Genomic DNA, 72,089 nt, shown 5'->3' with positions numbered 1-72,089 from the left:
TTGGGGTGGCTGGGAAATGTAGGCCTACTACTTACATTTACTGCTTAAATATATTATACAAATATATAATACATGTTGAACATAGCTGTTAAATTAGGTAGAGCAGGCAAAACAGCACAATTGATTTGATTTCAATTAAACATTAGTTTACCTGTTTAAACTATATTTTTGTACTTCATTTGCTGCCAAGTCCTCGTGGGGCAACTCGGGGTTGCGTAAATTGACACACACACACACACACAATTTACATATTGAATAAGATATAAGATATAAGATATTAAACTTTCCTCTTATTTTATTTTATTTTACTAATTTATTTGACTCACGCATTGACTTGTTCAGCTATTTCCTGCCAAGCTCTCTCTCGCGCTCTCGCTGCCGCGGCGGTATTGCTTTTTTTTGTTGAAATGGGTAACTGCTCGGCATACACGTTCATTAGAATTTCCAATTCCGTGGGGGAAAAGTAAGTGGATCTACGCTTTTGGTCCATGTTTGATCATGTTATCAGAGATCCATTGATGATGGCTCTTCATAGTCAACAGGCACGCCCTCAACCCAGAGTGAACATACTCAGAGTTGATTAACCCAACGCTGATCACCTGTTCTGAAACCGAAAACCCAGGCTGCATCCGAATACCTAGTACATACTATTTCTGTCTAGTGTCTACTACTTGACCATACTACACTTGACTGTGTAGTACGGTCTACAGACATGCGTAGAATGCCTCCGAACGCCGCCGAAACTCCACCGGATGTTTGGAGATGACGTATCTCCCCCCAGATGGCGGCAAAATTTACCTGTTTTCCGTCTTGTTATCGTTGCTATTAAATAAAAAAATGTCTCTTTCTACGCGAATGTCTCTTGAAATGGATATCTCTGCTAGAAGGCGTCGTCGTCGGTCATCTCGTAGAGCGACTTACCGGCAGGTTATGTTGTATATATGTGGAAATTTGGTAAGTAATTTTTTTGGAATAATAATAATACATTTACAGTTATTTGTTACTCCGTGAAAAAGACGATTGAAGTTCATTTTTCCTTTTTTATTGAACACACACACACACACATACACACACACACACACACACACACACACACACGAATAAAAAGCCGCTGTTGGTGGTGTCGGGTCAGCCATCTCTTCTTCGTTTGTTACCAGACTCCGGTTGCATTGTGGGATAGCGTAGTGTGGTCCGTGGTTCACTTTGGCGGTAGTATGCATTCGGAAATGACTTCCGTACTACAGAATGCATACTACAGTATTCGGACGCGCTAGATTTTTCGCATACTACAAAATGCATACTATATAGTATGCAAGTACGAGTATTCGGATGCAGCCCTAGAGTTGCTTTTCAACCCTGAACTCTGAGTCAACCAACTCAGAGCGCAGGATTAAACTCAGAGTATGTTAAACCAGCTACCTGAAACAGGCCTCGGATGTGTTCATGAACTTGTTGTGCAGTTCCCACACCCTTTTTCTTTCAAGGAAAACCCTTGAAAATGTTTTTTCAAAGGCAGAAGTAGTTAGTGCATATATTGCACTAATCAGTGTGTAGTTGATTGATATTTAAATCAATTGTTTTGTAATAGCTCACTTGTTTTTATAGATATCAACACCAAACCACTTCTAATTTGTTCATGAACTCATTTTGGAGTTCCCACGTCCCTTTATTTTCAACCCTTTATATATATTTTTTAAAAGGCAAAAGTAGTCAGTGCATATATTGCATCCATATTTAAGGCATTTGTTTTTACCATATATATATTTTTTAAAAGTTAAAAGGTTTTTCTTTAAAAAAATTGTTGTGGTAGCTCCACAATGAGTTCATGAACACTACTAGAAGAAGATGACTTCAGCAGAAAAACGGATCTCCCAAGCCGGTGGCAGCTGCTCGGGCGAGGCCGCGGACAAACGGCCCTTTTCAGGGCCACCTGAGAGCGCTCCTGGGGCTAGGTCCTTCTCAGGACTCCTATGCGCCTCCTTTCCCGCCTCCCTGGCACCGGGTGACGGGCACGTGGCGTGTTTTCGGTGCCGCGGCTGTTATGGCGCCCTCCGTCTCCTGTGTCGCCTGCCGGGAGCTGCCTGAAGAGGGGATCCTCTCCAGGCATCTCTTCTTCTCCCCTGCAGTGGACCTGGCTGATGCCATCGACCTGTTCAGGGCCAGCCCTGACTACGAAGATGGCGTCATCGACGCCGACGACGACGCCGCCTCCATGGACGACGTCTTCGGCGACTCGGCGTCCGGTTTTTCCCGCTCGCGGGTTTTCAACCGCCACCGCCGTGCAACGCGAGAGACTGCGCCGGATGGCCGATCTCTTCGGGGAGATCATGGGTGAGGCGGCGGCCATCAAAGGGATTCCCATGCCGGCCCCGCCTCTCGCCCCGTATCTGACGATATGCAGGGCGAGTGCTTTCGCACCCCATCTTCTTCCCGACGGGTTACCCAGTGCCCCTTGTTCCCGCCTGTGCAGCACTTGTTCACTGCTGCCGGTGGGAACCCTTTGACCCTGAAGGCCCCGGTGAAATCTTACACGGATTTCACCAACGTGGAGGGGTGGGCCGATACTCCCCTTGCCTGGAGCCTCCCCTGGCAGCGCTTCTCTGTCCGGGCGCCGGATGGCGCCCTCACGAAAAGCCGCTGCCCCCCGACCGCCTCCAGAAGCAGATTGTCGGCCTAACGGACAGGGTGTTCGTTTGTGCCTCTCAATCCGCGGCGGCGGTCAACAACATCGCCCTGCTCTCCTCCGCCATGGTCTCCTTGTCGGCTGACAGGGAGGCCTACGGCCCGGAGGAAGCCGCGAGATGGCTGGCGGTTTCCCGCTTTTCCAGCACCATCCTCCAACTATGCCAGCCGATAGCCGTTTCGGCCGGCCGGCATATGGCGTGGGCAACCATGATACAGAGGGTCATATGGCTCTCCCACACTGCGGTGCCGGAACGGGAGCGGGCCAGCCTGGTCCAGGGTCCATTAGCGCTGGATGGCCTATTTGGTCCCCCGTTCTCCGAGGTTCTCGCGCACCAGCAGTCTGTCCGTGAGAATCGTTCCCGGTCCCACCAGCAGGCCGGGAGGAAGCGTGGACCAGGCGGTCCCAGCGTTCCAGGGGACCGCCTCCGACTCCAGCCCCGGTGCCACAGCAGCAGCCGCCGCCGCAGACGGGTAGAGCAGCGCCACGGACCGGGAAGTTCCAGAAGCTTGCTCCTACTACTTCCTTCCCAAACAATAAAGAAAAAGTAAAGACTGTTCGGCCGAACGGCAGTACATGGGTAAAGAGCGATATTCCTTAGGCCACCTGCGTCCTACGCTTGTGGTGCGTTCCTCCATGTTGCCTCTTTCCCCCACTCAGCCCGGTGGCTGTAGGGTGGCGGTCGGACGGCGTGTTCACATGGCCTCTGGTTCTCCTGCTTCTAAGAAGCGGCGTCCCTTGGAGCCTCGTGGACGGATCAGAGACTCGTTGCACGAGCCCGTGGATACGGCCGCTTGTACCGGTCTCCTGGTTCCCCACATTATCCCCTCTACCTCCCTTCAACAGTTTGTGGGAGGTGAGGAGACGGGTCTGCGCGCTGTGGCTACAGCCTGCGGACAGCGCATGCGCACAGGTGCGGCGGCCGGATGGCTCGCTCCCTGTTCAGCGGGCACGAGCGCGACTTCTAGACAGCTCGTTGTTTTTACAGCGGCTGGTTCTGGTACGTCTCCTAGCCTCGCTGAGCCTCCTCCCTTTCATGGGAAGCCCCCCTTGGTTCACACGCAGTGTGGAGGCGGTAGGGGCCGAGGAATACGGGTTATTCCTGGACGGTCTTCCTCAGCTGTCGGCTCGCCCTCTCTCTGACCGCTATGCGTGTTGGCAAGAGCGGTGCGTTCTGCCATCGTGGTTGGACACCACGCTGAGATGGGGCCATCCCATACAGTTCAAGCGTCGTCCCCCACCCTTTATGGGGTTGGTGGAGACCACGCTACGGGACCCGGCTGCGAGCACGGCTCTGGCAGCAGAGGTGGCACGTCTCTTGGTGAAGGGCGCCATCACTGTCGTTCCCCCCCACGAGTCTCACCTAGGGTTTTTATTCCCGCTATTTTCTGGTTTTCCAAGAAGTCAGGCGGAAAGAGACCTATTCTGGATCTTCGCGTGTTCAACAGATTCGTTGCCACGAGGAAGTTCAGAATGCTCACTGTCGGAGCGTTGTTACGGTGTGTGAGAGAGGGCGATTGGTTCACATCCCTGGATCTCAAGGATGCTTACCTCCACGTCCCTGTTCGGCAGGCGCACAGGAAGTTTCTCCGCTTTGCCTTTATGGGGATGGCGTACGAGTACCAGTGTCTGCCGTTCGGCTACTCCCTGGCTCCGCGCACCTTCTCGAAGTGTGTGGAGACGGCGTTGGAACCGCTCAGGCGTCAGGGAAAGAGGATTCTCTTCTACCTAGACGACCTGCTTATTCTGAGCAACTCAGAAGAGACCTCGAGAAGGGACACCATGTTGGTGATAAACCATCTCTCTTTCCTGGGTTTTGCCATCAACTGGGAGAAGAGCTCCCCGCTCCCCAGCCGGCAGACAGTCTACTTGGGGCTTTGCCTAGACTCAGCCACCATGACTGCGATGCTTTCGCCTCCTCGGCGAGACGCCATCCTGTCGGCGCTCTCCCGTTTTTGCGTTTACAGAAACGTGACCGCACTGTCCACCATGTGCCTGTTAGGGCTGATGGCAGCTGCCCACCCCGTGGTCCCCCTGGGTCTGCTTTTTATGCGCAGACTCCAGCGGGGGTTTGCTCGCCGACGGTTGGAGCCCAGGCGACACAAGCTCAGGGTGCTCCTCGTTCCCCGTTCGGTGTCGCCAGACCCCGAATATTGGAAAAGACCCTCCGCCCTTCTCAGGGGTGTTCCCCTGGGCAGGGTGGCGTCCTACGTAGTGGTCTTCACGGATGCCTCGTTGACGGGTTGGGGAGGAACGTGCCTCTCTCACTCGGTCGGAGACGAGTGGCGCACGCCCCCTACAGCACACATAAATGTGTTGGAGCTCGACGCTGTGAGGAAAGTGCTGTTGCATTTCTTTCACCTGGTGCGCGGCCGCCACGTTCTGATCAGGACAGACAGCGTGTCGGCGGCGGCGTACATCAACAGACAGGGGGGAGTCTGCTCCCCTGCTCTCCATCGAAAGGCAGTCGAGCTCTGGCTTTGGGCTCATCAATATCTCCTCAATCTGAGAGCCCTGCATATCGCGGGCGCCCAGAACTTTGGGGCGGACCTCATGTCTCGAGGCGAACCCGCGGAGACGAGTGGCGGTTACATCGCAACATTGTCAGACTGATCTGGCAGAGGTTCCGGACGGCGCAGGTGGACCTCTTCGCGTCCAGGGAGAACACGCACTGCAGGTGGTGGTTCTCCCTCAGCCCTCGGGATCTTCCCCCATTGGGGGTAGATGCGTTGGCACACACACCTTGGCCGCGGGTTCTCTTGTATGCGTTTCCCCCGCTCCAGCTTATCCTTCCTCTTCTGGAACGGGTCAGACAGGAGAGACTGTCCCTGAATTAGTGGACCCGGAGAACCGTTCAGCTCTGTGGTTTCCAGAGCTGGCCGCGCTCTCGCGGTCGGCGCCGTGGCAAGTACAGTTCAGGCCGGATGCGCTTTCACAGGCCCACGGGACGATGCACCACCCGCTCGATGTCTCGGGACGGCTTTTGGTTTGGCTCCTGAGAGGTTAATCCTGCAGGGCAAAGGTTTGCCTGAGACGGTTATCAACACTATTCAGAGTGCTTGTGCGCCTTCTACTTCTTCCCTCTATGCGGCGAAGTGGTGCGCCTTCTCTAATTGGTGTGAGAGGAACCACGCTGTCCCATCTCAATGCGAGGAGGGAAGCGTGCTTTCGTTTCTGCAAAACTTATTGGAAAAAGGTTTGGCCTTCTACTACTATCAAGGTCTATGCGGCAGCCGTTTCGGCTGGCCATGCAGGCTGTGATGTTGGACCGATCTTCAGCCATCCACTGGTCAAGAGATTCTTGCGTGGGGCTAGACAGGTTAGGCCTGTTTCACGCGTGCTTACACCACGCTGGGATCTCCCCACCGTGTTGTGCGGATTGTCCAGGGATCCTTTCGAGCCTCTTTCTCAGGCCCCTTTGGATGCCCTGTCCTTTAAGACGCCTCTTGTTGGCCTTGGTTTCTGCCAAGCGGGCCGGTGAGCTAACCGCTCTGTCTGACAGCCCGAGTTGCTTGTTTTTAAACGAGGAAAGCTCCTTCGCGTTGCTCAGACCTAATCCTGCGTTCCTCCCGAAGAACATTAATAGTTATTTTCGGTCGAGGGATATTGTGCTTGAGGCTTTTCACCCCCCGCCTCATTCTAGTGAGGCGGAGGCGGAGTTGCTTCTCCTGTGCCCGGTTCGGGCATTGGCTATGTACGTGAATTGCTCGGCCGCGTTCCGCTCCACAGTTGTTTGTGTGTTGTGTGTTATAGCGACGCTAGCAGGGGCCGCACTCTCTCTAAGCAGCGGTTTTCTCGCTGGGTATGTGAGGGTGTTTGCTTAGCCTACTCTCGGCAGGGCTTGGCGCCACCGTCGGGCATTAAAGCTCACTCCACACGGAGCGTGGCCGCTTCAACGGCTCTACTCAAGGGCGTTTCGGTGGAAGACATCTGCGCGGCTGCGTCTTGATCTTCCCCCGGCCCCTTTGTCAGTTTTTACATGGTAGACATGTCCAGGGGCTCACTCGGCAACTCTGTGCTGGAGTCCGGGACCCCTTTTACGGCTTAACCCATTGGCGCCGGATCCTGCGTTGCGCAACATTGCCCCTCCTGCCGGGATCTGCGTAGCGCAACATTAGCTCTTCTGCCGGCTGCTGCGTGGCGCAGCATTTTGTACACGTGATTGTTTTCATGACGAATGCAGCAAATAACTCACTCTGGTTGGTTAAAATAAACATGAGGTGGGTCTTAAGGCTTTGGTAAAGATCTGGTGACCACCAAAATGCACTTTGGTTGGCTGAAAATCACGTCAATCAATCAGATATACACGTGATTTTCTATCTTTGTTTTTAGCGATACGGTTAGCTGGCGACCGAGAAGTAGCAATGAACATGGAGGATTTTGAGGACGAGAATGATTTTGTGCCGATTGATCCACTGGATCGGGCACAGGAGTGGGAGGATGACTTTCGGGGATTCCAGGTGGACTGGAGAACCGGTAATTACCAGCCTCGGAAAACAAAGACATTCTCTCGCACACCGGGGGTGAAACAACTGATCCCCTTGGATGCTAGCCCACTCGATGTGTTTTCCAGGATCTTTACCGATCAGCTGTGGGACACGTTATTGACCGAAATGAATCGGTACGCGGAACAGGTACGAGCTCAGACCCCCACGACCTCAAAGTGGACCGCGGTCTCGAAAACAGAAATGAAAACATTCCTCGGGCTGTGTCTTTGCTTTGGAATTTTAAAGCTACCAGCACGCCGCGATTACTGGAGGCAGACTAACGTCTTCAGGGAAATGTCAAGGGACCGTTTCGACATGATCTGGAGGTAATTATTTATGTTTTCTTTTCTTGTGCTCTCTTCCGAGTTCCATTCTCTTCTCTTAGAAAACGGAATGGCCAGTGTTGATAATGAATAAATACAATAATGTTAGTTATAAATACAATAATGGAATAATGAATAAATAGCGTAATAAATAGTAATACAATTATGAATAAATATAAATACTATAAATAACATAATACAAATAAACACAATGATGGAAATAAATGTCAGGCTCAAATTCTTTGTCATATATGCATTTTCAGATATCTCCATCTAGAAGATAACTTGGACCCTGCCTTGGATAAATCCGATAAGCTGTGGAAGATCCGGCGGTTCATGGACCTCCTCTTGCATCAGTTCCAGGCCCTCTATGAGGTCAATGGGTTTGTGAGCGTGGATGAGTCCATGGTAAAATACAAGGGACGCCTTGCCTTCCGGCAGTACCTCCCCATGAAGCCGGTGAAGTGGGTGATAAAGGTGTGGGTCATGGCAGAGAGCAATACAGGCTACGTAAATTTTTTTCAAGTTTACACAGGGGCCATTGCAGGCAAGACCGAGACAGGCCTGGCTTACCGGATTGTGTCAGACCTGGCTAAACCGTATTTTGGGTCAAACTTGTGTGTTTACATGGACAACTTTTACACCAGCGTGAAGTTGTTGCTGGATCTGCAGGTCAGGGGTGTGCAAGCGTGTGGCACGGTGCGTGCCGGGAGGAAGGACCTCCCTAAAAACAAGGAGCTGACTAAAAAGGCTGGTCTAAACAAACACCAATTCAATGTGGCACAGCAGGATGACCTCACCTTCTGCGTCTGGCAGGACACCAAAACGGTCATGGTCCTGTCCAACTTCCATGACCCGACAGCTAATGGGTCAGTGAAGAGGAGAACCGGTGGGCAATGCCAGATTGATGTTCGGGTGCAAGCATGTCTTGCTGATTATCAGCAACACATGAATGGGGTCGATTTTTACAGTCGTGCAAAATCGCATGTTAACTCGCATGACAGAGCTGAGTGTTAACCACACTCCCTCAGAAATTAACGCTGTACCTAGTACAGGCGTGCAAAATCGCATGGCAAATCGCATGATATAAACCGTATGTCAAATCAAATACTAACAACTAACCGGACTCCCCCTGAAATTAACACTGTACCTATATGTACGGTGGCGCGGCCCCGCTCTGTCTCGAGGTGTAAAACCCGCAGACGAGGGCCGCAACCAGTATGTCGAAACCGCGGTATCCCCTTGACCGCTTCAGAGCCGAGTGTTAACCAGACTCCCTCTGAAAATAATAAAAGGGAAGTACTCAGAATAGGGTTCATGAACATAAGGTCGCTTTCATCGAAGGCGCTCTTGGTCCATGATTTAATTATTGATAAAAAAGATCGACATACTGGGGCTTTCTGAAACCTGGTTAAAACCAGATGAGTTTCTAGCCTTAAACGAAGTTACTCCACCCCATTACGTTAGCACCCAAGTATCTAGAGAAGTTAAGAAAGGTGGTGGAGTAGCCCTGATATCTAATTCTAAGCTTAATTTAAAGCCGAAGAATAGATATATTTTCAGATCCTTTGAGGTGCTAGCGCTCTGCACCTCAGCTCCTCGAGAAGCAAAACGAGTTCCAGACTCTTTTGTTTTAGCTGTAGTATACCGTCCTCCAAGACCGTATTCAGTTTTTCTGGATGAGTTTTCTGACTTTGCAGCTGATTTGGCTACATATTCAGACAATATTTTGCTTATTGGGGATTTCAACATTCACGTGAATAACCCGTCTGATGCCCTCACAAGGGCTTTTCTGTCCATGACAGATACGCTTGGCTTCAAACAGCTCGTCCAGCAACCAACCCACATCGGTGGAAACACGTTGGATCTCGTTCTGACCCGCGGTGTTGACATTTCGCAGCTAGTGGTCTCTTCCTACACCTCAGCTTTATCAGACCACTTTTTGCTCACTTTCCAGGTGGTGGTATCCTGCCCCTGCGACGATCAGCAAGCTACTTTCAGCTGTCGCCGCATCACACCTGCAACCATTACAGCTATGGAAGATAAGTTATCTGGTTCACTTGCACCTCTCTGTAACTATAGTGGTTCTGTGGAGTGCCTTACTGATGACCTCAACATTGCCTTGTCTGTTGCCATTGATTCAGTTGCTCCGTACGTAACTAAAAAACGAATATTGAAAAAACCAGCTCCTTGGTTTAATGCAGAAACTCGCATTTTGAAGCGAAATTGCAGGATCCTTGAACGCAAATGGCGCTCGACTAAACTTGAGGTCTTTCATCTTGCATGGCATAATAGTCTGATCACCTATAAGGGTGCGCTGACTATCGCCAGGAACGCCTACTTTTCTAGTATCATTAATTTGAATAGAAATAATCCTAAGTTTCTTTTTGACACGGTGAGGAGTCTCACTCAGAAACAGAATCAGACCGTAGGCTCCTCGATCTCGGCAGGTGAATTCATGGATTTCTTTGAGAATAAGATTCAATCAATTAGAGAGGAAATTGATGCTTACCGGGCGGCTAATCCTACACATCCTGTGGGGCAGGATGGGGTTCTGCCAAGTAGGATGGTGAACTCTGACGCAACTCTTTTGGAGTTTAAGGCGATTTCCTTGGTGGAACTTGAAAGGGTGATAAAGGCCTCAAAGCCAACAACTTGTATGTTGGATCCGCTCCCTTCTAGGGTTCTTAAGGAACTTTTTCCAACGGTGGGGCCTGTTATCCTCTTGCTTATGAATCTTTCGTTTTCAACAGGAATTGTTCCTTCCAATTTCCAGGCTGCGGTGTTAAAACCGCTACTCAAAAAGCCTGGCCTAGATCCTGAATTAGTCAGGAACTATCGGCCTATATCGAATCTGCCCTTCTTGTCTAAGGTACAGGAAAGGATTGTAGCAAAGCAAATTGTTGACTATTTGACGAGGAATAATCTCTTCGAACCTTTCCAGTCGGGGTTCAGGAATTTCCACTCAACTGAAACTGCTATTACAAGAGTTGTAAATGACATCCTTCTTGCTTTGGATAAAAACACAAGCACAATGCTTGTGATGTTGGATCTGAGCGCTGCGTTTGATACGATTGACCATAGCACTCTTCTTCACCGTCTTGAACACTATGTTGGTTTCGGGGGTACGGCTCTTGGTTGGCTTGAATCGTACCTCACAGATAGAACCCAATTTGTGCTTCATGAGGGTGCAGAATCGAAGCATTGTAAATTGCGCTTTGGCGTACCACAAGGGTCGGTTCTTGGTCCATTGCTTTTTGCAATTTATATGCTTCCCCTCTGTGACGTTATCCGCGGCTTCGGAATTAGTTTCCATTGCTATGCGGATGACACCCAGCTCTACATTCCTGTAGATTCCGGGGATTCTGCCCAGATTCAAAAGGTTGAGTCCTGTTTGGCTGCTGTGAAGGGCTGGATGTCACAAAACTTCCTACAGCTTAATACTGGGAAGACAGAGCTGATGATTATCGGCTCGAAGCGGGACCGGGAAAAGTTTGAGGATGTCTCTCTGTGGTTGGATGGCTTCGCCATCCCACAGAGTGCATCCGTCAGAAATCTTGGTGTCTTGTTTGACCCTCAACTATGCTTTGATCAGCATATAAGAAGTATAACTAGAATTGCCTTTTTCCATTTGAGAAACATTGCAAGAATCAGATCAATGTTATCTGTAGTGGATGCAGAGACACTGATTCATGCGTTTGTCTCGTCAAGACTGGACTATTGCAATGCACTGTTCTCGGGATTACCGAACTCTACTACAAAGAGTCTACAGCTGGTACACAATGCGGCAGCTAGATTGCTGACCAGAACGAGAAAGTTTGATCATATTACACCTATTCTCGCCTCTTTACATTGGCTACCAATAACTTTCAGATCAGACTTTAAGGTGCTATTGCTAACCTATAAAGCCTTGCATGGACTATCTCCATTGTACCTGAAGGACCTGATTATTCCTTATAGTCCTTCTCGGTCTCTCCGGTCTTCGGGAGCCGGCCTTCTTTCATTGCCGAAGGTTAAAAAGAAATCGGCTGGACAGAGAGCATTTGCCTATCGAGCCCCCTTTTTATGGAATAGGCTGCCATCAGCGATCAGGGAAGCTGACTCAGTGGAGCTATTCAAAGGGAAGCTCAAAACGCACCTCTACAATCTTGCATTTGGAGTGTGAAAACAACAGATGCGTAGTGAAGACTACTCTGTTTGCTTGTGCTTTTCTTATTACATTATACATTCCCACTATGTACTTTTCCGTTCTAATTCACTATTCTGTCAGTTGTAGCGTGCTGCGGGTGCTGGACTGGATGCCTGGACTCTCCTCATGGATAACCGGCCAGAACCCCATCACCATTTTAATATGATGTACATGTATTTACCTGTATGCCATTTGTGGCACCCATTGCACTCCTGACCATCCCTGGAAGAAGGGATCCCCTACACTGCGTTACTTCTCAAGATTTCTTCCTTGCTGATTCAAGGGAGTTTTTTCTTGCCCGTGTGGGGGCATGGGTAAAGGGGGGTGTCACAAATATTTGGCCTGTTAAGCCCTTTGAGACTGTAATGGTGATTAAGGGCTATACAAATAAAATTGAATTGAATTGAATTGATTTACTGGACCAGATGGTGGCCTACTACCAGATACGCCACCGGTCTACGAAGTGGTGGAGGAGGCTGTTCTTTTACCTCTTTAGTGTGGCGGGCTTCAATGCCTTTGTTGCTGCCAGGTCTGTGGGAGGACCTGGGTGGAAATACAGGAGAAGCGGCTACAAGGACTGGCTGGAGGATCTGTCCCAGGAGCTGATCGTCCCTGTCACAGCAAGAAGTGCTCCCTGTGTGCTCCCCACCGCCCCAACAGGAGCTTCTGCTGACCATGATCAGGCTCAGATCAATACCAAGAGGAAGACCTGCAGAGATTGCTCTCTAAAGCACAGCGGCACCGACATGCGTCCAGGATTTACATTGATGAGGTGCAAGCAGTGAAATGTCCCTCTGCACCGCGAGTGCTTCATGTTGGTCGCGAGACCAGTTCCACCTCAGGACTTTCCCATGGGTTGGAACTGTAGTTCTGACCTTTACAATGCTTTGGTAAAAATGTTATTGGTTGTATTTTATATCATTGATTTATACAGTTTTTTCTTCTTAATCTTGTTTTGAGAATGTTTTTAAAATGTTGCTGTTATGGTTGTGCTCAGGGTGCATGTTTTAATAAAACCTGTAGTTCTTACCTTTACAATGCTTTTTATTTCATGTTTCTAGGTGCTCCAGATGCTTAGATATTAAGGTTTATGTAGACGTTGACAATTCTTACTATTTCCTCAGAAAACCCTCAGGAAATGAGGTTCTTTTTCCTAGAATAGCATAGGATTTTAGCAGGCGTTTTCAGCAGGCGTTCTAGGCGTAAATGGGTTAAGAATATAGACATGTTCTTTAAAGCGGCGTGGTTGGATTTCCTCTCGCCGGCTGGCGAGTTGGACTTGGTTACCAGTCTTACTCTCCCACCTTTTTTCAAACGAAAAACAGGCTAGGGGGGTTTTCTATTGGCTCGCCAATTGTCAGGTGGTTTTGTTTGCCAGTGTGGCACTCCCGCCGTTTCTTTCAAATAAGAAACGATAGTTTCGTGTGTAACTATGATTCTATGAATTCCGGATGACCGCCAGAGGCGGTGCTTTAGCACTGGATGTTCCATCTCACGCATGCGCAGGTCGAGTAATCATACCAAAAAAGTCACCTGTGACACCTGGGTGACCCGAGAAAGTCTATATATTCCGGAGTCACCCGAGGATCTGTTCCAACTGGATCTTCTCGCGGAATCTGAGAAGTCTGAGTGACAGAGAACTCTGGCGGTCATCCGGAATTCATAGAACCGTAGTTACATACGTAACTATCGTTCTATTTCATTCCTACTGACTGCCAGAGGCGGTGCTTTAGCACTGGATGACTAATACCAAAAAGGTCACGAAGAGTGCTCACTTCAATCAAGGGCTCGAAGCCGCCGACAAGACAGCCGTCGCCACAGGATGTGGAGCAGCGACATTAACCCTGTAGTATCGGGTAAACGTACATGATGAGAACCATGTAGCCGCGGAGCAAATGTCCTGAAGTGGAAACCCCTTCAAGGCAGCCCATGATGTAGCCATACTCCTGGTAGAGTGGCACTTAACGGCCAAGGGCATAGGGAGCCCCTGTGCCCTATAGACATTCAAGACCACATCCACAACCCAGTGGGAGAGTCTCTGTTTCGACAGGGCAGCCCCCTTCCTGCAGCCCCCGTAACAGACAAAGAGGTTATCTGTCTTACGCAAGCTGGTTGTCGCTTCAACATATACCCTGACCCAACAGGTCTGACACTCTTTCTGCACCCCCTGGAGAGCCTGGGGGATTGAAAGCAGCCAACTCGATTGATTGGTTTACATGATGGGGAGACAATCGTTTGGGTAGGAAGGATGGGTTCGGCCAGAGCACCACTCCTGACCCATCTGTGTGCCAGTGCAAACACGCATGGCTCACTGACAAGGCATGGAGTTCACCGACCCGTTTTGCAGTCGCAATGGCAAGGAGAAATGCCGTCTTCATGGACAGCCGCGTAAGGTCTGCCTGACTTAGTGGCTCAAATGGGGGTAGACATAAGGACCTCAGAGCTACTTGCAGGTCCCATGATGGTGCCCTCAGGGATCGCGCCGGTTGAAGCCTCTGGGCCCCCTTCAGAAACTGCCTGATTAGGTAGTGGGACCCTACCGTCTGGTTATCCACCCTTGCGTGTGTGGCCGAGATCGCTTGCAGGTCCCATGATGGTGCCCTCAGGGACCGCGCCGGTTGAAGCCTCTGGGCCCCCTTCAGAAACTGCCTGATTAGGTAGTGGGACCCTACCGTCTGGTTATCCACCCTTGCGTGTGTGGCCGAGATCGCGGCCATATAAACATGCAGGGTAGACGCAGCTCTTCTGTTGTCCAACACAGACTGCAGAAAGTGTAGTATCACTACCACTGAGCAAGTCTCCGGGACTTCTCCCCGCGCCATGCACCACTGTGTAAAACAACTTCCACCTGTTTGCATAGAGCAACCTAGTGGAGGGTGCCCTTGAACTAAAAATGGTTCGGACAACTGACTGGTCGCAAGACGTCAGCAGTGGGTCCTGGCTCTCAGGGGCCACACGCACAGCCGCAGGCGCCCTGGATTCGTGTGCCATATGCGTCGCCTACCTGAGACAGAAGGTCCTGTCTTTCTGGGAGGCACCAAGGCTCTCCGTTGAGGAGTTTCAGTAATGGTGGGAACCATGGCCTTCCTGGCCAATGTGGAGCCACCAGAAGTAGGCTGTGACTGCCACGCTGGACCCTGTCCAGCGTTGCCAGTAAAAGGGGAATTGGAAGAAATGCATAATGCAGGCTGTCTGGCCAAGCATGAGCCAGAGCGTCCTGCCCTAGGGGACTGGTCCTCTCCGTCAAGGAGAACCAAAGGTACAGTGGGTGGTCTCTTCGGAAGCAAAGAGATCCGCCACTGCCCTGCCATACCTGTCCCAAATCATCCCCACCACCTCCGGATGGAGTCTCCACTCTCCGGGGGGTGGCCCTTGGCGAGAGAGAAGGTCTGCCGCTGTGTTCCGGACACCTGGAACATGGACAGCCCTCAGGCTTAGAAAATGGGGGAACGCCCACGGAAGGAGCCTTTGCGTGACCCGCAGGCTCTGCCTCGATCTGGTGCCCCCCTAATGGTTGACGTGGTAGACTGTGGAGGTGTTGTCTGTCCGGACAAGAACATGTCGGTCCCTCAGAACTGGAAGGAAGTGCCTGAGAGCTAAGAACACCGCAAGGAGTTCCAGCACATTTATATGCTCCAGTCTCTGCTGGGCATCCCACTGGCCACTGACAGTCCTGCACTGCCATACTGCACCCCAGCCGGAAAGGGAGGCGTCCGTCTCCACAACCTCCCGCCGGGAAGCTATCCTCCCTAAGGGCGACCCCGCAATCAGGTATGCCCTCTCTCTCCAGAGAGGTTGAGTAGAACCCATCGAGCTGTTCCTGTGGTTCTACTACTTCGATAGCACCCTTCCCAAGGAGGGTTGCTACTTCCTGTCTCCTGTCTCTGAAAGTTGGGGGCCAGCGTCGGAATTGGAGTGTGTACCCGTTGGATAGCGTGGACACTATCCAAGGGTCTGTGGTCTGCTCTTGCCAGTAGCTCAGGTGCTGCTGAGAAAAGCGTCCGACGACCAGCCCTTGGACTTCAGTACCTACCCCCCCTGCCCCTAGGGGCCCTGGGGGGGCGGCGGCTGGGCGCCGAACCTCTTAGCGCCTGAAATGCCACCCGTGGCGCAGAGCTACGCCGCTGGTCAGCCCATGCTGAGTAGTGCTGGCCCCTCGATTGTCCACCTGAACGTGGTTGAGAGCTATTGGCACGGGGTACCGCAGAGGCCCCCGGCCTAGAATAAAGCAGAGGTGCACGTCGTAAGCTAGCAAACTGCTGGCCAACCTGGCCAACCTGTACACTTCGCTCCAGGGCCTGAAGAGCAGCTGGCCCAAACGTCTGGCCTGGGACCACTGGAAGAGAACGGAGGGTCCGTCGACAAACCTCCGACAGCGGTGACTGCGCCAGCCAAACCTGGCGGCGCGCCAACGTAACATTTGACATTAACCTGCCTAGCTCCCTAGTCATGTACGCAAAAGTTTGCAGTGAAGCATCACTGAGGGTCTGTGCTGAAGGATCTGCACCTGACCCCCGTATAGTCTAAGACAGCGCCAGAACGATGTGAGAAAGCGAATTCCCAAGACGTCCCGCACGGGCAGCAATGTTGTAAATCCTGGTAAGGAGGTCATCTGTAATCCGGCACTGGGGCCGAGGGCAGCGCGCATCGGTTCTCAGAGCCTCGTCCGGGGAGACAACCAGGGACGCTATAGCAGGCTCAATCGGAGCTAACCGGCTCCCGGTTAGCTAGGCTCTCGCCTAGCTTTAGGCGAGAGCACCCGAGCAACGATGCGACACCCCGACAATAACAGTGACGGCAAGCTACAGGCGAGAGCACCCAAGCGACGCGACAATAACAGTGAAGGCGAGCCTTGGAAACCCAAGCAGCCCACTGGAGAGCAAATTAACACAGGCTAGGCAATCGAGCTTTAGGCGAGAGCACCCGAGCAACGACGCGACAGCCCGACAATAACAGTGACGGCAAGCTACAGGCGAGAGCACCCAAGCGACGTGACACCCCGACATTAACAGTGACGGCGAGCCTTGGAAACCCAAGCAACCCACTGGAGAGCAAATTAACACAGGCTAGGCAATCGAGCTTTAGGCGAGAGCACCCGAGCAACGACGCGACACCCCGACAATAACAGTGAAGGCGAGCCTTGGAAACCCAAGCAGCCCACTGGAGAGCAAATTAACACAGGCTAGGCAATCAAGCTACAGGCGAGAGCACCCGAGCAACGACGCGACACCCCGGCAACAACACAGTGACGGCGAGCCTTGGTAATCCAAGCAGCCCACCGGAGAGCAATCAGCGCAGGCTAGGCAATCAAGCTACAGGCGAGAGCACCCGAGCAACAATGCGCCAGACAATACAGTGACGGCACCAGGAAAATACAGTGACGGCTTTTGGAAACCCAAGCCACTCACTGGCGATCAGATCAAAGAACGCAACTGGCTAAATAAATACAGTGACGGCGGCGAGAAACGGTGCGAGACCGAAAGAATAGTTGCAAGTCGCAGCCCTTGGTGGACGAAGTCAAATCGAGGCACCAACCCTTGGGTTACAAGGCTACTTGCGACAAGCTAATATGGTATCTCTTACAACAAACAATGTTTGTGTGTCCTGCTAGTACGCTACCGCGAGAAAATAGAAGGAACAGATCCTCGGGTGACTCCGGAATATATAGATTTTCTCGGGTCACCCAGGTGTCACAGGTGACTTTTTTGGTATAATTACTCGACCTTTGGTATAATTACTCATCCAGTGCTAAAGCACCGCCTCTGGCGGTCAGTAGGAATGAAATAGAACGGCCGAGAGAGACACCTTATTGGAGAGCCGGATTCCGTAGCTTCGCCCCCGGTGGTAGCGGCGGACCTAATGGAAACCGTGTTGCTCTGGTTTTTCTTTTCCTTTTCATGGGTTCCATGAAGCACGGATTAGAGCCGGAGTCTTTACAGACTCACTTTTTTCTCCCTTGATCATTGCCTTGCTTGATCTAGGAGAAATTTGTTTTTTATTAAGCTGTTGTGTTTTACACTTCCTTGGCTTTTTTGAGTCTTAATGTGCTCTGGTGACTTAGGTCGTTTTGACCGGGGTCCAGCAGGAGTACATTGATCGGGCTCCGCTCGCAGCTTCACCTTAGCCCATAAGGCGAAGCCTAGACGGCGTAACCTACATGAAATAGAATGATAGTTATGTTATTATAACTCTAGTTCTATGATTGTAGGCGTAGCCGTCTAGTTTCCCACCTGCTGTACCCTCCAAATGCTGAAAGAAAAGCGTGGAGGATGAGCGACGGTATACACCGCGTTATATAGACACGATACCGTGGGGAAATGTGGGCGGCGCCCACGCTGATCGGTGCATAGTTTGAATTTTCAGGGACAAGCCCATAAGGCGAAGCCTAGACGGCTACGCCTACGCCTACAATTATAGAACTAGAGTTATAATAACATAACTATCGTTTCTTTGATCTTTCGCGAGACTCGCTGATTTTGGTGAGTTGATCAAGCTTGTGAAATGTCAGTCTCGGTTTTCGTGACGCAGCCCTCAGCCAAATTAACATCCACATTGAAGACAACAGCCTCCATGGATATTATCAATCTGGATATCGGAAGAACCACTCATGCAAAACTGCGGTCCTTAAAGTAGTTAACGACCTGATGGGAATGGTTCAGGCGAAGGGTGCAGCGGTCCTCATACTCCTCGACCTGTCAGCCGCATTCGACACCATCGATCACAACATCCTGATTGACAAGCTAAAGTCTGAGTTCGGCATCAAAGGTGATGTTATCAAGTGGATTGTATCCTACCTGACAAAGCGAACCTATAGAGTCAAGATAAAGAATGCATCAAGTATTATCTTTAACCTGATCTTTGGAGTCCCCCAAGGGTCACTGCTAGGTCCCCTACTATTCATACTCTATGTCAAGGAACTTGAAAGGTTGGCAAAAAAGCATGGCATCTCCATACAAATATACGTAGACGATACCCAACTGTATGTCAGTGTTGATATGCAGAGCAGCCAGCAAACAAAAGAAGATATTGAAGCATGCCTCCTTGAGATACGACAGCGGATGGTACAAAATTACCTCAAGATCAACACCGATAAGACAAAAATTATCCTTGTTAAGTCCAAGCGGAACTCAGAAGACCTAAGCTTCACTGTACTCTATGATAACTCCGATGTCGACAGTTGCGACGTCGCTAAGACCCTTGGCGCCTCAATGGACTCAAAACTCAGCATGATCAAGTTCATCCAAGAGAAGTGCAGAGCTAGTTACTTCCCTCTCCGTAATCTAGGAAGGATTAAGCGCTCACTGAGTATTGACATGAGAATCAAGCTTGTAAACAACAAGATACTGTCGAAACTTGATTACTGCAACAGTCTCCTTGCACTGACTCCTAAATGTCATCTAAAGAAACTGCAAAAGGTTGAAAATGCAGCTGTTCGCCTCATCTATGACGTTCCTAAGAAGTGCTCCACCTCCAAGTTCCTCAAGAAAGCCCACTTTCTCCCCATCGAAGATCGGATAGATTTTAAACTCAGTTTGCTAATGTTCAATGTTCAAGCTTTTCTATGCATAGCCCTACTAAAGAACTAAGAGTAGGAAGGGATGATCTTAATATTGTTTACGAAAAAGAGAAATGTAAAGATATCTTTAACGCAATGACTTCTAAATGGAACGATCTACCTATACAGTAAATGTAAGAAACTCTGTAAATTCTGAAATTTTTAAAAGTAGACTAAAAGGACATCTTTTCGAGAGAGCTTTTTCTAATATTTAACTCGAACTATTTAACTTCTTTATATTTATTTCTTATATATTTTTTACCCAGACGAAAATAATAAATAAAAATAAATAAATAAAAAAGATTAAAAAAATATATATAAATAAAAAAAAACAGATCTCGGCCTGGTATATGTTTTTGACCCCAGCAACCGATGACACGCGACAGATAAGAAAAGAAAAAAAAATAGAAAAAAGCAGATCTCGACCTGGTTATATTTTTTGACCCCAGCAACCGATGACACGCGACACAAAAAAAATAAAAAATAATAATAATAAAAAATATATATATAATAACACTTTCAGGTACAGACCGCTTTGAGCTCGGTTTTTATCCCTTCGGGATGGAAGCCATATGAGAAAAAAAGCGGTATATAAATACAGAGGATTGATTGATTGATCGATTGATTGATTGACGCTATTACAGATTCAACCCCGGAAAATTGACGAATGTCGAATATAAATCCTATTTCACCCCGGTGATTTACAATCGTGTCCATAAACTAAATTTAGGGAATATCACTGTGTACATAAATGTTGTAAAATGTAGATATTTCTGTTAATTGTAAAACAAATACTGGGGTCACAGTTGAACAAAAACACTCGATGTGTAAATCCGTGTGCATGGTTTTGTTAATCCGTTCCCTCGTATTCCCAATAGTTTCTCATGGATATGGTTCATTCTACGGATTAGGCATTCACCATGAGGCATTTGAACGGCTTACTGGTCCTACCCACGCCTCAAGCAATGGGGAGAAGATATATTCAAGATAATGCAAACATAGTGTTCATCATCATTAAAAGAACTTCCAATTAACAGAGATATCTACATATTCCAACATTCATGATATTCAGCGATATTCTCTCGGTTTAGTTTATGGACTTTTGTAAATCAGCAGTTAGGCTCCAACATGATTGTAATGCCAACCTTACAGTACAGTCAAATGGGAAAAGATAAACCCTATTCAGTCATTCATACTGTATAAATGATAACCTCTACATTTTAAGAACGTTGCAACAAAGGATAATTGTATGAATTCAATAACTTTTAACTTTCAGAAAAATTCACACAAATTCCTCACATGACAATACAGTATAGGTAGTACTGATAATAGTAATAATGGCTGTAAATGTCAATAAGATTAATAGTAATTAAACTGATAAATTGTAAGGATAACTTTCATGTATAACATTTCAGATTGCCTGCCCTGATTTGACGTGTGTCGAAGCCTCTGCAATAGAAAGCAGGCACCTCTGCGCTGCTTGTGAATATTGTTAATAATAGTGTATTATTGTTTTTTCTAAAAGATAGTTTGTTTTGGGTTACAGTTTTTTGGGGGAATGCCTGTCATATCTTTCAAGATTCAAAGGGCTTGAATGGCATGGGAAAAAGAGAATTCACCCACATGCACACATGAATACAAAAGATATTGACCAGGTGATAGTTGTTTACATTCACTTTTATTGTGTTAAAACTTGTTTTGGTATATCCGCTGCTCGTATTTTTGACACAAAGTTTGAAACCAACTTACAGCTCCATCTGTGACATCATGCAGCAGGTTTTATAACCAGGTCTACAGAACGCAGGCTGTTAAGCTACACCACATTTTCTAGGTCTGCATCAACAAAACCTCTGCTCTGTTAAAAAGGAATCATAAAACATTTTGTCCTTAGTCATTTCGGCAAACATCAAACATTAACTTAGTGCTCATCCTTAACTGGACAGTAAATAAATCCGGACTAAATGACTTGCAGGGTGGGAGAATCAAAAGCCAAACATTGATAATAAATAAATAAACATGAACAGGAAATAGGTTTGCATTGCCACCCGTACCCAAAGTACATCTTGACTGTCGTTCCTCTGTATTTACATCTTCACCGCAGCACAACAACGATGCTAGACGGCAACATGGTAACCCAGGCGACTACTACAACACCACAACGCTGTCCCAGAAGTGTTTTCAGACACCGCAGGTCCAACACGGGTCGCGTGCTGGGCTGAGACGGGTCGAAGCGTGACGCCAGCTGAACGCCGAATCTGGGGGAGGAGGGTGGGGGCAAGGTGTGACAGTGGGGGTTCACTCTGAGATCATGGGCCGCTGCTAGTGAGGGGCCTAACCCAGGGCACATGAACCCTCTGCTGAACTCACCACCCACCGTGTGCAAATGAGAACAAAAAGCCACCAGCCCGTGTTTGACCCAACGTGGGAAAACATCACTCTACCCTATAAATGCCTGCCCCCCCACCCTTCTGCCCCCGGACAGAGAAGAGCAACGTGAGCCGGAACACTAGGTCTGCTTAATGTACATGCGGACGTGGGTAATAGTCGTGCACTGCTACAACCAGGGCTTGGTGAGAATACTAGGCCAAGTGAATAAAAACCTGAGCATGAAAATTATGAATCAAAAACAGAACAGATGTGATCCGATGACGCCACACAATGCTAGCAGCTACCAAAGAAGAAACAAAAGTGTTACATACAATTGTCAGAAAGGCAATGGAGGAGAAATTGTTCCTCAACTGAATTTGCTGTTGAGATTGAACTATGGAGGCCTTTTATCCCGATCCCTAAACAACAGGAGTGATCCTACGCGAGGAGAGGACAGCCAAAACAATGAGACAAAACCTTCAACACCAGCGCTGGACGGGCATCCAGCTACAGGGGGCCACCGGAACTATTGCACCAACTTAACCTCCTATAAACGTACAGACGACTCCTGGTGATGCAGACTGGGTCTTTACGCTGCAGAACCCTCCTCTTCCTACTGATCATGTTCTTGAGTGGCTCTGTAAGGCACCGTGCAGACAGGCCAGCAGGGACACAGACGCTCCCTGCACAAGCAGTCCACTAGAACCGTGTTGACGTTCACGAGCGCACACTCGCGCATATACACACACACAAAACCAATCACAAAATAATCAATAATCTATCAAAATAGAACCCAAAACATGTGAAAGAAAAATTTTCCCACAATTCTTTCAACATCGATTAGAAATAAAATCCTACTGCAATTTCTTATTTTTCCTCTCTCTGTACAAGTGTCATGGATAATCTGCATTTACAAAACTTTCTGATTTGATTCACTTGGTGGGAAATCACTTGTTGGACTTCTTATCCAGTTGGAAGAGAGCCAGAATGTCCAACATGGCCTGTCTGATGTTGCCTCCAAAACGGTGGGAGTCCTAGACGAGAGAGTAGATGGACACACACACACACACACACACACACACACACACACACACACACACACACACACACACACACACACACACACACACACACACACACACACACACACACACACACACACACACACACACACACACTTATATATTAGGAATTTTCCAGTACAATGAACACAACAAGTGGATAAAATAAATAAAATAATTGGCTAAAAAAGGCAAAAAACAAGATTCCAACTAGGGATGCACCGAATATTCTGCCACCGAACACGTTCGGCCGAAAATGGCCCAAAACATAAAGTTCGTTTTCGGCCGAAGGAGCAAAAAGGCACATGGTTCTTAAATTTTTCCTATAAGGTCTGCTGGAATGTTAGAAAACGTTCAGTATTAAATAAATATTTTGTATCAAATTTGTAATTGTTTTTTTTTATTGAAAAGCAAGACAAAAAAGTTTATAAAGGACATTTAATTGTTTGATTTATGCAATGGTGAAAAATTAAAGCAAAATGAATGAAAAATCAGTAAAAGACACATTCGGTATTCGGTTTCGGCTTTCGGCCAACTGTTTCAGTATATTCGGTTTCGGGCAAGAATTTTCATTTCGGTGCATCCCTAATTCAAACCCAACAAAAGCCGGCCCACTTACAGTTTCTGGGCTGGAGTGCTTGCTGGAGATGTGGAAGTTGATGAGGTTCTCACCAACAATGATGTAAGACACACCATAGCCATCGTCAGCCACCTAACACGTGCAGACAGACAGGTGGGAAAGAAGCGTCAGACAGTTTTGTCAACTTTAACATAATGGACAACGAGGTCAACCAACCTTCCTACTATAGGGTTCAGGGAAAGCCAATCACTTTTAAAACAAGTAAAACGCATTCAGAGAGTAGATGGTAATGAAATACACAGATAACAATCTATTGAGTGGTATAACAGACATGTATACATTGACACTGTATTGACCTTTAGATCCTACTTGAAAGACACAACCATATTGGAGAGGCAGAGACTGGCCTGTAAATATTTACATTGAGTAGTACTATGTAGCAGGGCTGCACAATATATTGAATTTTTATCGCGATGACGATATTGGCGTCCCACGATGACACTTAGTGTTCTCGCGATATCTTCGCGATATTTTTTTTTAAATAATGCATCCGCCAAAAAAAGAAAAACAAAAAAGAAACGAGCCCCGCCCATGCAGTATACGCTCTACCTCTGCTGCAAAGCAAACCAAGCGCTCCCTGTACACCTGTCTGCGACTGCGTGAGTCCATCCTACACACAGCGGCGCAAAGCCTGAAAAAGGGGGGGGGGGGGGGGGGGGGACGAGGCAATTTGCCGCTGAGCACAGTGTGTGGCTCCTACCACTAGGGGGTGGGAGAAATTCGAAAGATTTTTTTTCCAATGAATACTCGTGGTAAATAATCGTAATATCAATATTGATCAAAATAATCGTGATAATCATTTTGGCAATAATCGTGCAGCCCTACTATGTAGCACTACGTGTCCACTACGTGTACACTAAGTGTACAGAGCTACTTACTGGGCCGAATCCTCCCCCAGAAGACACGTACTCCGGGTGTCTGACGAGGTCGAACAGTTCCACCTGCTGCAGGGGGGTCTGGCTGGTGGACAGCCTCCATGGCTCGGACAGCACCTGGAGGTGAGAAACACACACACACACACACACACACACACACACACACACACACACACACACACACACACACACACACACACACACACACACACACACACACACACACACACACACACACACACACACACACACACACACACACAGGAGATGTATTGTAACCTGACATCTCCAGACCAATTCGCTAATGAATATTAGCCTGGATCCTCATTTTATCCTCGCTTAATTTTAGGTTTCCAAAGGGCCAGAATGCCTCTGGTTGCATTTGGATAGACCAACAACCAATCGGAGCAATGCAACGTGTGACACATTACAAGATGGCGTCATTGGATGTTTTGTTGGTGATACTCACATCGAGACGACTCAAGAGCTGTATTGTTATCAAATACTTAAAGGTTGGGTACGCGATTTGCGAAACGCCAGCAGATTTTGAAAATACACAACTCAAATGGTCCTACCCCCTCTCCTTCAACGCTGACTCTGACTCCACCCATTCCAAGTACCTGGACGCGCAATCATGCACGAGCGCGAACAGAGATGCGCGAGAGCGAGCCAGGCTAGCGTAGGTTTTCGTTTAACAACATGGCACTACATTCAGCTGTAAATTACACCCAGTACCGCGGGAAGTAGGGGTTTTGGGGGTGCTGCAACACCCCCTGTCCGAGGCCCTGTCTTATCACAGAAAAAGATCATTTCTAAAAACTCCAGCCAAAGTGGAGATTTCTGAAAACGCCGGTTATGTGTTGTCGTATCAACGGGGAGAAACGGGATTTTAGGTTCTGAAGCGTCACATTATGCACCAGGAAATGCTTAACGTCATGTGAGCGTCCGCTGTACCGTATTGGTCCGAATATAAACACAAACCCCATTGTAATACGACCTATATTTGGAAAAAAGATTTGAAGACCAGATCTTGATTTCATGAATAAATAAATTGTATTAATTGAAATAATATACGAAAATAAAAAGGCATAGAATAAAACACTGCATTGCCACTCAACAGTAGTGCAAAAAGGCCGTACTGATGTGTACACCAAAGACTTCCTGACACTCCTCTGCCCCGCTGTGTTCGCTCTGGCTGTGGTCGCTCCGAACTGTTTCGGCCCGTGGCAAAGCGAGTCATCCTCGCTGCTGTCCAAGGCATGTTGAGACGCAGCATTTATTTAATGCTCATATGTCCTAGTGCTGAAAAAAGGCTATATGAAAAAGTGTGAGGGTAGCGGTGGTGCGCTAAACTTGTTCTGTGAGCAGCTGGATGTGAACCATGGTGTGAAGGAAGTGAACACAACGATCGATTTTCAACTTTGCGAGCATGCACTGGTGTAATTGAGCTGCGCTGCTATATATCTTTTTTTATCAATGTGACGAGTTGCGAGTCTAGTGCAGGCCGGGGTTTTTTTTCCAGCACCCCCTGCTGAGAATACGTTCTCGCGGCTATGGTTGCACCAGATGTTATAAACATTAAACGGTCACATAAATCATTACTATTTTTTATGGAAGCATATATGTAGCAAAATTCAAATGGCAATGCAATTTGGAATTACATTATGCATTTGACAATTCATTATGCAATTTTATAATGTAATTTGTAAATACGTTATTCAAAGTGTATTTGCAAAAATTTGCAAAGTGACAATGCAATCCTCAATTCAATTTGCAAAAGTTATAACAATACAAATAGAATAACATTTTGTCAAATTCTTTGAGTTCCTTTATACAAATTGAAAAGCTATAGCGCCCACTTGATTGCAATCCACTTCGCCACGCTCTGTGTGTTGCGATATTCAAATGACATTTCAATCCGCAAAACGGAATCCAAAACGGAATCCAAAGAGGAATCCAAAAAGTCAATATGCAAAGTGGCAAACGTATCAGCCAATCGGCGTCTGGGCGGGAACTACGTCACTTGCTCGTAATTTCCTTGTTCACTTCTAGTTCGTATGTATGGAAGCCCGTTTCCGCCACGTAAAAGAAAAAAAATGCAGGTCACAACTCATTATTTTGAGATAGTATCTCATTATTTTGAGATAGTATCTCGTTATTTTGAGATAGTATCTCGTTATTTTGACATAGTATCTCGTTATTTTGACATAGTATCTCGTTATTTTGAGATACTATCTCATTATAATGAGATACTATCTCATTATAATGAGATAACTTCTCAACAGGACCAGACCAGTCATTGTAGCCTAATTGTAGCTTATCCATAGGTGCTACATATAGCCTATTATTACAGTAGATTAGCTGGAGATGATGAACTCGATTATTAAAGATTATTTCAGACGGAGGTATACAAATGCTGAAATTTTGGCTCGATTATCTATGGAGCACAACATAAACATTAGTAAAATAACTCTAGAAAGAGTGCTTCATAGAAATCAGCCGTACACCACCAGCGTTCAATACGTTGGTTCCCCGTGCTTGGACCAAGAGTGACACAGTCTGGGGAAATGCCGTTTTCACTGCTGTGAATAAAACTTTGCATTGCGGCAATGTGTGTGTTCTCCGTCCCGCGATCCAATCTCACTTTCAATGGGCGACCATGCTGCATCACTGAATCAATGAAATACCCCGCTATAAGACGTAGGTCGCTGTTAGTTGAGTGGGTGTTTAGCCAGATCATCTTTGGCGAGAACCCATCAATGCAACCACTGATGCATATCCCATACGGCTTCAATTTGTCATATCCATCTATGTGCCACACATAATTCGGGCCACGACTGACATAGACTCTACGTCTCAGACGGTGCCGTGCACGGAGATCCACGCCACCACCATCCATTTGACGCAGCAAGAGACGAACGGTCTCTCTGTCCGTGATGATCCCTGCCATCCAACACTTCTGTTGCATCCACCTGTAGCCATGTTGTTGGCCAGAGGACTGTAATTGGCGATGTATGAAATCGGCTACTTCTCCGATGTCCGCCTTATTGCGTCTTCGCCACAGCTGATTCCTATGAAGCACTCTTTCTAGAGTTCTTTTACTAATGTTTATGTTGTGCTCCATAGATAATCGAAATTCCCATCACTACTCCCACCCCCCACACATAAAACAGTCAGACACAATAGAAAGTGAAGTAGTTCCCGCCCAGACGCTGATTGGCTGATACGTTTGCCACTTTGCATATTGACTTTTTGGATTCCTCTTTGGATTCCTCTTTGGATTCCGTTTTGCGGATTGAAATGTCATTTGAATATCGCAACACACGGAGCGTGGCGAAGTGGATTGCAATCACGGGGACGCTATAGCTTTTCAATTTGAATAAAGGAACTCAAAAGAATTTGACAAAATGTTATTGTATTTTTATTGTTATAACTTTTGCAAATTTAATTGAGGATTGCATTGTCACTTTGCATATTAAAATACAGTTTGAATAACGTATTTACAAATTACATTATGAAATTGCATAATGCATTGTCAATTGCATAACGTAATTACTTATTGAATTGCAAATTGCAAATTGCATTGCCATTTGAATTTTGCTACATATATGCTTCCATAATTTTTAGAAAATGTTTGTTTCATATAATTGTATTGGAAGTCCTGGTTTTCACTAGGGTTGCCGCGGTGTGGACATTTTCACACCGAGTAATACACTCGTCTCAACACCGGTATTACCGAGTATAAACGGTATAAACTTTGAAACTAGGTCAACCGCCACACAAGCATCGGTTTTTAGACCCTTCTCGTCCTTCAGTTGCCGCCAACGTTCAAAAGCAGCGCCTAGGATTATTCTTGATTTCAGTTTTTCTCTTTCAGCGTTTTTATTATCAATTACTCTCTGAAAAAGAGTTTTCCTTCTCTTTGCTGGTGGTGGTGGTGGGGATGGTGGCGTCTTGTCTGCCATGGAAATTGTCTTCTACTGCTAGGTCCAAATGTGGATTAACTAGTTCCAGACAGATACCGCAGGATAACAACAAACAGGAGCTTGCTCTGGGTCACGAGCTCTGGGTCACGAGTACTGCACGAAGGGGTCGCGCGCGGGGCGCGGGGGAGGGGGAGTGCAGTACGACCGTTTGATTGACGTACTTACTGTCCAATGCAACGAGGTGGCAATCCAAATGATTGGCTGGAGTTTTTCGAGCCCTGCCCGTTCCACAGATGATTGACAAGTTTAATTTTCATGTCAGTACTTCTGACTCAGTGGCTGTAAGCGGGTTATGATAAGGATTTCAAGTAATTTTGCAAAAATGGCCAAAAAAGCGAATTCCGTACCCAACCTTTAATCAGCGTAAATATACCATAACCTAATTGCTAATGAAAACTTTGTTTTGCCACTCGCATGAGAAATCGCTAGTCATAGTTTCGAACACAACACTGTATCCCCATACTGACACATCACTTCACAAACTAAACAATGACTGAAGGACCATTGCTACCGACATAATAACACACATCCAACACTCCTATGCTTTCAAAATGGAGGAGGTTATGGCTGTGTCACGTTGTGACGTACACGTCATATTCAAAAAGGAGAACCCCTCACCCCACCTCACAAAAACACATTCAGGGCTATTGACTGTAATCGCCCATTCAATTCAGTTTCGGGTTGGTCTCCACTTTAAATAAATCTGTACCCATCATGTGTCTAAGTAGGACATCTGACCACCTGGGGGTGCCACTAATACTGGTCATGACGACGTAGCCCTGACAAATCACAGACTTTATACTGTGATAGTTCTATATAATTATTACTATAATTATCCTTCATACCCATAACTGCTATATGTCCGATTTAATCAATAATCAAAATTAAATAATGAAATGTGCCACACATTGTGTCGTTGTACGATGCGTTGGGATAACCTCAAACCTCTCTCTGACATTATCAATCGCTGCCTAGACGAAGCTCCACGCGGAACTGGCAAGAACACTTGTAACGTCATATGGTTATCCCAATGATTTTGGGTTCCGTGGCAGTTTTCAGCCCCCCAGCTCTCACCTCCTTCAGGAAGGCGGACTCCTCCCCGAGGTACTTGGACACCACGTAGAGGCAGAAGAGGTGGCGGTCGATGCCCATCCCGGTCATGGCCAGGCGGTACAAGCTCTGGTGCTTCTCTGCTGCGTCCTTCAGTAGCTTCAGACACTCCTCTCTCTGAGGAACATGAGGTTCACATGGAACGCGTTAGATAGCACAGGGGTTTGACAGGAAGTATTTAATTAGTCAAAGTATTTGATCGATTTTTTATTTGATAGAAGGATAAGGTAGATATTGGATATGCTTGAGGAAGTATTTGTTGAAGAAAGGATTAGGCAGCAGTAGTATTATATGAGTTACATGAGCTTTTAGACCTTAGATAGAGTTAGTATCAGCTGTATTATCTACAGTGTCGCATAATGTTGCCTACGGATAAAAATAACTAAATAGAGTACTATAGCATTACCAAAAATTAAACCCCCTTGTGCATGTAACTTGATACAAGTGTTCACCACCACTCACCTACCTGTATATAATTAATATTCCAGGAGGATTAACAAATTCAAAATCTGTCTTTTAAGAACCGTTTGACTGACATTGATATATTCAATGTCCCACTCTGCCCTGAGTATACAATTCTCTCCATCTTTTCAAGCTTCTTCAACATTCCTTGAATACAAAGGGGAGTGAATACTGCGGCATATGGAGAACGTTTCTTTAAATCTATTCCACTGGATGTTTGTCAAACGGTGACAGGAGGCAAAGTGCAATTCAGACACAGTCTTACTATATAGTCATCATGTCAGGTAACACTAGTGTTAAGCATCTGTCTAGCTGAGCAACACACGCACAGTACGCAACAGGAAGTAGGAGGAGAAAAAGTGTGAATGCCTCAGTGAATTAAAAATGAAAGGATAGCATATTCGATTTTTTTATAATAACTGATTACTTCAATTTCAAAACTAACACGTAACGTTACTCATTACAACAAGACAGTAATCAATATACTCTAATCCATTTGTCACAACACACAAGATGAATATGTTATTCATCTACTATGTGAATATGTAATCCACGTATTTATTAGCTACAAGACACGTTAGGTAGAATAAGTATTTGCTAGTTATAGCTGGAATTTGCTAGTATTAATGACAGGATGGAGGCATAAGCCTAAACATGGGAAAGACAATAAGCACCAGATGATTCATTTATTTTACTTCATGAAGGACAAAACGATGAATCAAAATGTCCACAGTATGATATAAGAACATTATTCTGATCAACCAGCGGGCTTGGCCACTAGATGGCAACATTCTGTAAGGTGAGATGGTGAGATGAACTATCCTGCCTGGCTGTTTCTCAATAGGAGAGACCTGATTCATATGAGGGATGGGACCAATCACGGTCTGCAACATCAACTCCAAAAAGAGTCAAACCTTTCTGGGATCTTTTGTGTGCAAAAGGTGACATACTATTGGGATCCCTTAAGGGACAAGGTAGCGGCCCTTCAGTTGAACCCTAGGTGTCCTTCCTCACCGTCTCGTCGCGGAGCATGGCGCGGACGAAGGCGCACGTCTCGTTGGTGCACGAGCGAACCGTCTCGGTGCGGCCCTCACGGAACAGACGGGTCATGGACGCCTCGTAGGTCAGGCAGAATTTCCCTTTGTCCTGTGGGGTGAAACGCGGGCAGAGTTAGTTAGCAGGAAGATACCCAGGCAGAGTTAGTTAACAGTAAGTTACCCAGGCAGAGTTAGTTAACAGTAAGATATCCAGGAAGAGTTAGTTAACAGTAAGATACCCAGGCAGAGTTAGTTAACAGTAAGATACCCAGGCAGAGTTAGTTAACAGTAAGATACCCAGGCAGAGTTAGTTAACAGTAACACTTTACTGTGGGGTAGATACCCGGGCAGAGTTGGTCAACAGCAACACAGTCATCCATATTCAACTCCTGATGCCAGATCACGACTGGTTGGTCTTCATTATACTTATAAATACGCTGAACAAGCAGTTTCATGGTGTTCCCAGTATCTAGGAGCCCTCGGTGGAGGGGCCAGACGTACCCTGAAGTGAGCCAGCTGCAGGGCGATCTGGATGAAGGCGTCGGGGCTGGTGCGGCACTTCTTGATCAGGCCCTTCCCAAAGTCACTAAAGGGGATGATGTGAGAGTCCACGTCCTCAGCCAGCGTCCGGGCAACGGACAGAGAGCTCTGGATCACCTCCTGACACTGGGACACACATCACCACGTAGTGTTTAGACTCAAGTACACACAAACACACGCACACATAAAATGAAAAATATGTTCATTATTAAAAGCATTCTTAAACCATTAGCCCCCTGATGGCTAGGGGGTTATTGTCTTGCGTATCCTCCCACTGGACAGCAGCTGTCAAAGTGCTACTGGAATATTCCAATATTTGAATGTCCCAACTACAAAACTAACCAACGATTTCATCTCATATTTGTCCATTCTGATGATGACTACCGTTACCTCAACTGAGGGTTGATCTGAAACCTTCTCGGACATCTAGCCCCTTACATATACGTATCAGACTAAATGTAACCCAGCCTTCTACCTTAAGCTTTTGAATATTGAAAAGAGATTTGAATAAATATCTAACAAACTAATATCTGCATGTGTGTCACCTTGACATTAGGGGCTGAGCCCCCTGAAAATTAGGATCCCACAATCCCTCCTGATATAAATATAAAATGTATAAAATATATCCCAAGGAGCCAATCATTCATTTCTCTGTGCAGTCACGCTGCCAGAAGGGGGCAGCTTAGGACTACCACTACAGCAGCTCAAAGTCGTTAAAGTCAGTTATTTGAATAATAAGTCAATGAAGTTAGACATCACTTTTCTCTTTGCTTCAGATTGTTATATGACGTTTGTATACATGTTTTACGTCTGCTAAGCTAGAAAAATCTAAGTCTGAGCCATGGGGAGTATTCAAGCCCACCCAGAAGGCCCCTCAATTAGTGCGTGAAACAGCTTGTTTGCGCTCAAACTGTGACTTCAGAGTCAGAATGTGCAGTGGGCGGGGCTGGAGTGCAGAAGTCGCGTCTCCTGGCTACCCGCAATGTTTACAACTTCTCCGACACACGCGCGGTCAACCAATTGCATAAGAGTGGGCAAGCTGACCAATCACAGCAGACTGGGCTACTCGGGAGGGGGGCCTTAAAGTGACATGATACAAAACAAAATGTTTTGGAAAGATGCTGAAATTGGTTTTGCAAAAAATTAACAGTGTGAGAATAATAAGGAGTATTTCTAACATTCATACATGCATGCAACTTTATTCTAGTAGTACCCAAAAGTGCAATTAGTAACCCTAAAAAAGCATGATATGGGATCTTAAAGGGGTAGTTCGGAATTTTGGACATAGGGCCTGATTCCGAAGTGAGCATTGGTATTCTATATCACTGGAGACAGTTTAACACATTTCATTCAGTCCTTCTAGTTGCAGAGTTCGCTCGTGCTAGGCTAGCGCAAGTCAACGGGCAATGCTAGCCTGCTATTAAAAACAGTCTTACCCACTCCACAGTACACCCGAGGTAAATCAATTATAACGACAGACTATAAATCTAAATGTCTGTTTATAGAATAATGTTAGAAATAAAACCATCCTTGCATTGCATTGCATTTGAGGGAATTGCGGGGTCTCAGCAGCAGTGTTTATATTCCTGTACGTAGGCTACGGCAGCGGCGGACTGATACCTATGTTACCTGCCGCTGTCATTGCTACAAACGCAGAGTACAGTGAACGAAGGAATTCTACAAGCGTATTAAATTAACAAGATATGGCCACGTTTGGAGGAGTTAGCGATGCATCTGCTTTTGAAGACGATTATGAGGAATTTGTTGTATCCAACGAACCGTACATGTACGAGCCGGTGTTTTGATGTCAAAGCCAGCAGCAACAAGCCACAGTTGAGTCCTTTCTGGATCTCACACTGGAAATTGGTGGAAACTTTGTGGTGCCCATCTGTACCGTTTATTTCTACAATTTCTAAAAGCACACTGAACCATCATGTTGCGCTTCTGTCCCACGCTTCTCTGTTTACGTTCTTCTGTCGTGATTCGGTTACAAACCTAACCAGCGCATAGTAGAATTCCGCTTCTGCTGAGAAAGTAGTCCCTCGATGATTCATGCGATGCAAGGTTAGTTTTATTTCTAACATTATTCTATCAACACAGACATTTAAATCTATAGTCTGGCGTTATAATTGATTTACCTCGGGTGTACTGTGGAGTGGGTAAGACTGTTTTTAATAGCAGGCTAGCATTGCCCGTTGAATTGCGCTAGCCTATCACGAGCGAACTCTGCAACTAGAAGGACTGAATGAAATGTGTTGAAAACTGTCTCCAGTGATATAGAATACCAATGCTCACTTCGGAATCAGGCCCTATGTCCAAAATTCCGAACTACCCCTTTAAATGTAGTGAGAGGAGATATTACAGTTTTTCCCCCGTTGGGGGGTAGAACCAACTAAGGTGAGGAGCAGCAGCCAGTTTGCACCCTACTCTATCGGGGAGCTCCTTCTTTAGTGACCACCGGGAGGCAGGACACCTGGGTTAACACCCTACTCTAACGGGGAGGGCCTTCATTAGTGACCAACGGGAGGGAGGCAGGACCTTGTTTTCTCTGGGAGAAGGTGCTTTTCCCCGGCTCAATGCTGGCGCATGGGGGTGATATGTAAGGCAAAAGGGATGAGCGCCCCCTACTGGCCCTCCAACACCTCTACAGCCACCCAAATTACTCCCGTTCAAGGATCGACCAGGCTAGTTCCCACTGCAACCAGTGTTTCAAGGCGCTGGCTGTTGCCACCTGCCGTGCTGCTTGGATGCCGTGATCAGGGGTCTTACCTCAGCAGGAATATCCCACTGCATTCTCTGTGGCCCCGGCAGGTTAGGGTGGGGCTCCCCACAGCAGTGGCCCTCCTCTGTGTAGCTCATCTTGGGATCACTGGAGAGAACATGCTGTAACAGAGATTTAGAAGGGTTTGAAACATAACCAGGGGCACTCAAATTCACGTGGTTAACAAACGTACTGAAAGATCCTTCCAACGGCCTAGCTCCACTGCAAAATAAAAATAAGCATGAACTTCAACTTCATTCATAAGAGTGTATGCTAAATTACATTAAATAATTCAATTGAAAATAACGCATAATTGAATAACAGGGTTAAAAAGGGTAATGGCTTTGGTTAACCTGACACAGCCTGCAAAAGCGTGCCGTGATTGGCCAAATCTGGGCCAGGTCTTCTGTGAATCTGTCTGAGCTTGAGGGGGGCCAGACGTAAAGGTCGGAACAAATTTGTCTAGTTCCCAGGCTAAGCTTGGGTAGGAAAGTCGGAGCAAAGGTTTTAATGACTGCCCAAGTAGCTCCTTGTCAAGCCTGGGGAGAAGGTGTAGTCGGGAGAAGATGGGCCCTATCTTGCATCCGGCGCAATTGACTTAATCACTATCGCATGTGTCGTTGCTAGTTTGCAACTGGCGCAGAGTGTTCTTTTCCCTCCTGCGCCACGCGTCGGTAAATTAGGGAATGAACTTGCGCCCCAAGGGGCGGCTCGGCGAAAGGAGGAGGCGTGTTCTGGCGCGAACTTTCCCTGGCGCTATCTTGCAGTTCCAGAAACCACTTGCGCCACAAACCAGGAAATACCTGGTTTAGGGCGCGTTGTTCAGATGCTATTTTGGCGCATGCATAATGTTGCTTGCGCATACACTTTGCTTTTTTCATCTACCTAGCCACACATTCTTGGTAAATTATTTGGGAAAGAACAGCTGATGCAGCGGTAATAAGTTGTACTTTTAAATCAATGCATCTGCCAACACCGTACAGCAAACACATATTTTCTTGACACAGACATCGTGTACATGCCCATGACTTTTAGGATTGATTGATTTGATTGTGAGAAAACATTGTTTTACTGCGAGTGAGTGTTAAAAAGAACGAATGAATGCTTGCGCGCGTGTACATATATAAATACGGAAATTTATTTGAGGACTCAGTATTTCTGAAGTTGTTGAAGAAAACCTTATTCCATGTGTGAATTAGGCCATATTATTTGGCCATAAACTGAGCCATTGGAAGTTTGAAATTCATGTGCATCTGTCTCATCGGAGACTGCAGACGCAGTCAAAATATCAACTTGTCAGATTCAAATGCGTGGCTCATGACTCTTAAAGGGGATGGGAGCTGGCACTCTCATTGGTTTATTGCACGTTACGCCTAAACCACACCTACGGGTAATTAGGCTACTTCAGACCAACCCTTTTTAGATATTTTTCGCGCCGGTAAACTAGCGACATCGCCGTAGAACCGCCCACAAAGCTACTTGCGCTTGGCGCTTCTCACTTGCGTTTCAGACCGTTAAAATAGGGCCCGTTGAGTGAACTAGATAAGGAGTTTATGTCCAGACCTCCCAAAGATGTCCGACGATGGGAGCATCAGCCCAGGAGTGCTCTGCGTTCAGACCCATGGTGCCGTTCTTGAAGATGATCAGGTTGAAGGACTTATCAAACCACCTGTAACACAAGAAGGAGACTTATCAAACCCCCTGGAACACAAGAAGGAGACTTATTCAACCACCTGGAACACAATAAGAAGAAATCGTATCAAACCCGCTGGAACACATTAGGAAGAAGACTTATCAAACCCCCTGGAACACAATAGGAAGAAGACTTATCAAACCCCCTTAAACACAGGAAGAAGCAATAATATCAAATACCAAACCATCTGTGTTGACCTCACAGAAGGGCAAACCAAAGGACGTTGAGAAGCAGGACAGAAGGACAGAAGCAGGAGGGCGTACCGGTCGAAGCACTGGCCGTGCAGCAGGGACTTGGCGTAGCTGGTCAGGGAGGCCACGGGGCTGCCGGCGTCGTACCGCTGCTGCGTGTCGTCCAACGTCACGAAGAAGGCCGCCTTCTCGATGGCGTCCAGCGACTGCTTATTCTTCCCCCGGCTGAAGTAGGTGACCCGGGCGTTGGCCCAGGGGGTTCTGGGGGCAGGACGGAGGGTTGGGACAACAGGGTGCATATTGTACAAAGGCCTGTCCTGATATGTACATTATAAACCTAACAGAGATATTTGGATCTGCAGCTGGATGACGGGGATGATGAAGAAGGGGGAGGAACTTGTGGAGGGTGGAGCCTATAGAGGGAGGAGACTGAATGAGGGGGAGGAGCCAGGAGTCAACTACCTCGCTCCTGCAGTCAGTGCAGCCAGGAACGCCTCTCCTGGGGCAGGCTCCGATTGGTCGTTCAGGATCCTGTCCATCTGCTGCTCAATCTCCCGGGGCAACAGCAGTCGTCCGTCGTAGAAGACCCACACCTTGTAGAAGCGGCCGCGGTGGAACACAGCGATGTGTTTACTGTCGTTCACGTGCTGCAGGACGTCTGAAACGCAACCAGCCCAGCAACAAATACAGGGAAAAGACAGGGATGTGGAAGGAAGACGTTAACATGGTTTATAGCAGTATCTCTCTCTCTCTCTCACACACACACACACACACACACACACACACACACACACACACACACACACACACACACACACACACACACACACACACACACACACACACACACACACACACACACACACACACACACACACACACACACACAGTTGGGTATGGGTGAGAAGGTTATGTAAGAGTAATGTACTGTGCTTGACAAAATATGTTTGGTAGCTTTTATTGAATTTCATCGTGTGGTAATTTTACCATTACCACCTCTACACCCAAATATGATAGTATGGAATTGAGTAGCACTATACCAAGTGTATCCAACACATGATACACCATTACACGACTACACATCTACGAGACGTACATCGTGTGGGGGGGAGCTGAAGATGGAGGGAGGAGGAGATGGGCGGTTGATGACCGTGTGAGTTATGGTGAGGCACGTCTGTTCGTTTGATGAGCATCAGCAATCAAACTCAAACGTTATTTTGAGCGTCATATCGTAAATAAGCATTCTGCTCTGGGGTGATGCTCAGATTTCAAACAAGCAGAGGAGCCAGAAGGCGGAGTCTATGTTAGTCCCCTGCTTTCCCCGGAGCACCGTTACGCCCCATATCCAGGATAAGTGTGGGCTTCTGCCCCAGAGCAAGGCTGGGCGGGGAACCTGCCTCTCTAGGAACTAGGCGGGCCTCAATTCTGTTGGCCATGATTGACAGTTGCAGCGTAACTGACACCATGTCAAGTTAACCTGTTATATATTTAAAACGCAAACTATTCCATTTTCTTTGTTTTCTATTAATGTCATTTTATTTTCCCTGACACAATATGGTTGGTATATATATTGTATAAATATATTTGTATGCCTGTTACCAATAATCAAAGAACAGGCTCCTCCGAGCTGGTTGTGGCTCTCGGGTGCGTGGTACCTCCATGCTGAGCACATAGGGAACGCACTGCAGCACTGAAGCTGGGCTCTCCTGGAGCAGGTCATGGACAGGGGCCTCCTCAGTGTTCGAGCTACGGTGCAGCAACTTACAGCCCACACCTCCTTCTAGGTTGTGAAGAATTTGATGTAGATCAGAATTCATGACCTCTGGAGGAATAGCCTTTACACAACAGGCCTGACATGGTGGAAAGAGCCCTTTCTTCCAAGTCCAATATACAATCCAATGGTGTCGCAATTTACTTTAAACATTGACGTAGTCAGAGTTGAATCTGTTCTCAATGGCTGTGATAATTTGTATATTTTGTTGACGGCCAATAAATGGAGATAATGATCAAGAGTTCAGGACTTTCCACATAAAGTATCTTCTTGTGGCTCAGCTCAGCGGTCACCGTTTAGTAGGTAGAAGGTTTCTACATGCAATAAATTGATAACTCAGTCACTAATTATTAATTGACCCAAGATACCATCAAGGTCTTTAAACTACCATGCCATATAATATAAATAACACCATAAAAATATTATTAATTATGTCAAATAGTGTAACATCTGTTTGATTCCTGTTAAGCACTTTATAAAACCTTTGCTAAATAACTAAAAAGGTTATAATGTTTCATCTTTTTTTAAATGTTTTTGTTTATATACCTCAAAACAACGTAAAAGCACAACTTGCAGGCTGGCGTCTCCGGTTAATACATGAGGGGAACATATGTAGCAAATCCATTCCTATATTTATAACCATTTCTTTCTATTTGGCCTAAGCAGGACTTTTAATGGAACGTGCTTGACCAGACCATCCATTGGCTACCGGGGGTATCAGGGGTTTTCAAAGTGTGAGAGATTGAGCCCCCCCTCAGAGAAAAAAATTCAGCTGAAAAGTTCGAAATACCTGTGTTTTGAAAGCTATTTTAATTATTTTACACATTTGAAACATTTTTTTTTTTTCCATTTTGCTAAAGTTAGCCAGCAATATTATTTTCTAGGGCTGTCCCCGACTCTGAATTTTCTGAGTCGAATCAGATCTGCCTTTTCAGTCCGGAGATTCGACTATTCGGCGGGGTTTGTTTACCGGTGCTGCTATGGTGACCTAAATTATTATAAGGAACCGAAAACAATGTCAGTTTGAAGCTAAAACTGTGATTCTGAAAAAAGTATAAATGCTATCAAAATTCCGTTTCGATAGTATTGAAGATACAAGTGTGTAGATTTGTTTAATGGTTTGGACGATGGTAAACGGTTGAAAAAGGAATGAGTTACGATGTCTAGAAGTATGTGTATCAGAATGGCAGACGTCTTCAATGAAAACATCTGAAAACGAAGCGGTATGAAACTGAAACTGTGATTCTGAAGAAATTTTAAATGATATTGAAATTCTGTTTAGATATTATTGAAGATACAAGTGTGTTTGCACGAAGATAAACGGTTGAAAATTGATTTAGTTATGTTACTTCTACAGTTGAAGTACGACTGATGATTTGAATCATCGACTTTCAGTTTTTTTTTTCGGGTTTATTTTTTTCTCACGTCGCGCCCCCCCTGAAGAACTCTGGCGCCCCCCAAGGGGGGCGCGCCCCACAGTTTGAAAACCACTGGGCTACATAATACCGGTACATAGATATGAAATAAGCGGGGATTCAAACCTATAAGTTGCTCTTTCTTCTCATTTTAGGACTTGAGACACCTGGCGGTTTAACCTCACATGCAAATCAGGACCGGCCACGCCCGTGGGCCAGGTCACATGCATAATCTCATACATGGGATTGGTCCGGACGGAGGGAGGCTGGGCATGCAGAGGCGGTGTGGGAGAGGCGGTGCCACTAGGACTCTACCTGTGTCTACACCGGGAACACGACTGGTGTTGAACATACGCTCGTATTGGGATGAGCACATGGGGATAGTGTTTAGGAGCATGAGCTGAAAAGCAAATGGGGAGAGTCAAACAGAGAGATGATAAAACAAAACAAAAGGTAAATGAAAACCCTGCAAGTAGCCCAGAACACACATGGAAAAACATCTAGGGACAGACACCTAGGGGTCAGAAACCTAGGGGTCAGACACCTAGGGCACTGACCCCTAGGGGCAGACACCTAGGGGACAGACCCCTAGAGTTCAGAAACCTAGGGGTCAGACGCCTTGGGACAGACAGCTAGGGGTCAGAAAGCTATGGGACAGATGAGCAAGACCAGAAGGAGGATGGTTGGATTGAAAGCGGTCCTCGTAGCGGGAGGGGGGCCGAGCGGCCGTCCTTCCGGCGGAGGAGGAGGGGTGAGTGGTGGCAGAAACCAATGACCTACCGCCTCCATGACAACCAGTACCACAACCCTGGAACTTAGCCCTTCAAAACAGAGCCGATTTGATGCTCGGGTAAAAAGGAAAGTAGCTTGAGGGGTTTCCCTTTGGGGAAACGGAGGCAGGCCAATCAGAGAGAGCGGATCAGGGCGGTACCGGGTTACATAGGAGCACAGGAGGGTGTCAAGGGTTTCACATGGGTTGCACACGGCGATGGCGCTACGTTCGGGGGCTTGGGTCAGGGTTCAGCGTGTCAGGTGTGCCCTCCCGTCTTACCTGTCTCGGCCCCGGGCACGCGGGTGGTGTTAAACATGCGCTCCCACTGAGCAGAACACAGGGGCACCTTGTTGGCCAGCAAGTAAATCTAACGCAGCGTCCGACACACGAGGCAGGGACAAAAACAGCAGAACAGAGACAATCTTTATTGGGAAGGTGGAGGCACTGGAAGAGCAGGAGAGCCCCCCCCCTCTACCTGGGGTGTGTATGAGGAGGCAGCTATGTATATCATGGTGTTGACCATGATATACATAACGACGTACCGACGTTTTCAGCTGACGTCTGGGCTAAGGAACGTTAACAGATGGGGTGAGGCTTGGGGCTATTTCAAGACACATGTATGGTGCGTTTAAGTGTGCAAGTTATATAAGAAACCAAGCATTTGAGCGCCATGCATGTTGGGGGGGGGGGGGGGGGGAGGAACGACAATTGAGAGCGAAATACAACATGCGGTTGAAAACATTGGGAGGAGATTGCTGGGAACAAAACACAATAGTCCTAACCATGATCCTACAGTGATCATGGCCATATCGTAGACCCACATGCTGTCTCCAGCATGGGCTTCGTGGTAATCAACTATAGACAAATATATACAATACTAAATCTCCCCTTTAGACCAAGTCCCCTACCGCTCTGAATAAGCCATCAATTCAGATATATTGATTTTGTTTTCAGAAAGGTATCCTTCTAAAACAGAGTTCTGTATTGGCATTATAGACGGAGAGACAGAGAGACACAGATACAGAAAGACAGAGACAAAGAGACAGAAAGACACAGAGACAGAGAGACACAGAACGACAGTGACACAGAACGACAGAGACACAGAGAGACAGAGACACAGAGAGACAGAGACACAGAGAGAGGGAGTCAGACACAGAGAGACAGAGTCAGACACAGAGACAGAGAGACAGTGTGACAAATACAGAGTCACCGACAGAGTTAGACAGAGAGCTAGGAGTACTAACTGGTTTAATCTGAGCCCGGTCCAGTTTCCTCCGATACAGCATGATGGAGTGGATGGCGTTGCCGGCCCGGGCGGCTTGCACCGACGTTGGGAACACATACAGGAAGTCCTACAGAGAATGAAATTGCATTAATTGATTCATAAACATCACCATTATCCTAAACATTCCCTGTACTCGATGTCCAACTGTGGGCAAGCAGCAGGTCATGGAGAAAAGCAGGCTGTTGGTTCCTCCTGGCTAACATAAGGACAGAAGTTATGCTGTGCGGTCTTACCCAGGTCACTATTCCACACGTATCTTTAAAGGTTGTATCATTGATTCAGAATGAAACATAAAGTATCACATTCATCTGCTTTTTCCTCATGATCTGCCCGTCCCATAAGCAGGCGGTCAAAATAAGCGTCTCTCTAGGCAGCCTAGGCTCCGAGATCGCACACAAAAACAAATGGTAAATCTAAATAAACAGTGTTCCAACCAATCACAGACAAGGGGTGGGTGTTGTGGTGTTTCGCGCTCATGCCTGGGCTATGCGACCCTTCGAGTGTCGTATGTGTTGCGCGTTCATGGTCATGCACGTTCATGAAAATGCGCGTCCATGATCATTTTCAAAACACGGGAGGGAGGGGCTAGCTGGCTCTGTTTATTTGGAATCTCGCAACGGAAGTCAGAGCAACCAGAATCGCTGATACAACCTTTAATGATCTATTATATTGGCGTGAAAATGCCAAGTCCGATGATAGCAAGGGTGAATTGGAGAATCAGGTTAGGGAAGGTAATGCACCACAGCTCTGTTCACAGATCAGCTGCTATCTGCTTCGGCTAGTTAGCGATTATGCAAATTAACCATGATGCATTTGTAAACATTTTACTCAACAAGTCAATCTCTTCAGGAAAGAATATCTGTTCTCAATGTCCTGAACGCGTATCAAAGAGACGTGCCTGATAAAAGGAGGCTATGAAGGTAGCGTAGGCTGGACTACATGTCTGATCAGAATAATGAGGACTGATTCAACTTCCTGTTGAACCCATCCTGGGGTTTTGAACCCTAAAGGAAGCTTTTCGTCTTGGTTTCAGGTGTCAGAGCACACCTAGTTTTATTGCCGTCATCGAATGTTAATCATCTATGTCTGTGGTTGTTACCTACTTGGATCAATAATGTTTGGAAAAAAAGATCAACATTTGAATAAGGCAATAAAATGTATTATGGTTGCAGTGTTGAGTCTTACCATGGCGTAGTAGTTGCTGTTGACCATGATTGGCCCGCGCCCTCTCAGGTAGATGTACTCTTCCCACCAATCACTGACCTGGATCCGGTAAACACAGGAGGTTTCAGATACAGGCTGCCACAGCTCCTCCTCCTCCCTGACCACAGTGACATGCCCACCTGGCCGGTTGTTTTTGCTCCTTTTAAAACGTTTGTAATTATTTCAATTTAACGTGAAATATTCGTAATATGTATATTTTTTTTATATTATATTATCGTAGGATTTTGGGCAACCACAAAGTTTGTTTTATTTTTAGGGAACTGTTTGTTGCCCGACCAAGTCCAGCTGGCACTGGGCAACAAGCCCGTCAAGGTGGTAGATGCCGGTAAACCTATTTTTAGTCCGACTTGTAAACTTGTAGAACTTGTCTCCCATATGCTTCCACCCGCTGGGATCTCCCACGGTGTTGCGTGGAATATATAGGGACAGGAGCCCATCCTTCAAGACAACGCTTTTATTGGCTTTGGTTTCTCCCAACATGCCGGTGAGCTTGCCGCTCTGTCTGTCAGCCCAAGCTGCTTGTTACTTATAGAGGATAGCTCCTTTGCGCTGCTTAGAACCAATCCTGCGTTCCTCCCTAAGAATATCAGTTGTGTTTGGAGGATATTGTGCTGAAGGCTCTTCACAGCCCGCCTCATTCTAGTGAGTCAGAGGAGAAGCGGCGCCCTCTCTGCCCGGTACGGGTGCCGCCGATGTACGGGAAGCGATCAGCAGTGATCAGGGATCATTACCCATGTCTCAGGTACGCTCTGCATTTGTAGAGCAGGCTATGAGTGACATCATGTGTTTGGGTGGATACCGGTTACGCCCATAAGGCCAAGCCTAGACGCCTACATTCATAGATCATACAATATAGTTTTTTATATGATTATAAAATATATTTAATATTATATGACGATGGCGCGGCCTGACAAATCATCCAAAATTGTAGTCACCTGATTAGGTCTATCAAACATTAATATAAAATTGTTGATGACCAAATAATTGGGAGAAATAATTAGTCCTGAGGTTTAGTAAAGAGCACTAAATGTGAATTTGACACAAAAGGCAGAGTGGAGAAGAGGGCTGGTCCCCCGACTCACATAGTTGGAGGCCCACCAGGACTTGAGCTTGAGGTACCACTGCAGCCTGGGGCCCAGGTTCTTCTCGAAGTCCTTGGCCAGGCCCTCCATCCTTGCGTACTGCTCATCATCCATGAGGGGCCGGGCGGACTCCAGGTACTGCAGGAGACGGACGTCATGCGGTCAACCCCTGGTACACCAGCCCCCTCTGATAACAACCTGACCATTAACCATTACAGGACGACCACAGTCTGCAGGCATCCTGGACTCAACTGTAACCATGGACACAACTTGCCGGGCTAACCTTCCCTGGAAGGAGCGAAAGTTTACATATTTTTAGATGGCTGTGGGAGGGGGGGGGGGGGGGGGGGGGGTCATATACTAGGGGCCTGCAGAGCCCGTTGAGACTAGCAGGTTGTAAGGTGGCTCATGCTTACACCTGCCTCACATGATCTTATCTAACAGGTACAGTAAAATCAAGGGCAGGGGGACGACTGATTGGCTGGCTTCCGCTTTGATTCATGTCTGCTTCTATCACTGAAGCCCAGCAGGGGACTGTTCAGATGATTATGAAGGGCAGAGGATTAACCCAACTCTCTGGAAGCCTTCGAGACTAATTTATCCATTTGGTCTCTGCAGCGTTCCTTCTGTTTAACACCACACACACACACACACACACACACACACACACACACACACACACACACACACACACCCTTCTGCAGGTGTCCTTCACGGGGGGCACAGGGAGGCGAGGGAGAGAGTTCTGGAAGCTGTACAGCATGGGCTTCCTCCCAGAGAACACCTTCACCAGCACCTGAAGGAGAACGGGAATCACAACACAAACAGCGGGGCTTGATATACGCTTAACAAACATGCAATGTAAATATATGGACACCAGCCAGCAACACTTAATCATAACGTCTACCTGCTTAAGCTATTAAGTCATATTTAAAAGCCCTAACCCTGTTTTTGATACCTGGACAACATAATACCGCTTTGAACCTAAAATCACAGGATCTAAGGGTTCATGAGGGGGTGAACCCTTGTTTAACACTGTCAGATTTAGTGTGACGTAGTAAACATTTTAAGACTTAACTACACGCCTGAAGTGAAATCAGGCTAGGGAGGAGAAATGTCCCTGAACATGTCTGTCCTCCCACTCTGTCCCGGAGTGGGAGTGAGTGAGTGAGTGAGTGAGTGAGTGAGTGAGTGAGTGAGTGAGTGAGTGAGTGAGTGAGTGAGTGAGTGAGTGAGTGAGTGAGTGAGTGAGTGAGTGAGTGAGTGAGTGAGTGAGTGAGTGAGTGAGTGAGTGAGTGAGAGTGTGTGATTGAGTGTGTGATTGAGTGAGTGAGAGTGTGTGATTGAGTGTGTGAGTAAGTGACTGGGTGTGAGTGAGGGAGTGACTGATTGAATATTAGTGAGTGAGTGAGTGAGTGAGTGAGTGAGTGAGTGAGTGAGTGAGTGAGTGAGTGAGTGAGTGAGTGAGTGAGTGAGTGAGTGACTGACTGACTGACTGACTGACTGACTGACTGACTGAATATTAGTGAGTTTGAGTGAGTGAGTGAGTGAGTGAGTGAGTGAGTGAGTGAGTGAGTGAGTGAGTGAGAGTGTGTGAGAGTGTGTGAGAGTGTGTGAGAGTGTGTGAGAGAGTCTGTGAGTCAGTGTGAGTGAGAGTGTGTGAGTGTTTGAGTGAGTGAGAGTGTGAGACTGTGTGAATGAGAGTGTGTGAATGAGGGAGTGTGAGGGAGAGTGTGAGATAGTGTGTGAGCAAGTGTGAGTGAGTACGCGTGTATGAGTCAATGTATGAGGGAAAGTGTGTGAGTGTGTTTGTTCACCATCCAGAGTTTGGCGGACCAGGACACAGAACCGTGCTGGACGTACATCCAGCCATGCCACGACAGCAGGCACTTGAGGACGTTCCTCATGACGAAGATGATGCTGACCCACAGCCCCGTGCCCACCAGCACGCCCCCCACCGCCCTCTGGTTGTCACAGGACAGGTACCGGCTGGGGAGGGACAGAGGGAGGCACAGAAGGTCGGACAGAGGGAGGTAGAGGAAGACGGACATAAGGAAGGCCAGTAGGAGGGACCGGAGGAGGGACATGGGGAGGGACAGGGGGAGGGACAGGGGGAGGGACAGGAGGATGGAGATAGGGAGGGACAGGGGGAGGGACAGAGGGTGGGACAGGGGGAGGGACAGAGGGAGGGACAGGTGGAGGGACAGGGGGAGGGACAGGAGGAGTGCACGTGTGATTGAGTTAACAGCTTAATCAGACATGTTGATAGAGTGCTCAGTCTTCAGTATCACTCATGAAATGCCTCTTGTCAAATCAAATTACTTGAAACGAACTATTTTCTAAAACGTTGATTTATTGGCCTTATTCTAAATTGGACTGTCTCCTAAATAGAGATATAACCCTGGAGTCATTTAAGGTAAGCATCCAGCCATGTGACCGCGTAGAGCTTGGCTCACCCAGAGCCCTAGCAAGTGCATGGGCTCACAGAACAGGAGAAAAGCGAGGCGTTGCATACCAAGCAGCTCTGCAGATCTATTCACTTGGACCGTGGGCCCGTCAGTGGCCCCAGTAAAGACAGTAGTTCAGCACAGCTGACATCATGAGTGAATGCTAATCAAACCCTGGACAGGAAAACGCAGGAGCAGGGATATACCTCACAAAGCATTTATATCATTTGTTAAATTGAAAATAGTGAGAATCATTGATATTGTGTCACTTGCTAGTAAAAAACAATTAATGCAAGTAGGATTCCAAATAATTATTTGCCTTTTCCTTTTTTTTTGTTGATTATATAAGAATTATGTTTAGAATTCATTGTTAGTTAACAAAATACTCCAGACAAGTTACCAGACTTGTTTTGCCTGACAAGCAACCCAGAAAAAATTTGGAACTAATGACTTAAAGGGGACATATTATGAAAACAACACTTTTCCTGGGATTTGGTGTGTTGTTTTGGGTCTCTGGTACCCCGCCTACAGTGACCAAACGAGCTAGTCAGTTTCGGCGCCCCCTCCTACGTAGGAAGGGGGCACAGTTGAATATACCTCCCACTTCCCCTCCAATCAGAGCATAGCTAAGATTTTGTGGACCAACGGACGAGCAGCCCCAGCGGGGGGAACTCGGGTGCAGCCCTTCACAGCTAAGCTCCAGGAGTACAATCCCATTCTCTGCCGAAGCTTTGGCGGCAATCCGGAGGAGGAGACATGGAGGAGAAAGGGATTGTACTCCCAGAACTGAGCTGCCGGACTGCCGCCGAGCTACCCCCGCCGGACTGCCGCCGAAAATTCTACGGCAGTCTGGCCGCCGTCGAAGCCATCCGGCCGCCGCTGAAGCTTTGGCGGCAGTCCGGCAGTGTACTCCGGGAGCTGAACTGCGGCCGAAGCTTATGGAAAGCCAAGAAGGCCACAATCCGGCCCTAGAATGGCGCGGTAAAAGTGCAAAACCGCACGGAAACCGTACGGATTCCGTACAGATTCCATGCGGTTTGGCAAGAATTCCGTACGGAATCCGTACGGAATCCGTTTTGAATGACTAATAGCCGCGGCTATTAGTCATTCACTCCGGCTATTAGTCATTCACTCCGGCTATTAGTTATTCACTCCGGCTATTAGGTATGCAGAACGAGCCCCTCCCTCTTCTTTGCTTGACCACTAAGTTTGAAGGCTGTCTAACCAATCAGAGCTGCAGTGCCTCCATGTTCCGCTGTAACATAAAGCTGTGTTGTCTTTACTAGTTTCACTACAATGTATTGACCACCATTAGCTAGTGGAAAAATTGTGTCTAGTACAGCGATATATTTGTATATGTTAGGCTATATATTGAGATGGCAGTGTGCGAAATACCCGACAATATTCGGGGATGTCCTCATCCCCAGATTGTTCTCGATATGCAGTAGCCAGCTAGGCCATAACATTACATAAACATGAACTGAATAAATGCCAGGTATATAGCATATCGGAGACGGGCACACAATCAGTCCATTTGCAAATGAGAGCCTGCAGTATGACCGATCTTGTGACATTATTTAACCATCCATCTACAGCTAATACGATCAGACCGATACATCATTGATCACATATAAGCCCACAACAAGCAAAACATCACCACGGCAGATGCGCTCTCTCTCGCACATTCACACAATCACTCCAACTTCTCCAACTCCAAGGCAAGGCTGTTTCACTAAGACCACAAACAACCACAACTAACCTGCCTACATATCCACAACAATGCACAACAATCAGTTCTATACATTGCGTCTATCTTCTGTTTGGCGCACATGGCTAATTTGCATACTTGCACAGGACTGTCGGCTCCGCTTGTCAAAAAAATAGAACGTATTTGTGAATAAATGCTTTGAATTCTGAATACTGGACTTGGTGAGCTTAAATAGGCTATTAAGTGACCTTTAGTGAGATGGCCTAAAACGGAATACAAATGAATTATTCTAGGACATAGGCTTTCAGGATCAATTCAGAGGTTCAACTGTTCGGGATTCATTTTGCTTAGCCAGTGAAAGTGACCAGCTGTAGATTCCGCACTGTTAAAAATACTTCACTACAAGTAGGCTATAAGTCCTCCAAATAATTCAGCAGAACTGCATTACTGCCACAAGCATAGGCAGCAGTAGTTATTATGCGCTAAAATGGTCCCTGCCAGTGTTTTTCTATTCTGATGTTTGTGGATGAATCTTTCAGCTACAGCTTTTACAGGTGTTTTTAAAATGCGTATACGGCTCTCCCAGGACAGCCACGCAACGGAATATATATATAATAGTGAAATGTCATATTGAGAACATTTAGATCGGGGGACACGCAACAATCGAGGGATGTGGACACCCCCGAATATTGACGGCTATTTCGCACACTGCCATCACAATTATAGCCTAACATAACACACTGTACTAGACACAAATGTATTTTCCACTAGCTAGTGGTGGTCATTACATTGTAGTGAAACTAGTAAAGACAACACAGCTTTATGTTATGGCGAAACATGGAGGCACTGCAGTTCTAGACTCGACAATGCGTTACTTTAGTCTGGTATTTCTCTTCACTGATTGGTTAGACAGCCTTCAAACTTATTGGTCAAGCAAAGAAGAGGGAGGGGCTCGTTCTGCATACCTAATAGCCGGAGTGAATAACTAATAGCCGGAGTGAATGACTAATAGCTGGAGTGAATGACTAATAGCTGCGGCTATTAGTCATTCAAAACCGTACGGAATTCTTGCCAAACCGCACGGAATCCGTACGGTTTCCGTGCGGTTTTGCACTTTTACCGCGCCATTCTAGGGCCGGATTGTGGCCTTCTTGGCTTTCCATAGAAGCTTTCCGGTTGCTCCGGAGCGGGGAGCTCGGCGGCAAGTCCGGCAGCTCAGCTCCAGGAGTACAATCCCTTTCTCCTCCATCACGCGATTCATGGACTTCAGAGAGTCAAGGCCAAAGTGCCTTTCCCGCAATTTCTCTCAACCATGACCGAGATATCCCCCACTACCAGTCTTGTTGTCAAGTGCCAGAGACGTCAGACGCAATCTTTATGATTCATAATAACATCTGAGGTGCACATAGCTTTTGGCCGTGGATATAATATTATATAAATACCCATACATAATATTATTATTATACTATATGAAATAGAGCTCCAGGAGTCCGCAAACGGCAACAATCCCTTCTCCTCCATGCTGTGGTTCAGTCTGACAGCTCATTGGTCAAAGGGCAGCATCTCATTTGCATTAAAGCTACAGACACCAGAAACAGCGCATTCTGAAGGGACTGGAACAGAGGGGAACAGCGGTAGGCGAGATTTTTTTCATAAAAGCTATTTCCAACAAACAGCTTCAAAAACATGTTTTCTAGAACTCAAATACTATGTTTACTTGTTGGGAAAACACCATAATATGTCTCCTTCAAAGCTTTGGCAGCACTTGAAGCATACCAGCACCAATTGGTATCTTGGGGGTATAGTCCTGAACACACACACACACACACACACACACACACACACACACACACACACACACACACACACACACACACACACACACACACACACACACACACACACACACACACACACACACACACACACACACACACACACACACACAAAAGTGAAAATATTGACCCACAAAGCATCTATTTGTACTAGAGGACCTTATTTTGTTAAGTCATAAACACAAACTTTAGTCATTTATCTGTAAACGACAAGATACCTCTATTACTTGGCTGTGTTCTAATTTGGGCTGGCCTGAATTATTCGAATATTCGAATACTCGTTCGGAAAATTAGTATTCAAAGCTTAAATCAGTATTCGGAGCTTCGTTGTTACACATACGGGACGTTACCAGAGCGAGGGAGGCAAACTATAAGCGACACCAAGCAGAGAAGCGAGAGAGGTGGAGGAAGAATAGATATCTTGTTTCCCTTTACATTATAACAACATTAGCGGGATCTCGGGAGGAAAATAAATGCTTAGTGAAATGCTAACCTTAGTCGTTTGTTTACGTTCGCTGTACAGCCCCGCGCCAATCAACTGTGACTGGCTTGCTGCAGAGCGTGAGAGTCTTGCGAATACCCGGTCAATATAATAGATATAATATGGACACATAAGACTATCAATATTCAAAAATATAATATTTGTTATGGATTTATTGTACAAATTCCCTGAAAAGATGCACGTTCCAGAATGAATTGAAAAGCTCCCGCAAGGGCAGAGATGGCAGAGGACAGCTGATTTGGTACGGAACAACAGCTGTTTGCTTCCACAGGGAAAAAACGAAGTAACTCCAACTTACTTAGGCCTACTAATTAACGTTCAAAAGCTATTAAATCTTCAACAACATATGCAGATACTGTCAAAATCGGTACCAGGGAGTATATAGGGATTATTAATGTTGTTTTTGATAGTGTGTTTTTCTGGAACGAGTATTCGAATATTCGCTTGGAAAAACCAACGAGTATTCAAAGCCTGAAAAATGGCATTCGGGCCAGCCCTAGTTCTAATCTAGTCACGTTGCCTTTGCCAGGCCATTACATTTCATTGAACTTACACTTACTACTCTGCAGCTGATAATTAAGAAACACACACAGGATCACTTTATAAAGCGCTGCATAAGCGTAATGAGTTTTGATCATTATTTAGTGGTAGGATCTTATACAGGCCTTTTGAGTGTGAGGACACGGAAACCACAAATATCACACAGTGACAGGACCCTTCCCACCCACTCCACAATCAATACAGCTCCTTCCATCTGGTCATCTGAACAACATAGTCAACAGAACACCAGAACAAATCCCATTGCTTCCAATGCCATCTCCAACTCATAATGCATTCCCTTCTACACCTGAACCTCCTCAAACCTGCTCATTCGGATTGTATTTGCTACAGTATTTGTGTATTTGTATTGGTTCAATGCTTTCAGGAATCAAACGTTTGTGTCTGTAGATGATTTTCTCTTAACGTTAAGAACTGAATGACAGCGGCCTTACCCAATAGGTATGTGCTGCCCCAGCTTGGCCACCAGGCCCTGGGAGGGATCCAGCTGGTTGTACTTGTTGTAGGACAGGTAGGCTCCCACCACCACCATGAAGCCCCCAGGGCTGCCCGGGTACACGCCGGTCATCACCCCGTTCTGTTAACAGAGATGAGGGTATTAGTGTCACCAGGGTGGGATCAGGACATCCCAAGACCTACTGAAACCTTATTTGTTTTCCTCACAACCAGGTTATAACAGATCTTACTTTATTCAGGTCCCTGTGTAAACAGATGAGTTGCTGAACACCAAGACCAAAGGACAAGAGATACAGCTGAACGAATGTGTAGATGGTAGATAAATAATGGATGACCTACACAGGGGATACTTTGTTGAATTCTTAATGAGATAAAGTAAAAATACATACACTGTCTTATTAGGATGATCAATACCAAGATAAAAGGATCTGTCTATCTGTGTCTGTCTGTGTGTGGATAGTGAATGAAATGCAAGTCACTGGGTTCATGTGACACTGCCTAGCTTAATTTCAACTTTATGTGACGTGCAGTGAAAAATGCAGGAAGGGCTTTTTGCATGATCTAAAGCGATCCATACATTTATCGTGGAGGGCCTGGTTCGACGCTTTCATCAAAGTAACAGAGCTCTTAATTAGTTTGTGATAAGTTGATGTAGTATGAGTTTTGCTGAAATAATTTCTTTCCCATCAAATAGATTAAAATAAATAATATCAGCTATATAATAATAATATAAATATCCGTAGAAATATAGGAATAAAAAGTTGTTTTTACACTGCCAAATATACCCTTCTTATACCTGTCTTTTTCGCGGCACGGTCATTAACACTGACCGAGCTAATATGCCGGCTTGATTTCGCATCCCGATTTCCCCTCACGAACCCTACAAATATTCAGGGTTTAATTTTCAGGTAAATGCGATCAGACAGCATTGCTGTACCAGGGGCTGGACTTGGGTAGAGTTGTGGCTGGATTGTCTCTACAACAGAGACAACGCAGCGACATCCACATGAGTAGTTCTAAGCTGCTCCGTAGTATAAACTGCCTCTTATTCCCCTTTTCCGCTGACAGTACCAGCTCAACTCGCCTCGACTCGGACCGCCTTTTTTTGCATTTCCATCGTCAAAATCTGGTGCCTGGTACTTTTTTAGTCCACCTCCGTCGAGGTTCCTTGAGAGCTGATCCGACACTTTTGTGTGACGTTAACAGGCTGCTTGCTGGCCACTGATTGGCCAGAGAGTGACGCCACTGGACGAGCCCGTCGTCCGAGTCTGACACCCGACACCAGGTGTTGCTGAAAATGGATTCCCGGTCTGAAATCGCAGCCCCTCTCCGCGTTATAACAGTGTTTATATCATATCGTTACAAGATGAGCAACTTATCACCAAAAGCGATGTTAAATTGAATAGGCGACCCACAACGTAAGATATCACATTCACGATAATGAACTAGGAGGGCACTAAAATACATAATAGTTTAAAAGTCATACATGCATGCATGATGTGAACCTAAAAAGCACAGACGAATTAAGCGAAAGCGTGTTCAAGCCGAGAGGGGGGGAAAATACTGACATGTATGCCCAATGCTGGCATGAAGCAGTAACAAAATAGTTTAAATAGTACAATGTTCTTTGGGGTCGCGAGCATCCCGTTCTGCCGGTCAACTGATGGTTGAGTGAGCATCTGTTAGTGCTTGGAGAAAATGCAGATTCAAACTTTAGTAAAATTCTGAACTTTTTGACAGATTTAGAATACAAGGCATCTTTTATTTTGCAAGGAGTTTGTTGAGACACAGTAGCTTTTTTCTGTTTTCTTTTACTCGTAAACTTCTAATGTAAATGAGCATATTGGCTTTACATTGACAAAGTATTGGTAACATTTTAGGCCTCGATTATTTTCTTTAAAGTCTTTGTGTTTGCATAATTGACCAATAAGCTGCTTCGGAAATTAGGCTGCCGAATTTTGGTTCATCGACACAGGTTACAAGCAGAGGCTTTATTTAAAGAAAAATCAGTAGTGAAGCAAAAAGTGAAGGTACCGTGTTGAAACACACCGATGTTGTATTCTAGTTGCCCCCTTGTATCTCTAAAGCCTTAAACCAGGACATATGGTGTCATATATGGACATAGCAGACGTGACATTATCTTTTGTTATCCACGCCCGCTTAGTGGTGTAGATCCTGTTCATAGAGACACCGTTTTGTTTAGATTTTGGTAACAGAAACACTCAGCAGTGGACAACGTTGTCAAAGGGACAGTCGGAGACAGTCCCTTTGGGTTTGTGTATGATGGTGTGTGGGAGGCTGGAGGGCGGCTCACCTTGAAGCGGATGAACCGCTTCTTCCAGGAGTGGAGGCCAGAGAGGTAGATTTGTCGCAGGGCTTCATGGCACAGCTGGAGATCGATCCCATCCGGGGTGACCGTGAACTGGAAGGCCACAGCCTGATGAGCTTCTGCCATGGTGGGCTACTGCTGCTGGGGGTCACTGTGGAGATGTCATACCCTTGATCATTACTGCCAAGAGATAAGCCATGTACCTACAAAGCTTTGTTCCACTCTGAACCAAACAATGTCAATACCAACAAACACTATTATTCATGTAAACAACTACATTTAGGGATCATATTTGCAGCCCACCAAGTCAAATTGTACACTTTTGAATTGAAAACAAAAGACAGGACGTTTTTTGGAAGTTGCAAATAGAAGGCAGGTTGTCCAGGCCTAAAAATAGAGACAGATTATCTTAATCAGGCCAAGAATTTGCCATTGCATGTTCCACCTGTTCTGCATGTACTGGTATATCAGGCGTTATCGGAGTGTTACGCAGTGTTACGGAGTATACACTCTTCAAGGACTCTCTCAGGGAGCGCGGGTCCAACGTCCACTTCTAGATCAGACTGCATAGACTGTTTGGTTACCATGATGCCACGGCATGGTAACCAATTTGGTTTGGTTCGAGTAGCAAGGGAATTTAACCGTCTTGATACACCAAACACAGGTGAAACTCGGGACGTAACTATTCCTTAATAGAAGGTCAGTTTACGCTCTGAATGATGTGAAAATATGATATATGTATACGTGTCAATCTGATAATAAAAAAAAACATTCATTAACCTACAAGGCTGAAAATAACATATCTTACGTTAAAATAAATCCATCATTGTTTTCGCATGCACCGCACCTGCTATAGAGAAATGCCAACCCAAAACAAAATTTCAGCAATGCAAATTCTGCACCATGCCAGTAAAGAGCATCTCTTCCACCAAATAGCCTTCGGGAAAATACGAAAAAGGTACGCCCAAAAAGCTTGTGGCAAATTCTATAATGCTGCTGTATGCGTAGAAAATGTGATCTAATAGTTCTCCATTCTCATTGGAGCAGAAGCATCTCCCTCCCCCCAGCAGGTCGTCGGTCGCGTCACGTGATCTGCATGCGCAGAATGGAACTAGGGGAAAGGTCGCGCGCGCGTACACACACACACACACACACACACACACACACACACACACACACACACACACACACACACACACACACACACGGAACACCGAGCCTGGAAGAAATAAAACCGGCAAACTCTCATATCTTGTGGAATATATACATTACCTGACGTAACCTACCTTAACCCACCTTCAAAAGCTTAATAGCATCCAGCCCGCCCTGTGTGCAGCCCAGCACCTCACTGTGTAATGTTGTAGCTCAACAACCAGCACAACCATACAATGGAGCTTGCTTTAATATCATACAACCCGCATCATAATATGAAATGTAGAGACGCGTATAGAACGACATGGGACGCATGTTGGGTCTCATATTCACAGTATTCTGGTCATTAACCACGTGGCCAGGTCAGAACTGGGTTAACAGGCAGAACGAGATGTTTATTCACGACAATATGAAGTATTTCACTTCATGTCGTACAGCTGTTATTCCATCATTGTTCCCGTTCAGGGACAGCACACGTTGACCTTCAATGCGGTGCTGAGCGACCACCGGTGCAGTTGTAAAATAACCAGAATAATCCACTTGACACACATTGACCACGACCTGTCACCTCAACGTGACCATGCAAAGTGCAGGATCATCGTTAAGTTTTCTTCAGTGGATGACCTTTACTTAAACTTGAACAGGATAGGTATGGCTAATACAACGCCAGACTGCAGGCGATGGAGAGTTGTATTCTAAAACATTATAGATAGACAAATTAGTCCTCTGGCCTTTTTAAGGCTAAATCAGAATGAGAAACAGAGCGGACAGAACACCGGGCTGGAGACCAGGGATGCCAGGGACTCTCAAGAAACTGGTCTTAGACTCTCTAGGTCCTCACTACAGGTCCTACTGACCTCAGGTAATGACACATCACAGGGGGACATGCATCGGGTGAACTGTGAACCGCATGTCTGCGCATTTACGGACGTTAAGTTGGGCGGTGTGCTCCCACCAGGAGCCGGCCATGTTTACGTTCCGAACTCGGAGACCTGCGGGGACTCATCGACTCCATGAAGGACCGTCGGTTCAAACAGGGAACAGCCTACTCACCGAGCCTCCACCGGAGCTGCAGAGATGGCCTGTTAACGCGGACCTTATGGTGTCTGGAGATGTGTGGATGATGATATGTGGTTGAGGACGTTTGGCGGAGACTGCTGCTGTAAGCGGCGCATGAAGGGAAGCCGAGTGTTGTACAGCACCGCCCCGTCTGAGACGTCACGTTCACCGGCAAGCCTTACCAGGGTATGGTGAAGGACGGAATGTAAGAGCAGGACTTTCTAATATCCAATACACACCGACAATGACGGAAAATTCATGAAAAATATGAGCAATGAAATCAAGGGTATGAATTGAAAATGTTATTGTTATTGTCAGGCACAGGCGACACACCAAAGCACCAGAAAACACCCTGCCAACATTGGGGGAGATTTGGGGTGAGTTGAAGGTGGGTCATGGACGGCCATACTTTTTCTTGAACTTCGACGTAGCAGCGCCCCCTGCAGGATCTTCTTCTTCTTCTTCAGTGGGTTTTTATGGCAACTGGCATCCAAATTGTTGCATTGCTGCCACCTTCAGGTTAATTTAAGTCATATCCTCATATTCTTTTAATCAGACCAGTGTCTGATAAATACTTTAAAAAACAACACCTTCCCCTCCCACTTGACCCCAAATTTAAAATACCTTTAACTGAAATCTCTTCTAGACCCTACTCTCTCAATGTCTCTAGTAACTCCTTCCTTTCCCTGCTGTATCTCCTACAATGTATAAGAACATGAGGCACTGTCTCGGGTTGTTGACGTTCATCACACATTCCATCTTGATGTTTCCCTATGATAAAAAGAGTACTATTCAATAATGTGTGACCAATTCTCATTTTAGCAATAGTAACCTGTTCTTTCCTTCTCATCCCACAAGGTTTAGTTGACTCAGTCACTCTTCCATTTAATGAGAATAAATGTCTCCCTTTAGTCTCTCACTCCCATAATTGTTGCCACTGGGGCATGATCCCCCTCCAAACAAGACATTTCCCCTCAGCCTTAGATAGCTGTAATGTTACTTACACAGGTTCCGTCTTTACAGCTGCTTTAGCTAATTTATCAGCTTTCTCATTTCCTGAGATTCCTGTATGGGCTGGGACCCACATCAGAGAGATCACCACTCCTCTCACAGACACACTTCTAATTGCCATCAGGATCTCATATATAAGATACTGATGGCTCTTCGCTGTCCCTACCCCAATACTAGTGATGGCTGAAACAGAATCTCTACAAATCAATACCTTTGGATTTACAAGTTGCTCAATCCACTTTATTGCCATTAAAATAGCACATAGCTCAATAGTAAAAACATGCAAAAAATCTGATGTCCTCTTAGATGACTCTACCTTTAACCTCTGAACCATAAAAGCCGCTCCTGTTGCTTCAGTTTCTTGATCTTTTGACCCATCAGTATAATTAGTAGATAATCCCCATAATGTTCTCTCACATAACACTGAAACTCAAATACCATATCCGCTTCATTAGATCTGTTACTAACAGCTCCTGTGCCAATACCTCCCCTGTCCATCCAAAGCTTGACAACTTTGCTACCCCCTTCTCCCAGCTTGCTTGAGTCGCCACTCTAACTGGATGATCTTCCCTCTGTCCCATCAAATTAACCCAGTAATTAGCCAGTAACTGTTTTCTCCTTAACCAAAGTGGCATCTCTCCTGCTTCAACTTGCAATGCACATACTGGGGATGTTCTCACAGCTCCTAAGCATATCCTAAGTGCTTTAGCTTGAATTATATCCAACTCAGACAAAACTGACATAGACGCAGACCATATACTATACTTCCATACTCCATCCCAGATCTTATGAAGCAGCATTTGCCCCCCAATCCATTCCAGATAGGCATCTCATAATATTCAGTACTTTTTAGCACTCTTGTGATATGGACCCTCCAGGTAATTCTTTCGTCAAAAAACAACCCTAGAAATTTAAAACTCTTAACCCTCTCCACATTCTTATCATAGAGCCTCACCTTTATCTCTTCATCTATTTTCTTTCTTTTAAAGAACATAATTTTGGTCTTCTCCATAGAAAACCTAAATCCCCACTCCCCCCCCCCCCCCCCCTCCTCCACTTGTTATTGATTCCTGCAGTTTCTTCACAATATGCTTAACATTCTTCCCTCTTTTCCATAATCTGCTATCATCTGCAAATAATCTACCAATTCCAGGCTGTACATTTGAAAAAATATCGTTGATCATGATATTAAACAACAATGGGCTTACCACACTGCCTTGAGGGGTACCATTTTCTATCACAATCCTCTTAGAAATTTCTGGGGCCATTTTAACCTGAATACTCCTATTGTTTAAAGAAATCCAGAACCCAGTTAAACATATTTCCTTCAATCCCTAATGTGTGCATCTTGATTAAAAGACCCTCAACCCATAACATATCATAAGCTTTCTCAACATCCAAAAATATTGCCACCACAGTCTCTTTGTTAACCTGAGCCTTCCTTATCTCATCCTGTAAACATATTATTGAATATGTAGTGCTTCTCCCTTTCCTAAAACCACTCTGATAACTGGTCATCAATCCCTTTTCTTCCATAAAGTGCATTATCCTCCCATTGACCAACCTTTCCATTAGCTTACCTACATTGGATGTTAACGCTATTGGTCTATAACTTGTTGGCTTGCTTGTATCTTTCCCTGGTTTTCTGATAGGAACTATCATTGCCTCCTTCCACCCTGATGGAATCTTACTCTCTTCCCAAACTTTATTATATAGCCCCAACACCCTCTGTAATCCCTCATCACTTAAATGATTTAACATATTATAGCAAATGCCATCCTTCCCAGGAGTTGACTTTTTACAATTAACCAGTGCATTTTTTAATTCCGCTACTCTAAATGGGACATCGTACTTACTCTCTGATCTTATTTTCCTTTGAATATCTCCAAATAACCTTTTCGTTTCAGCTCTCCCCATTTTCTCTTCCTCTGATAAATTATCAGAACTATGTACCCTACTCAGTGTATTCACCATCATTTCTGCCTTTTCTGTTGGTTATAGCCACCTGATCCCCATCAGACAAAATTGGATAATTCCATTCGCTTCTTTTTCCCTCCATTTTCTTGTTCATTCTCCACACCTGATCTATAGTGGTTGTACTTCCAATTGAGCTACAATACTCCCTCCAGGATTCCCTTTTAGTTTGTCTTATAGTTCTTCTCACTACTGCCTGTGATTGTTTATATTCAATCAAGTGTTGAAAATGATGTGTATTTTTAAGTATTCTGAACGCTCTATTTCGGTTTTTTACTCCCTTTTCACAGGGAGTTTATTCCTTGCCAGTTTTCCTGCGCTTATTGGAATGGAGTTTATTGCAGCTATGTATATACTATGTCAACCCAGTCGCCAAGAAAAAACGTCAGTGGTGTACGTTTCCATGAACACTGGATACGTAGCATTTCAACGTAAAAAATAGCGTGTTATACCTACGGTATCCACGTGTGCCGCTGTGGAGGCGGGTTTCGGGGTTTGGGTTTCACGGCTTTCGCGGCAAATTGTGGACACGATTGTTTAGGGGGGGGGGGGGGGAGACTGTTGTTGACCAGGGAGGGGGGGGGGGGGGGGGAGACACGTTTGTTGAGGGGGGACGACGACACACGATTGCAGGGGGGGGGGGGGGGGGGGACACGTTAGTTGAAGGGGGGGGGGGGGGGGGGGACACGTTTGTTGAGGGGGGGGGAGACACGTTTGTAGGGGGGGGGCACGCTCGACAACGAGAGTTGTTTTTTATTGAACGCTCGACAACGAGAGTTGGTTTTTATTGAACGAGACTTCAACACGGAACAGCTGCGCGAAACGATGGTCACGTCACTCTCGGTGACGGTGTCGACAATAATGAACACACGAACAATGTTAATAGAACAACACACAACCACATAACATCCTGAACCCATTAACCCCACTTAATCCTAACAACAAAACAAGTTAACAAAAGCCCCATTTGTCAACTGAGAACCCCAATTCCCAGAATCCCCCGCGGCTCCGGAACACTGCGTAGCTTATATTAATCTTTATTATCTGAATGGGAAATGCAATATTTTAGGACAGATACACCATTAAACGCGTTTCTAATGACATTTCTAGCGAGAAATGTACATTTTCCTTACATAATCTTCAGTCAGTGAATGTGTATGATCTTTATTAATCTTTATTATCTGAATGGGAAATGCAATATTTTAGGACCGATTCACCGTTAAACGTGTTTCTAATAACATTTCTAGCAAGAAATATACTTTTTAATTGCATAATCTTCAGTCAGTGATTGTGTCTGATCTTTAGTTTTATAGTTATTAGGAGTTGATCGGCTCGCCCGCATGTTTCAACGACGTCAGGTTGCTTTCGCTAAACTAGCAGCTCACGTGCTTCCTGCGTTTGTGTTATTAAACTGTTACTTTATGTAACTTTTAATGATATCATCTTGTTAGAAACACGTATGTCTGAGAGCCAACCCAGTCGCCAAAATCATGCCTACGTTGACAGTGTACGTTTCGTGAACACTGGATTACGTCGCATTTCAACATAAAATAGCGTGTTATACACACACACACGCACGCACATGCACAGACACACACACACAAGCACACACACGCACGCACAGACACACAGACACACACACACACACACACACACACACACACACACGCACACGCACACGGTGCATTTCGCTGCTAAAACAACAACAAAAAAATATTCCCTCAAATATTATTACTTTCAAAACGTTGGCCAAAATGGCCAATAATATCATTTTTTTTTGGGATGCTTCTAGGACATTTTGGGTGGATTTTGAACGGTATGTGGGGGGCACGTTTTTTGCAGGACCTGGCAACCCTGCTCTGTTGCCCGAGATCTGGATCCACCCCGGCGTGGTGCCGTCTCCTTTTGACCTTTTGACCCCAGACTTCTGGGGGAATAGCTGAATCAATTCATTAGTCAATCAGAAGCATGTAAATATCTTTCCGGTGGCGTTAGAGGACGAACAAGGTGTCCTTCAACATCTACACTTCCGATTGCAACGGTGCCACACATGAGCATATTCGAACATGTTTAATGGTAGTAATTAGCTGTTGAAATTGGAGGCCTTAATCAATACTGAGCAGCTATTGATTTGCTTCCCGATAAAGATGTTATTTAGCATCTACACGTTGAGCCAATGACACCAAGAACGACACTCTAGCTAATGGTAACATGTATTTTACATGGTACACCTAGGTCTAGGACATGATCTCGGTGTAGTAAGAGGCCGAGCTTGATCTCATTGGACTCAGCTTAACGTGTAGATGCTAATTAACATGTAATTTGTCAAAAATCTCCATCGGGAAGCAAATCTATAGCTGGTCATTATTGATAAAGGCCTCCAAAATCGACAGCTAATTACTACCCTGAAACATATTCAAATATGATCATGTGTGGCACTGTTGCAATCGTCTCAAAACATAGATGTCAAAGGACACCTTGTTTGCTCTGTTGCACCACCGGGAAGATATTTTCATACTTCTAATGGATTGATTCATATTTTAAGGGTCTCGGAGTGAGACTTTAAGTGGCTGCAGCAGAAGTGTTGAGACGAAAGATGATATCAAGAGATTTATAGAATATTCCCATTCACATTATGATTCTTCGTCGTAACATCCGACCAAACATCCTTTACATTCACAGAGCGAAGATTATGAAAGTCCAGGCTCAGCAAATGCTCCATCTCGTTGCACCTGCACCCAGCGGCTCGCTTGCAAGATTTTGGCCTGAAGTTCTTCCCAGACCTATACCCTAACAGTCCAATATGCATATCTGAGAATCAGGCCTCTCTTCAATAATGACAAAATGTAATGAGAGAAATACAGATTCACTTTTTGTTATCTCATAAGCGGCGTGGTGCCGGCTCCTTTTGACCTTTTGACCCCAGACTTCAAAGACGTGGCCACAGGCCAGCGGTGTCTACACACATTAAGCCACAAATGTACACCTCCATCCTGCAAAAAATGGGGCCTAGAAACTATCCTCTGACTTATGTACAATGACTGTACTGTTGGAGGTCACGCCCCTTTTCCAGCCTTTTCGAGATAGCTAGGGATGCTAAAATGTTGACACACATTTCCCGGGGCCCCGAGAACGACATATGCAAGATTTGTAGTACTAGCCCATAGAGAAAAAAAGTTTTCCCAAATGGACTGTCATTTGGACAAAGCCCCTTCAGAAGTGTTGCCTGCGAGACCTAATGGTTCAGAATGTGGTGGAAAAAAAGTTTTTGAGATAGGAAGGTCCTACCGCCCTGAAATTTGAATACCATATTCTAGGGCCTAACTGGGACCCCCGCACCGAAACTTGGCCCGGTCGGACCCCGAGGGCAGGAAGGGGGGGCCTGCCCTCGGGGTCTGACCGGGCCAAGTCTCGGGCAGGAAGGGCCCCCCCTTCCTGCCCTCGGGGTCCGACAGGGCCAAGTTTCGGTGCGGAGGTCCCAGTTAGGCCCTAGAATAAGGTATTAAAATTTCAGGGCGGTAGGACCTTCCTATCTCAAAAACTGTTTTTCCACCACATTCTGAACCATTAGGTCTTGCAGGCTACACTTCTGAGGGGCTTTGTCCAAATGACACTCCATTTGGGAAAACTTTTTTTCTCTAAGGGCTAGAACTCCAAATCTCGGATATGTCGTACACGGGGCCCCGGGAAATGTGTGTAAACATTTTAGCATCCCTAGCTATCTCGAAAAGGTCGGCAAAGGGGCGTGACCTCCAACAGTACAGTAAATGTCCATAAGACAGAGGTTAGTTTCTAGTCCCCATTTTTTGTGGGATGGAGGTGTACATTTGTGGCTAAAGGTGTGTAGACACAGCTGGCCTGTGGCCACGTTTTTGAAGTCGGGGGTCAAAAGGTCCAAAGGAGCCGGCACCACGCCGCTTATGAGATAACAAAAAGTTAATGTGTGTTTCTCTCATAACTTTTTGTTATTATTAAAGAGAGGCCTGATTCTCAGATATGCATGTTGGATGGCTAGGGTGTTGGTCTGGGAAGAACTTCAGGCCAAAATCTTGCAAGCGAGCCGCTGGGTGCAGGTGCAACGAGATGGAGCACTTGCTGAGCCTGGACTTTCATAATCTTCGCTCTGTGAATGTAGAGGATGTTTGGTCGGATGTTACGACGAAGAATCATAATGTGAATGGGAATATTCTATAAATCTCTTGATATCATCTTTCGTCTCAACACTTCTGCTGCAGCCACTTAAAGTCTCACTCCGAGAACCTTAAAATATGAATCAATCCATTAGAAGTAAGAAAATATCTTCCCGGTGGTGCAACAGAGCAAACAAGGTGTCCTTTGACATCTACGTTTCGAGACGATTGCAACAGCGCCACACATAATTAATTAGTAGTAATTAGCTGTCGATTTTGGAGGCCTTTATCAATAATGACCAGCTATAGATTTGCTTCCCGATGGAGATTTTTGACAAATTACATGTTAATTAGCATCTACACGTTAAGCTGAGTCCAATGAGATCAAGCTCGGCCTCTTGCTACACCGAGATCATGTCCTAGAACTAGGTGTACCATGTAAAATACATGTTACCATTAGCTAGAGTGTCGTTCTTGGTGTCATTGGACTCAGCTCAACGTGTAGATGCTAAATAACATGTCATTTGTGACAAATCTTTATCGGGAAGCAAATCAATAGCTGCTCAGTATTGATTAAGGCCTCCAATTTCGACAGCTAATTACTACCATTAAACATGTTCGAATATGCTCATGTGTGGCACCGTTGCAATCGCCTGGAAGCGTAGATGTTGAAGGACACCTTGTTCGTCCTCTAACGCCACCGGAAAGATATTTACATGCTTCTGATTGACTAATGAATTGATTCAGCTATTCCCCCAGAAGTCTGGGGTCAAAAGGTCAAAAGGAGACGGCACCACGCCGGGGTGGATCCAGATCTCGGGCAACAGCGCAGGGTTGCCAGGTCCTGCAAAAAACGTGCCCCCCACATACCGTTCAAAATCCACCCAAAATGTCCTAGAAGCATCCCAAAAAAAAATGATATTATTGGCCATTTTGGCCAACGTTTTGAAAGCAATAATATTTGAGGGAATATTTTTTTGTTGTTGTTTTAGCAGCGAAATGCACCGTGTGCGTGTGTGTGTGTGTGTGTGTGTGTGTGTGTGTGTGTGTGTGTGTCTGTCTGTGTCTGTGTCTGTGTCTGTGCGTGCGTGTGTGTGCTTGTGTGTGCTTGTGTGTCTGTGCATGTGCGTGCGTGTGTGTGTGTGTATAACACGCTATTTTATGTTGAAATGCAACGTAATCCAGCGTTCACGAAACGTACACTGTCAACGTAGGTATGATTTTGGCGACTGGGTTGGCTCTCAGATATACGTGTTTCTAACAAGATGATATCATTAAAAGTTACATAAAGTAACAGTTTAATAACACAAACGCAGGAAGCACGTGAGCTGCTAGTTTAGCGAAAGCAACCTGACGTCGTTGAACATTGCGAGCAAGCCGATCAACTCCTAATAACTATAAAACTAAAGATCAAACACAATCACTGACTGAAGATTATGCAATTAAAAAGTATATTTCTCGCTAGAAATGTTATTAGAAACACGTTTAACGGTGAATCGGTCCTAAAATATTGCATTTCCCATTCAGATAATAAAGATTAATAAAGATCATACACATTCACTGACTGAAGATTATGTAAGGAAAATGTACATTTCTCGCTAGAAATGTCATTAGAAACGCGTTTAATGGTGTATCTGTCCTAAAATATTGCATTTCCCATTCAGATAATAAAGATTGATATATAAGCTACTCAGTGTTCCGGAGCCGCGGGGGATTCTGGGAATTGGGGTTCTCAGTTGACAAATGGGGCTTTTGTTAACTTGTTTTGTTGTTAGGATTAAGTGGGGTTAATGGGTTCGGGATGTTATGTGGTTGTGTGTTGTTCTATTAACATTGTTCGTGTGTTCATTATTGTCGACACCGTCACCGAGAGTGACTTGACCATCGTTTCGCGCAGCTGTTCCGTGTTGAAGTCTAAAAAACAACTCTCGTTGTCGAGCGTTCAATAAAAACCAACTCTCGTTGTCGAGCGTGCCCCCCCCCTACAAACGTGTCTCCCCCCCCTCAACAAACGTGTCCCCCCCCCCCCCCCCCCCCCCACCCCCCCCCCCCCCCCCCCCTTCAACTAACGTGTCCCCCCCCCCTAAACAATCGTGTCCACAATTTGCCGCGAAAGCCGTGAAACCCAAACCCCGAAACCCGCCTCCACAGCGGCACACGTGGATACCGTAGGTATAACACGCTATTTTTTACGTTGAAATGCTACGTATCCAGTGTTCATGGAAACGTACACCACTGACGTTTTTTCTTGGCGACTGGGTTGACTATGTCGCACATCTGATTCATATCTCTCAACAATCTTAGATAGGCATCACTTGTTTCCACAAACCTTTCCCAATTTGCTTTTCTAAAGATCCATCTTTCATTGCTATTCTCTGATTGCAGTGTCATTTCAATATCTAGACTACTCATTATTGGATAATGATCACTTCCAATAGTGCTACCTCCATACACTTCCCACTCACACTTTGGGGCTAATCTACTTGACATAAATGTTAGATCTAAAACTGACTCTTTACCAGTTCTGATGTCTATCCTGTCCTTCTACCATCATTCACACATACTAAATTCTCATCATTCAACACCTCCTCTATTATCTGACCATTATTGTCTGTCTTTTCTCCACCCCACAAAGTATTATGAGCATTAAAATCCCCACACCATACAACATTATCACTATCCAGTCCTTCGATTTCCTCTAATTTATTTAAATCTATCTGTTTACAAGGGTTATAATAATTGATCACTGCTATTTTCTTATTACCCGCCCATATTTCCACCACTACATATTCTTGTTCTTTCCCTATACACAACACCCTATAAGGTACACCCTTCTTTACAAAATTAGCACAACCCCCACCACTTCCTTGCTCTCGGTCTCGTCTGACAACAATATAGTCAGATAAAACAAAATCAAATCTAGGCCTTAACCATGTTTCTTGTATACACGTTATATCTGGTTTCACCCTCCTGCTATCTACAAACTGTTTAAAATCTTGACCATTTGCCAACAGACTCCTTGCATTCCATTGCAAAATGATCATGATTATTAAGATCATCATTTACCTACTTCCTGGCTTGCATGAATAGCAAGACAATCCCTTTTTCTTCCCATTTTAAGTCCACCATGCCCAAGTGTTGAACTGCGGCCTTTGTAATAATTTTAATCCTTTCCGTTTTAGATTTAACCTCTGCTGTAGCATTAATTACCCCTGCAATGAAAATAACCATATTCTTTTTTCTTCCAACTCCCTTTCCTCCCGCTCTCTGAACGGTTCTTTTCTCTGTACCCACACATTCCCTGTTGCTAACTCCCTTCTAAACTTTCCTTCATTAGTCTTCTTTACTTCCTCAACTATTTTAACTGCTTCTGTATAAGGAACTTTATCCTTCCTTTTCACACTTTGAATTTCTGTCTCCCTTCTCATTACTTCACACCCCCAGTAGGCTGGGGGTTACAACATTTAGGTCCACAATTACAACATTTAGGTCCACAATTACAACATTTAGGTCTTACCTCATCACACTCCCCGTAGTCATGCTCCCCACCACATTTAGCACACCTTTTAGTTCCTTTACATAGCTTAGCTATACGACCACATTTCTGGCCAGGGCTCCGAACCGGTTCAAGGAACGAAAACGAAAACCGAAAACGAACAGAATTTTACGAGGAACGGAAACGGAAATAAAAACCAAATGGTCTTCAACTGTTCCGGAACAGAAACGTTATTCTGAAATCCCCAAAACCGGTTAATAACGTTTTTCTTCATTCTCTATATAGCCTATAAAATTTCACAAAAGCATAGCCTATTTCATGAAAAAAAAATATATATATATTTCCGGTTGCCGCGTTCACTTCGCCGCCCGCTAAGCTCAGTTGTCACAAATTCCCACCACCACCCTGGCGAGAGGCTATTTGGAAGCAACAGTTGCACTGAGCTCTATCTTCGACAAAGGTAACGTGAGCTAAATTAACCGAGTCCATTATATCGCCTTCGCATTGCTTCTTGTTGGTAGGCGTGCCCTTAACCTGCGTCCACGTCCAAGTTTCTTTGACATGATAAAACAGCCCGCCCGCTCCTTGATGACAACCCTCACTGCTGTCTACACACAGCTATTTGATAAATGCCAGATTATAAAACACGCATTTCAAAAATCGAGTCTGACTGTCAATAACAATTAGGGCTGGCCCGAATGCCATTTTTCAGGCTTCGAATACTCTTTGGTTTGTCCGAGCGAATATTCGAATAGGCTACTCGTTCCAGAAAAAACACACCATCAAAAACGACATTAATATTCCCTTTATACTCCCTGGAACCGATTTTGACAGTATCTGCATATTTTGTTGAAGATTTAATAGCTTTTGAACGTTAATTAGTAGGCCTAAGTACGTTGGAGTTACCTAGTTTTTTCCCTGTGGAAGCGAACAGCTGTTGTTCCGTACCAAATCAGCTGTCCTCTGCCATCTCAGCCCTTGCGGGCACTTCTCAATTCATTCTGGAACGTGCATCTTTCAGGGAATTTGTACAATAACAGGGTGTCCGCGGAGGTCTTAAAAGTCTTAAAAAGTCTTAAATTCATTTTTCTAAATTTAAGGCCTTAAAAAGTCTTAAATTCGTCAAAAATGTCATATGCTGGTCTTAAATGTATAACTCGGAGGTCTTAAATTTGTCGGGGCACGGTTATTTAATTTTTTATTTTTCTCGCGGGACTTTTCGGGAAGGAGATGTACGAGGGGCTACTTTCTTGCTAGCTGCATATAAACGGATGTCTGCGCGCTTGCTAGCTAGTCTGCAACAATGGGTAAATGCAAGTTCAACGTCAGTTGGCTGGAAGACGTCCGTTTCCGAGGTTGGCTAGCGTCCGTTGCCAACCCAGAACAGGCCAGATGCATTCCGTGGAAAAGTAGCCTACATTCAAGCTCGGCACCATGGGGATTAAGGCTGTCGTCAGCCATATGCAGAGCCAAAAACATAAAACCTCTGCCAGGAGCCAAACACAGACCCCAGCCATTTCTACGTTTTGCATCTCTGCCCCGGCGCCACCGCCGCAGACGGTCCGCGCTGCTAGCACTGACCTGAGGGTAGCATTTGGTGTGACACCAACACTGAAAGCGAGGTGTTGTGGATTCTAAACACAGTGGTCAAGCACCAGTCCTACAACTCGAATGAGGGGATAGGAGATCTCTTCGGTTTGATGTTCCCTGACTCTCAAATCGCGAGCACCTTTACTGCTGGAAGGGACAAAACGGCGTATATAACTCGCTTCGGACCAGCGCCTTTCATCCGAAACGAGTGAATCTGCAGCGTCAACAAGGCTGATTTTATTTTGATATTTGAGACGTTGAACCACGCCACTAAAAGCAAGCAACTTGACGTGCACGTCCGATATTGGGTCGGAGATCGAGTGCATTCCCGGTACTTGGGCTCGCAATTCATGGGGCCCCGCATATATGGGGGTAAAAGGGATGATGATACATAATATTTTTTAGACAATATGCAGAATCTTTTCACTTACGAATTAACACGGTCTGCTATTTTTGCCAGCACGCCACCCTAGCCATATTATGGGCAACCATGTTCCCCTTGGCTGTGATTTGAACTTTGAATTCCTCGTAGGAGTTCATAATAATACATTGCTCGCCTTGGATGAAATACACCGCTCTTGCGCGATTTATTTTGCATAAGGGTGAGTCAAATGACGCGAGTAATGCCCCTTTTATGTGAACGCGCATTGAACCTAAAGCGGAAAACCTGGTTCAACTAATTGAATCTAAAGTGAGCGTCGTGGTACCATTTAACTGTGATTGCGAGTTGCGGCCCTGTCGAGCCAGGTTTTCCCAAGAAAGCCTGGGTATGTTCAACGAGGTTCGTGGAATACCCCCCAGGTCTTACTGAAGGCATTTATTTAATGGTGAAAATATTATTAATCAGTGGCGTAAATATCGACGGTGCAACCGGTGCAGCTGCCCGGGGGCCCAGACACTGTCACCCCCCTCTCAACAACTTACAACTTGGGTGCACCATAAATACGTGCTGGTGCACCCAAATTAAAAATGTTGGCGCACCAGTGCACCCAAGGAAAAAGTTAGTCTGGAGCCCTGGAGTATCACTTTATGTTCAATAAACAGACAGATAGTAAACTTGAATGAGTCTCATTGAGTGACACACATGCTATGCTTGGGTTGTAATACAGCGGGATCCCCCCCACCATCGCGGGTTTAAGGTCTTAAATTTCATTCGAGGTGGTATTAAAAAGGTCTTAAAAAGTCTTAAATTTGACTTGCTGAAACCTGCAGATACCCTGAATAAATCCATAACAAATACCGAATATTGATTGTCTTATGTGTCCATATTATATCCATTATATTGACTGGGTATTCGCAAGACGCTCGCTCTCTGCAGCAAGCCAGTCACAGCTGATTGGCGTGGCGCTGTACAGCAAACGTAAACACACATTATAGCATTTAAATATACCGGTTCCGTTGGGAAAAAAAAAATTGTATAGTTTTACGGGTTTAATGGTTATAAATTCTTTACTCCTGGCTCTTCAAACCTCACATTGACCTTCAATTTCTCCTCACTTTCTTTCACTGCCTTAACCCGCTTTGCTTTATGTTTCCTTCTTAACTCCCAATCCCCTCCACCCTGTGCCAAATCCTCCATACTACTACAACTATAGATAGATAGATAGATAGATAGATAGATAGATAGATAGATAGATAGATAGATAGATAGATAGATAGATAGATAGATAGATAGATAGATAGATAAATACTTTAATAATCCCAGAGGGAAATTATTTTTGTCACAAACTCCAGACATACATACACAAATAAATAAATAAATATTAAGAATACAATATAATATTAAATATAACATATATATCCATATATATACATATACATACACACACACACATATACATATACATATATATATATATACATACACATACATACAACATAAATACACATACATACACAAAAGATAAAAGATACAACCTAAGAAAAACAAATATACAAATAACAAATTTAAGGACAATATAAATATATATACAACACCATATATACATACATATACACACATACATACATATATACATACACACATATATATATATATATATATATATATATACATACACATACATACATGCACAAAAGACAGCACTGTAGAAAAAGAATTGTACAGTATTGTGCAAAAGGTGCAAGAATTATAGTCCTTGTTTGAGGTCAGAGATTACAGAGAGGGACGGTGTCTGACATTCTAAGGGAGGCGTTGTAAAGTTTAATGGCCACAGGCAGGAAAGATTTCCTGTGGCGCTCTGTGGTGCATCTGGGTGAGAGGAATCTCCTGCTGAAGGTGCTCCTCTGCAGGGCCAGTGTGTCATAGAGAGGGTTCAAATCTATATCACGTTATTCCACGTTACCATGGAATTGTTTCTGGAAATAAATCATATAAAATAACATAAAAATCACTAAAAAATACATTTTGTCACCTGATTGTAGTAGTAGTTGCAATGGTGGGCTGCTACTTACTGCAGGTAACTTTGCTAACATATTGCATTATTGTTAAACGGGATACAATTAATTATTTAAAATATAGTTTAGTCGATTTTTATCGAATATTAAACTATTAACTGCATTATGATGAACTATATTGCAATATATTTGTGTGATTCATTTCCTCAAACAATTCCATGGTAACGTCTCTGCCACCAGTCGGTGAGTGTAATTTGCTGACGGTCCCTAAAACAGGTAGCAGCCAGAACGTAAATGACGTTGTTGCACAGACATCGATGGCGCCAACATGTGTTTGTGATTTTTCGCGATACGGTGTCCTAAACCGTCCTCAACATACTAAGCCCGTAATGTATTGCACTTATGTTGATGAATCCGATTGGGTGGTAAACCGAATATCCGGCGAATATCAAACCGGAGGCTAACTTGCACCTGTTGAGGTGGCATTCTCCGGTAGAGCTGCTCTTTAGCATCGCGCTAACCGGGGCTAACAGAGCCTGTCTCTTCCCGTCCTATTAACTGTACTTATGGGAGAGAGCCCGATTAAATCCGGATATTTTAATAAATTGGGTGTTATAGGTTTTAAACAACATGTCCGAGTTATTTGAATGACAGAAGCTCCGCTAGCTCGATGCTAAAGTGCTAACCGGAGCTAACAGCCTGTCCCCTCCCGTCCTATTAACTGTATTTATGGCTATGTCTTTTTCTCTTTTCAATATGACCAAACACAATGGCCAGAGGATCAGCATCCTTTTTTAACTAATCAACAAAATAATCTTTGAGTTCTACATGTTCTAGAAATGTTCATTAATTGACAGTCCTAATGTTTATTTTCTTGTCTTCTGATTCTTTACTACAGTATGGAAGGGGAGATTTGGAGGTACCTGGTCAGGTCTTGGTCAGCCTTCAAATCCCAGATGTGGAGACTGCAGGGATACCTCACAGAGAAGACACTAAAGAGTCATCTCTCATTCATCGAGTGGACTCATTGGTTTGCGAATGACCACAAAGATGCTCCCATAGGCAGATTGCTGCATGGCATTCACCGCTTATTCAAATTGAAGAGGTTGAAGCAGTCTTCCTTGTGGTCACTTGCCATAACAATGTCATGTGTTTTATGAAACACCATCAGTAACATTTAAATTGAGTTGATGTGGCTTTTTTTTGTGTCAGATTTCTTCAGTGTTCAGTGCCTGTTTGTGAGATATGCATTGTTTGAAAGATAAGCCTTTGATTTTGTTTAATTTTAATATGCCTTTCATCAACAGTTGTTTGGGGTTTTATAACAACAATTAAAGTGCTTAACTACTGGTGAACGATGTTGCAGAACCATATATGGTTTGTGTTGATTGCATGGAAAAGGGAATAACCAGTTACAACTTATATGGTAAGAGCCTGGTAATACCATGGAAACAAACTAGGCTTCCTTTTACAGTACAGTTTCAGCTTACTTACTGGGTAAATTGTCGTGTTTTACTTGGTAACGTCGTAGAACGTACATGGTACAAGTTTGTGTTGACTGCATGGAAAAGGGAATGATGTATTACAAATTGTATGGTAAGAACCTGGTAATACCATGGAAATAAACGAGGCTTCCTTTTACAGTACAGTTTCAGCTTAATTACTGGGTAAATTGTCGTGTTTTACTTGGTAACGTCGCAGAACGTACATGGTACAAGTTTGTGTTGACTGCATGGAAAAGGGAATAATGTATTACAAATTATAAGGTAAGAACCTGGTAATACCATGGAAACAAACGAGGCTTCCTTTTACAGTACAGTTTCAGCTTACTTACTGGGTAAATTGTCGTGTTTTACTTGGTAACGTCGCAGAACGTACTTGGTACAAGTTTGTGTTGACTGCATGGACAATGAAATGTATTATAAATTATTATGGT

At 45.5% G+C, this 72,089-nt stretch overlaps 1 protein-coding gene and 1 long non-coding RNA gene across 5 annotated transcripts; one reads left to right on the top strand and one right to left on the bottom strand.

Annotated features, from left to right (window-relative positions):
• Nucleotides 1-20,597: 20,597 nt before the first annotated feature.
• cpt1ab (carnitine palmitoyltransferase 1Ab (liver)) lies at nucleotides 20,598-55,918 on the bottom strand. Of its 4 annotated transcripts, none has more exons than XM_056598845.1 (19): nucleotides 54,153-55,523; nucleotides 53,330-53,495; nucleotides 50,994-51,136; nucleotides 45,327-45,498; nucleotides 44,204-44,305; nucleotides 43,510-43,647; nucleotides 42,389-42,466; nucleotides 41,163-41,270; nucleotides 40,198-40,285; nucleotides 36,423-36,618; nucleotides 36,033-36,221; nucleotides 35,640-35,745; nucleotides 34,085-34,198; nucleotides 31,277-31,441; nucleotides 30,753-30,884; nucleotides 29,241-29,393; nucleotides 24,184-24,297; nucleotides 23,285-23,377; nucleotides 20,598-22,638 (listed from the first exon to the last, which is right to left on the bottom strand). In XM_056598845.1, the coding sequence occupies exons 2-19, from the start codon at nucleotides 53,468-53,470 to the stop codon at nucleotides 22,552-22,554; spliced, it is 2,319 nt and encodes a 772-aa protein (XP_056454820.1). In that variant the 5' UTR covers nucleotides 53,471-53,495; nucleotides 54,153-55,523; the 3' UTR covers nucleotides 20,598-22,551. The 4 variants fall into 4 exon arrangements, with proteins under 4 accessions (XP_056454820.1, XP_056454821.1, XP_056454819.1 ...); XM_056598846.1 differs by having other exon boundaries at nucleotides 54,192-55,523; XM_056598844.1 differs by lacking the exon at nucleotides 54,153-55,523 and adding an exon at nucleotides 55,550-55,918 and having other exon boundaries at nucleotides 20,600-22,638.
• LOC130389173 (uncharacterized) lies at nucleotides 55,044-71,498 on the top strand. The gene is made up of 3 exons (XR_008896499.1): nucleotides 55,044-55,760; nucleotides 55,874-55,932; nucleotides 71,052-71,498. It is a non-coding gene; the product is annotated as an uncharacterized LOC130389173 (long non-coding RNA).
• Nucleotides 71,499-72,089: the final 591 nt, after the last annotated feature.

Source organism: Gadus chalcogrammus, chromosome 9 (assembly GCF_026213295.1).
Source record: "Gadus chalcogrammus isolate NIFS_2021 chromosome 9, NIFS_Gcha_1.0, whole genome shotgun sequence".
Classification (NCBI taxonomy): domain Eukaryota; kingdom Metazoa; phylum Chordata; class Actinopteri; order Gadiformes; family Gadidae; genus Gadus; species Gadus chalcogrammus.
This window is presented reverse-complemented; position numbering and strand designations above follow the sequence as displayed.

Bases quoted from the DNA above. Each gene is read 5' to 3' on its own strand.
- cpt1ab (XM_056598844.1), bottom strand. From the start codon at position 53,470: ATGGCAGAAGCTCATCAGGCTGTGGCCTTCCAGTTCACGGTCACCCCG. The intron at 36,222-36,422 runs GTAGTTGACTCC...TCCTGCCCCCAG, and splicing joins GCACTGACTGCAGGAGCGAG to AACCCCCTGGGCCAACGCCC. The intron at 24,298-29,240 runs GTGAGAGCTGGG...TCTCACCTCCAG, and splicing joins AGTCCGCCTTCCTGAAGGAG to GTGCTGTCCGAGCCATGGAG.